This window comes from Bubalus bubalis, chromosome 19 (assembly GCF_019923935.1).
Source record: "Bubalus bubalis isolate 160015118507 breed Murrah chromosome 19, NDDB_SH_1, whole genome shotgun sequence".
NCBI classification, from domain to species: Eukaryota; Metazoa; Chordata; class Mammalia; order Artiodactyla; family Bovidae; genus Bubalus; species Bubalus bubalis.
In genome coordinates, this window is record NC_059175.1 from 37,808,977 (window position 1) to 37,861,675 (window position 52,699).

The 52,699-nt window shown below is 38.4% G+C and overlaps 1 protein-coding gene across 2 annotated transcripts; it reads left to right on the plus strand.

Annotated features, from left to right (window-relative positions):
• The first annotated feature begins 3,347 nt into the window (after positions 1 to 3,347).
• On the plus strand, positions 3,348 to 48,642 carry NADK2 (NAD kinase 2, mitochondrial). 2 transcript variants are annotated; one of them, XM_006074875.4, is made up of 13 exons: positions 3,348 to 3,816; positions 16,795 to 16,883; positions 17,767 to 17,855; positions 18,742 to 18,823; positions 23,921 to 24,004; positions 25,619 to 25,755; positions 31,375 to 31,453; positions 34,378 to 34,443; positions 35,782 to 35,877; positions 41,130 to 41,185; positions 41,322 to 41,375; positions 43,408 to 43,531; positions 46,534 to 48,642. In XM_006074875.4, the coding sequence occupies exons 1-13, from the start codon at positions 3,517 to 3,519 to the stop codon at positions 46,670 to 46,672; spliced, it is 1,395 nt and encodes a 464-aa protein (XP_006074937.1). In that variant the 5' UTR covers positions 3,348 to 3,516; the 3' UTR covers positions 46,673 to 48,642. The 2 variants fall into 2 exon arrangements, with proteins under 2 accessions (XP_006074937.1, XP_006074938.1); XM_006074876.4 differs by lacking the exon at positions 34,378 to 34,443 and having other exon boundaries at positions 3,354 to 3,816.
• The last annotated feature ends 4,057 nt before the right edge of the window (positions 48,643 to 52,699 follow it).

Here is a 52,699-nt window from a genome sequence, read left to right on the forward strand (position 1 = left end):
AGACTGTGTGTTCTTCAAGGGGAGAGACTATCTTTTATTTATCATTAGCACTTAGCAGGGTGCCTCACCTATAGCAGGTAATCAAATATAATTTGATCTCTATTAATACATGTTGTATATATAAGACTTAAGAAGTGTTATCCAACAGGAAGCTAGAAACAAGGATCTAAAGCTCTGGACAGAGGCTGGGCTAAAGATACTAATAGCAGCTGAAGTCATGGAAGGTGAAGAGAGCTAATATTTATCAAGTGTATACCTCATAATGGGCATGTGGCTAGGCATTTGTACATATTATTTATAACTTTACAAGGAAGCTGTTATATTTTGTAAATGAAGAAGTAGGCTCACAAATGTTAAGGGAATAGTTCAAGGTTGACAAAAGTAATAAATAGTAAAGCTGTGATTTGAACCAAGGTCTTTTAAAATCCCAAACCCAGGCTCTTTTCATTACACAAGAGTAAATAAGCTCAAGCAGAAGAGTGGAGAAGGAGAGAGAGACAGAGACAAAATGGAAGGAAAGTAAAGGGAAGGATAGATCCTAAAGATGAGCTTGGGAAGAACTCAGAAAGAGGACAGAGGGATGGGCAGAACACCATTAGGGATTGGTGCATTGTGAACCAGAGTAAAAATTTCTAGAGAAAATGATAACCATTTCAAATGGAAAAGGACCAAGTCATTTAAGGGCTGATAAATGTCTTACAAGTTTACAAACAGATATTTGGTCACCTTGGAAATAGCAGTAATTAGTAAAGTGGTTGGGAGAAACCAGATTACAACAGAATGATGGATGAGTAGGAGGCAGGGATGCCGACCAATAATGAACCAATGACTCGTTCAAGAATCGTAGCTATAAAGAGAAGACACGTGTGTGAAAGTCACTCTATCGTGTTTGACTCTTTGTGACTCCATGGACTGTAGCACACCAGGATCCTCTGTCCATGGAGATTGTCCAGGTAAGAGTACTGGAGTGGGTTGCCATTCCCTTCTCCAAGGGATGTTCCCAACCTGGGGATTGAACCCAGGTTTTCCACACTGCAGACAGATTTTTTACCACCTGAGCCACAAGCAATATATAAAGAGCTAGGGCTTAGATGGCTATTTGTTTGTTTTTTTAATTTAAAGATGTCTGAGACATGAGTATGTTTAAATAGTGAATAGGAAAGTCCAATAGAGAAAGATAAAGGTATAATAAAGGTGATAACTTGATGGCGTATTATTTTTGAGCAGGTGGAAGAAGATGGGATCCAAAAATAACAATGGACAAAGAGGCAGATATATCAAATGAGAAGATGTCAGTGTAGATAAGTTTGTAGCTGGAAATGGGGGAGATGTAAAAATTTGAGTACTTAATGGTGAAATCGGAAGAGACTGGGTCTGAAATTTTGCATATGCATAACGAAACTCATAGATTTTGATCCAAAAGAGGTTTTCTAGATTCATTTTTTTCTATCAAATGGATCAACTGACATTCTGTTAGTCACCCAAGCTTCAAACTGCAGTGTCATCTGTGACCTCTCCCTTTTCTTTCTTCCTGATGGCTAAGGAATTATAAAATATTGAAATAGTAGGACTAGAAAGGACCTTGAGAATGTTCAGTTACAAATGAGTAACACATCCTACAGAAGTTAAGACATATGCTTAAGCGTGCCCTGCAAATCACTATTAGTAGCTGCTGTGAGGCAAAGCTTCTGTCAGAAGGGGTAAGTGACCTACTGAAAGCAAACATCTATCAGACTCCATTGTGTATTTCTCAGTCTAATATACTACATGGCACATAGTAGGGACTCAGTGAGTATTCGGTGAACCCATGAATGAATGCTGGCGGTAGTGGTTAGCTGAAAACTAAAAGTCACAGGTTTGGAATCAATTTGTGCTTGGCAGAACCTTGGAATCACTCTAGCTCAACTCCCTCGTTTTAAGATGAGGAATCTGAGGCCCAGAAAGATGAAGCAACCTGCTCAAAGTCCAGGAGCTAGTTACCGATAGTGCTAGGACTACAAAGCAGCAAAGAGGGTGCCAAAACAAATAGATCTAAAGAGCAGGAGGGACGAAAACTAGGGTCTGCACTGCCACTTGATTCCCCTCTTGTAATAGGGGCATTTTCTTCCATTTTCATTACTTTTACTCTATAGCTCGGATCTAAGTGTAACTATGCCAACAGTGCCCAAGTCGCCCTTCCTTCTCTTGCCTCCTGGTTTGTTCCACATTCCAAAGCCAGATGAGTAATCATCAAACATCGCTCTCAGGACTCACTTCTTTTCAGTTAAAAGCCTCCAAAAGGTCAACTACCGCCTACTAGGCTTTCCTGGTGCCTCAGCTGGTAAAGAATCCGCCGCAATGCGGGAAACCTGGGTTCCATCTCTGGGTTGGGAAGATCACCTGGAGAAGGGAAATACCCACTCCAGTATTCTGAGCTGGAGAATTCCACGGGCTATTCCATGGGGTCTCAAAGAGTCGGACATGACTGAGCGACTTTCCCTTCACTGCCTACAGAGTAAGATCCAAATTATTAACATTCTTAACCCTTCACTCTTTTCCTATCTACTTTTACAACCGTATCTCCCCATCTAGAAATGTTCCATTTGGCCAGACTCGTCTATCAATCAACCTCTGTCTCAAAGGCTAACCCCGCTCCCGCCCCCAGGGTGGCAGGGGGAGGGTAGGAAGAGGTTATAGTTTTTTTTTTTTTTTTTTGTAAGTTAGCAGTAGCTGCCACCTGCACAGCCCATGCTTAGCCGAGCCTGGTACTCGGCTTACTGCTCTCTTTCTCCCTTGCAATTCTTAACAATTTCTGAACAAGGGACTCTGCGTTTTCATTCTGCAGTAGGCCCCGCAAACAGGGGAGCGATTCCTGAGTCGGTCCTCTCAGACCCTAGCCCGGAGCCGGACACATTAGCCACGCAATACTGCAGGAAGGAACAAAGGGTCTATCTGCAATAACGAAACAGAATCCAGAGCAAGGAGCTGCGGCCACACATGCTTTCCCGCCAGGCGCTTAAAACCGCACTCGCAGGCCCAGGGCCACCTCAGACCAGTTCCACCTGGGCGCAGCTCCTACACCAAATAGAATTCCAATCCTTCCCCCGGCCGCAGCCAATCCCCGAAGCTCCTCGGCCTCCAAAACCGCTGCGGATTCTGATTGGCTCACAGAGTTGGCCTGGGGGGGCGGGTGCAGACGCGGGGGAAAAGGGTGGAGCTGGAGGTCTGTCCCCGGGCGGGGAAGTGGCCAGTGCGCAGGCGTGGATGGAAAAGGCTACCCAAACAAACACAGCCTCACCACTGGGAGGCCTCCCGCTTTTCCCCGCCCACCTTTTTCTTGGGCTCTCCGGACTCCCAATCGCCGGGCTTTCCCCGCCCCCGTCGACGTCTGGGCACGTCCCCCTCGCGGCGCGGGCCACGCACTACTGTGCACTTAACCTCTGCCAGTCTGGCGGGAACCCGGAGGCAGGGGCGGCGCGGACGGCCCGCAGTGTTGCCGGCGGGGAGCCGAGGCCTGCAGCCGCTGCAGGGCCGACGATGACTTGTTACCGAGGCTTCTTGCTGGGCAGCTGTCGTCGCGTGGCTGGGGGCCGGGCAGCGGCGCTCAGGGGGCCGGGCGCGGGAGGCCCCGCCGCGCGGCCGTGGCTCGGTGGTGAAGGCGGCAGCCGGCGGCACCTGGGGCAGGGGCAGCCGCGCGAGCTGGCGGGCTGTGGTAGCCGCCCCGACGGCGGCTTCCGCCCGTCCCGGGTGGTGGTGGTGGCCAAAACCACCCGGTACGAGTTCGAGCAGCAGCGATACCGTTACGCGGAGCTCTCGGAGGAGGACCTGAAGCAGCTGGTGGGTCCCGGCGGCCCCCGCTCTTGTGTCTCGGCCGGGCCCAGGGCCGCGACTTTGGGGGGCCGGCCGCGCCCCCTCGGGCGAGACCTCTTGGGACAACCCTTCTTCCCGGGGCGTCCTAGATGCCAGGCCTGCCCTGCACGCTACCCTCCACTCCCTCCGGCTTCGCTTGTAGGCTCCCCTCTCCTTCGAGCGTGTGTGTGTGTGTGTGTGTGTGTGTGTGTGTGTGTGTGTGTTTAGAGAGAGAGAGGGGCAGGTTCACTGTTAGTGCGAAGACCCCCGCCCCCAAGCCGGGGCGTCTGGAGAAACCTTGGGTGGGAGAAGGACTCCCACTGTGGGAGAGGTTTGGGGATTCATTTGCGCCCTCACCACCGACACCCCCTTTAAACAACCCGGAGCGAGGTAGGTCTGAAGCATGGATGCTCTGGGAATCTCTCCCCAGGCCGCCCCGGGGGTAAAGGGGGCCCCTGTGTACCGCTGCGGGCAGCGGAAAAGAGGGCTCTGGTACCGTGGACACACCCCCTTTTACTGGGCACGACTGCCAGGCCTGGGGCACTCCGGAGAGCCAGTCGGCTTGAGCCTTTTCCGTGCTGGAACGTGGTCCTCAGACAAGGTTCTAGGAGTTTGCTTTAAAAGCTCACGTGTCTCCGGTGCTAGGAAGAGCAAGGGAGAAATTTGACTTTGAATGTATGTTATTAAATAGGTCCAAACGAAGGCAGGTAAATACAGAGCCTATGTCTATAGTGTAGTAATGCCTCCACAACAGACTATGTTTGGTATAGATGTTTATTAATATCTTTGAAAAGTATATAAATACACCTATTATGGCTTCTCTGGTGACTCAGAGGTTAAAGCGTCTGCCTGCAATGCGGGAGACCTGGGTTCGATCCCTGGGTCGGAAAGATCCCCTGGAGAAGGAAATGGCAGCCCACTCCAATATTCTTGCCTGGATAATCCCATGGAAGGAGGAGCCTGGTGGGCTACAGTCCACGGGATCGCAAAGAGTCGGACACGACTGAGCGACTTCACTGAGGTGGTGAATATTACCTACTTTCACTCTTATTTTTGAAGCATCTAATCCCGTGCCCACACCCACTTTAGGAAAAGGAGAATGATGTTTCTACGATGAACCATATATCTGGAAAAATCTCCATTGGAAATCTCTTAATTGTTGACACCACCCCAAAAGACTTGGGAATTAATTTCCTATAACCATAATCCTGTAGCATTCTGTACCAGAGTAGACACTCTGGTCCTGAACTTGTAGTTGGCAATTATCAGCAATTTTTTTGTAATATTTTGTAAATTTATCAAAATGAAGGGCTTCCCTGGTGGCTCAGCTGGTATAGAATCCTGCAATGCCAGAGACCCAAGTTCATTCCCTGGGTGGAGAAGATCCCCTGGAGAAGGAAATGGCAACCCACTCCAGAAAGTGAAAGTGTTAGTTGCTCAGGCCTGTCGGACTCCTTGCCACCCCATGGACTGTAGCCCCAGCCATAAGTACTATTTTCAACATTTAGCTTCATTGTTTAATGAGTTAATTGAGGAGGGCCTCTGTATTCATCTGATGGCAATGCTAGGTGCTCATTTCTCTCCTTTTCCTAAAGTGAAGGTAGCAGTGTATGGAAAACATTTGCATCATTTAAAGAGTAAATCAAACAGTTTGAGCAGGAGGTTGGAGTAGTTGAGTTTGTGTTAAAGGAGTGAAGCTGAGAGTGAGGCAGGAAATAAAAAGGTGAGAAGCAATTGTTTCTGATTTGGGAAAGAGGTGGTGCCCTTTGGGTCCTGCTTCTAATTCTGCAGATCTGTTATACTTTTTAGAAGCTGTCAAGTGCTGTATATGCATTAATATGTTCTTCATAACAATTTTATGGAAGCCTCCCACAACAGTTAAAAACAATATACTTGGTTGGCATGATCAGAGTGTGGGATTGGGGATCAGGAGCTTGGAGCCAGGCCCAAGTCCTGTGTGGTCAAATTCCTCTGCTGCTTTTTAACTTCTCTGGGGCTCCTTGGTGACAGTGGTACTTTTGGTGTGGTGCTGCCAGTTTTCAGGGTGCGTCCCCCTAGTTCACTGTGTGAAGTACTAGGATTGGACTAGAGAGCCTCCAAGGCCCTTTCCGATACTTCAGAACTCTGAATAGCTTGTATAAGGCCTCACGATATGAGTGGCATCTGAATTAGATTAATTCTTGGATCTCTGAACTAGATTACCACTTATCAAAACTTTTTAAATGTAAGATAAATCAAGTCTTTCAAAAATCGAACTACCTGGTATACCCACTCTGAGTATCTGAAGAGAAATCTGTAATGGGTAAATATTTGCCTATTGCTTGAGTATGCTGTTTGGAATAAGAAAACTTTTGAAGTAACACTTCGGGACTGTGGAACAGAGTTTTGAAATAGCTGCTGTTGCTGTCATTTCAACTAAGTGTTATTGGATTTGTCTGTAACTGATTTGAGGTATTTATATTAAGGCCAGTATTCAGAATGAAGGGCTTCCCAGGTGACTGAGTGGTAAAGAATCCTCCTGCCAAGCAAGAGACATGGATTTGAACCCTGGGTTGAAAAGATGCCCTGGAGAAGGAAATGGCAACTCACTCAAGTATCCTTGCCTGGGAAATCTCATGGACAGAGGAGCCTGGCAGGCTACAGTCCCTGGGGTCACAAAGAATTGGGACAGGACTTAGCGACTAAACGACGACAAATTTGGAATGGAATAGTATTAGGTGGAGCCCGTACCAGAGTTCAGGGACAGGCCAAACAATACTGGACTGTGTGAAATTGTTCTAAAATGGGATTCTGTGATAGGAATGATATGGTTAATATTGTTTACTATTTTGTTGGGGTAAAAGATACTGAGGGATATGAATCATGTGAATTGGGTATAAAAGACAGTCACCAAGTGCTTCCTTGAGTGTCCTGGCACCGTGGCTGGCTGTGTCTATGGTGTCTTGGGAACCTGAAGTTTTAGGGCAGTTGGTTCTCTTTTGTGGGGGTGGTGGTGATTGTTCTGTGGCAAAATAGATCTCTATTAGGGTACTTGTTAAAATGAAAATGGAAGGCGAGGGATAGAGTGCAAGAATAATTTCATACTCTGAAGCTTCATGGTTCTGTAACCTTGTAGAAACATAAACAATTAAAGGAAATATTTCTTAGTTGATAAAGCATAAACAGACTGGGTCAAAGTTTGACTTTTAATTGCTCATTCATATTGGTTTTACTTTGGTTTATTTTCAATTCTTGCATTTCCTTTCCGCCTAGCTGATCAGTGACTTTTCTTGTGAATAAATTTTTAGTCAGTGAGTTTACCTTTCCTGGCTCAAAACTTTGCAAGGACTAAACTATTTTATTACACTTGCCTCATAAGTGATGTAGCTGTCAGTGGATGTGGAGCTTATATTATTAGGGTTGATGCCACTCACAAACTAAACCTTTGGATGAATCAAAACTGATTGGAAAGGATTTTGCCATCATAAACACACCTATTGGCCAAAGAGAATGTTTTATTTCAGAATATTTTAATGTATGCCAAATAACAAATGAACCATTACCACCCGTATCTGGCTCCACTCCAAGTCATACAACCCCAGAAGCAACTCCTTTTAATGGTTTCCATTTTTAATTTCTTGTAAAATTAGTGTCCTAGTGGGATAGCATTATTTCATTTAGTAGTCCCTCTGTCACTGGCTTAAGTTCTTCCTAGTTACTATCTTCTTAGCAGATTTGGGAGATGCAGCACCTTGGATTTTGTTCTCCTGACTCTGAAAACAGTAGTGTAACTTGTAGTTCTTGGGCAGATAACATTTCTGCCACATGTGCAGCGAGTGTAGTGTATGCACCATGAGTGTTTATCAAGTGAACGAACATGATCTGGAGTCCTGCCAGAGCCTTCCAACGGAACCTCACTCCTTTCACATCTTCTAGACACAGGAACCTGAGTAGTCTATCCAAAGTGAACATCTGGCCACTTTACTCCTCTGCTTAGAACGCCTCAGAAGCTCCCTGTAACCTATAGAGTCACCCAGGGAATTTGTTAGAATGCAGGTACCTGAACCTTATCTTTCTTCCCCTCAGATGTAAAGATGCAGTTTGTGGAGAACTCCCAGACTCTGGGCTCTGAACCATACCCTTAAGACTGCTGATACTTAAGGGATTCACATTTTTAACGAACTCTCCAGGTTTGCAGTTGGTCCCCAGATCACACTTTGAGGTGAACCTTTATTATCCTTTGTGTGCTAAAAACAAGGTCTTTTAGGAACTGACTCGGGTCCACCTCTTAAGCTTCATTTCTAATCAGTTCTTGTCTAGAACTTCATTTTCCATTGCTTTCAAACTGCTTTAATTTCCATTAGACGTTGTGCTTATCTAATTAATTTCTTTATGTATCAGTAGCACATTAAAATAATTCAAAATGTAAAAGATACAGAAGAGTATGCAGTGAAAACTCTTATTCTTGTCAATGGACACTCAGTTTTTGTCCCTGAAAGTAACCAATGTTAATTTCTTGTGTTTCCTTCCAGAAATAATCTATACATACAAACCCACAGAGTGAAATGTTCTTTTTCTTTTATCCCATCCCCTTTTACTCAGTGCTAACATATTATTTAAGTTATTCTGCCCCTTATTCCTTTCAGTATGTACATAGTATTTTGTGTGCAAATGCCTTAGTTTTTAAAAATATACTATGTAATGAATAGTAATAATTTGTGGTATGAATAACACAATAATTTGTGTTAATGAATCAAACTCTAAATACTTAAAAGTGAAATTGCTAAGTGAGAAAAATTTGAAATTTTAATAAGTATTGCCAAATTGCTTCCCTTAGAAGCTGTACCAGTGTGTACCTTCACCAGCAATATACGAAGGTACTTATTTTTTCATAAACAGCTTAGCACATTTTGGGGTCTTTGTTAACCTGTAGGTGAAAAATGGTATTTCAGGGTCGTTTGATTTGCGTCCACCAGTGTCTTTACCTTTGTAGCCCCTTTTGCTTCGAATCCTCCTTCATCCTTTAGCCCAGGGGTCCCTAACCCCACCACCCCACCCAACTCCCAGGCCACGGATCTCTGCTGGCTTGTGGTCTGTTAGGAACCCGGCCCCACAGTGGGAGGTGAGCAGCAGGTGAGGGAGAGAAGCTTGATCTGTTATTTACAGCCCTCCCTATGGCTCTCATTACTCAGTAAATGTAACTCAGTAAATGTAACGTGCTTGAATCATTCTGAAACCATCACGCCTTGCCCTCATCTGTGGAAAAATTGTCTTCCGTGAAATAACCCTGATGCCAAAAAGGTTGGGGGGACCACTGCTTTAGCTAGTTCCTGTTCTTGCCGAAGGGTGAAGCTTACACATTCCTCTCACAGGAAGCCATCCTTGATAACCTTGCTGGGCCCATCTCTAGCCATCAAGGTTGTGTTAGGTATTCTTCATTGTATTTTCATAATACATATCTTTGTGAGTTTTCCACGTTAGCATATAATCTGTGGTTATTTTTTCCTCTGGAGTTGAGGTTAAGAGCTGTAGTTTACTCCTCATCCTCTCTGCCTTTCCATCTCCACTAAATAAAGGAAATGTTTCTGAATTAAAAAAATTTTTTTTTTCTTTTTTAGTTCTTTTTACCCTGAGGCTGCCAGTCCAGAGTCTCATTTCCAGTGTCACTCTTAGGTTTTCAGCAACTAACATCTTTCCTAAGGTAGAGATTGGATTTCCCTGGTGGCTCAGACGGTAAAGCATCTGACTACAATGCGGGAGACCTGGGTTTGAGCCCTGGGTTGGGAAGATCCCCTGGAGAAGGAAATGGCAATCCACTCCAGTACTATTGCCTGGAACATCCCATGGACAAGAGGAGCCTGGCAGGCTGCAGTCTATGGGGTCGCAAAGAGTCAGACATGACTGAGCGATTTCACTTCACTTCAGTAAGGTAGAGATTACTGATGTGAGTTCCCTGAAAGAGGCTCCATGGTTAAATATGTTTGAGGACCGTAAGCCTAAACAGACGATGCTTCTATTTGACCATGAAATTTTGGATGGAGGCAGAAAATGTTTTTATTTCTGTGGAACACAGCTTGGAAAATAGAGGCATACGGTATATAAGTATATAAGTATTTACAGTTAAATAAGAGACTCATAAAGGTGTAAAAGGATTGAATATCACAGTAGCTAAAATTCCATTAACAGAATTATTGATCAATATGCTTTAGAGCCCTGGTTTTCAACTGGCCTTATATATTAGGCTTACTTGGAGAAGCCTGTAGCCAGTCATGATATTGTAAATAACTTAATTTTTTTTTACTATGATCACTTTTTCTATATTTTTATTTATATGATGTAAACTTTGAATATAACTTCTCAACTAATAAAGTGTAAGTTGACTGTGTTTTAGCCTTTTTTTGTCTTTAAAAATTTACATCAGTAATATATTCTTTAGAATGTCTTTTTTTATAAATTTGCTTTTCTTATTCACTATTGGTTATAAATTCTATGTTGATATATGTTAATTCATTTTAACTACTATATAGTATTCCATCATTTGAATAATTAGGTTATTTTCAGTTTTTCCACTATTTAAAAAAATGCTTCAAATAAAAATACAAGTAATTTTTCCATAAGCATTGAATGACTCCCTGATTCCAGTGTTCTCATCAGCACTTGGTAGACTTTAACATTTTTGCCAGTGTGATGAGGGTGAAAATTGTATCTTTTAATTTTAAGCTACTTAAGTATTAAAGAATAAGGAAGAGTTTATATGTGAAGGGAAGGGAACAGTTCTAGCAAGGCAGTGGGAAAGGTCATCTTTTTGCCAGTAATAAAACCTCAAACTTGGTGACTAATTCACAATCAGAAAAATCTCGTATCATGATGTACTCATATTTGGTACAGAAGATAACATGAAGCAGTTTACTCATGTTACATGCAGTATAGTTTATTTTTTCTTGACCATTTATTCTGATTGTGACCACCAGATTAATGTGGCAGCCATTCTAAGGGCAATTTGAAAATCATTGCTCAAGAGGGAATATTATTGAAGCTAAACACTTTAAGTGAAAGTGAAAGTCGCTCAGTCTGTGTCTGACTCTTTGTGACCATATCCATGGAATTCTACAGGCCAGAATACTGGAGTGGGTAGCTGTTCCCTTCTCCAGGGGATCTTCCCAACCCAGGGATGGAACCCAGGTCTCCCATATTGCAGGCGGATTCTTCACCAGTTGAGCCACAGGGAAAGCCCAAGAGGGCCTTATAAAGTTGTTAGATGCCATGGTTTTAGCTCGTAGTGGTTTTAACTCTCTTAACAGCAGAACACAACCCTCGCTCAGCCTTGCTCTCTTCCCCGCAGGAGTGGAGGGATGGCTCAGTTTTTCTGAGATGTCACTATTCTGGGACTAGTATGAAAGCAGGCTTCTGGTGGGAGTGGTTAGATGATGAGGGGAATGGGAAGTATTTTTAAGGAAGAAACTGCTTTAGAAACTCAAGAGGCAAGCTATTACAAGAGACCAGATAAGAGTTGATATTGTCCAGAACTCAAGCACTGGCAGCATGAATGTAAAGGACAGATTGGAGAAATAGTTCACAGGTATAATTACTGGACTTTACCACTGGCTGGCTGTGGAGATTCATTGTGGAGGGAGAATTAAAGCTGACACCCGGGATTTACTCTGTTGACTAGGTAAATGGAAGTATTATTAACTACTATATGGGATTCAGAAAAGCAAATTAGGAGGAATATATAATCAGATTTAGATGGTTTTGGGGAGAAGTACTTGACCTACTGGGTGGTTATAAAGGTAGACGTTTAAAAATTGGAGCCTGTAACTCAAGAAACAGGCTTGAGCTAGCAGTTAACTTCTTAGGTGCTGGTGTATACTGGGTAGATCAAGTCCCTGGAGTGGGGAGATAATGAAAGTGAAATGGAAACAGATAAGCATGCCAAAGATGGAAGCTGGTGCCATCCCATTGTATAAGGGAGTAGGTAACAGAATTAAGGAGAATGCAGAAGCAGGGATAGAACAGTGAGGAAAGTAAAGGTGAGAGCCTGAGATAGAGAGTAAATGGAATAGAAATAATTGAAGATAAATACTAAATACAGCTGAAGAAATGGTTAGAGTTTCCTGTGGCTGGCTTGATCTGGCTCGGATAAATAGTTTACTTTCTCTAGCTGTTAGTTAGGTGCCACTAATCCTTTTAAGAGCTTCCCTGGTGGCTCGGATGGTAACCCACTCCAGTACTCCTGCCTGGAGAATCCCACGGATGGAGGAGCCTGGTGGGCCACAGTCCCTGGGGTCGCAAAGAGTCGGACATGACTGAGCGACTTCACTTTCAATGACTTTCACTTTCAATCCTTTTAAGGCAGTTTTGAGTGGTGCTTGGTGTACGGTTTAGTTAAGTGTATTCTTCTAAGAGTGCTTAAATTATGCCTAGTGAGTTTACATACCAGCTGTCATTGTCTCACAAATTTGTGCATTTCTTACATGTTAAATTTGAAAAGATGTTTCCTTCCCTTACTGTAGTACAAAATAGTAAACACTCATCTGACGAGTAAAACAAGTTAAAATTTTAATTTGGTTTTGGTCAAGTAAAGATGTCTATGATACTTTAATAGAAGTGTTTGGGCCATTTAGAAAACAGCATGACTATCGCATCTGGCCTTAGGGCGTGGTTAATTTCTGTCCTTTCAAAATCCTCCCTCTGCCCGCCTTTCATGTTGTGCTGTGTTTTGTCTTAACCTCGAAGCATGTGGGGAGAAGCGTTGTTGGCTTTGGCAGATTTTATAGGGGCAGTTCTGTTACGTTAAGTGTGTCTGCTGTAGAACTTTTAGGTTCACACCGGTTTTTCCATTTTAGTGGATAATCTTTAAAAAAAACTTTTTGTTAATGCTGATGAGAATTAACAAGCTTTTGGAGGAAAAAAAGAAAAAAATATTAAGAACTTTGTCACTAATACTGATACCTTAAATGTAGCATTGCAGAGTTGAGAATGTATTCTAAATTTCAGTAATTTCTTTAGTTTCTTAATTTTAAAATGTTTTACAGAGAATTCCTGAGTTCCTGTTTTTGTCTAATTGAAATATGTTTTTAAATCTTTGAAGTGTTATTTTCTAAGCTGGTAGCTAGAAATTCTTACTATCTTTTGAGTATTAAATAAAATTGTTTTTTAATATAAGAGCAAGTTGAATAGTGATATAAGACTTTCTAATTGATGCTTTTTATTAGTGATTTTTAAAAATGTCTTATCTCTTAGTTGCCTAGTTAGCTGCTGCTGCTAAGTTGCTTTAGTCGTGTCCGACTCTGTGCGACCCCATAGACGGCAACCCACCAGGCTCCCCCGTCCCTGGGATTCTCCAGGCAAGAACACTGGAGTGGGTTGCCATTTCCTTCTCCAATGCAGGAAAGTGAAAAGTGAAAGTGAAGCTGCTCAGTCGTGTCCGACTCTTAGCGACCCCATGGACTGCAGCCTACCAGGCTCCTCCGTCCATGGGATTTTCCAGGCAAGAGTACTGGAGTGGGGTGCCATTGCCTTCTCCAGCCTAGTTAGCTATTCTATGTTAATACAACTTAGTAGGCCAACCAGCTACATTGTTTATGAAAATAATTAATGAAAGAACTTGTATTCTCTAAATAAATGTATTAAGCATGAGTTATTAAAGAATTACAGTAATTCACAAGAAGAAATTCTACTCTTGAGATGTAATTTTTACACAGCACCATGTAAGTTTAAGGTGTACAGCATAATGATTTGACATTTATACGTCATGAAATGATTATCACAGTAAGTTTAGTAAGCATCTGTCATCTCATATAGATATAAAATTAAAGAAATAGAAATTTTTTTTTTCTTGTGATGAGACCTCTAAGGATTTACTCTCAACAGCTTTTATATATAACATACTGCAGTGTTAATTAAAATTATCATGTTGTACATCTCTAATATTTATCTTAAAACTGGGAGTTTGTACCTTTTGACTACTTTCATCCAACTCTCCGTTCCTTCTAGTAACCACAAATCTTATCTGTTTTTCTTAGTGAGTTTGTTTTTGAAGTATAATTGACCTACAGCACTATGTTCTTGTTATGGAGCATAGTGATTGATGTTTCTAACATTTCAGAATGATCACCACATAATCATTTCATACTGTGACTCATTTATTTTGCACCTGTTGTCCCAGAGGTCTCTTAAACTGTCCTTATTTCTTTTTATTCTTTTTTTCCTTTTTCTGTTCATCTTCAGTGATTTCCACTACTATATCTTTCATCTCGCTGATCCATCCCTTTATATCATCTAATGTAATGTTGAGTCCTTCTAGTGTATTTTTCATTTCAGTTATTGTTCTTCATCTGTTTCGTCATCTTCATATTTTTGAAGTGACAGTTTTAGTCGCTCCGTTGTGTCCAACTCTCTGCGACCCCATGACCATCAAGCTTCTCTGTCCATTGGAATTCTCCAGGCAAGAATACTGGAGTGAGTAGCCTTTCTGTTCTCCAGGGGATCTTCCAGACCCAAGGATTGAACCTGGGTCTCCTGCATTGCAGGCAAATTCTTTAGTGTCTGAGCCACCAGGGAAGCCCCTTGTATTTTCTAACTCTTTTTTTAAAACCTTTTAACTTCTCACTCTTCTCATTTAATCTCCCGAGTTCTTTGATCATTACCTTGAACTCTATCAGGTTTAGATTTCCTGTCTCCATTTCATTTAATTCTTCTGTGATTTTATCTTGTTCACTTATTTGGAACGTATTCCTCCCTGCTCCATTATTCCTGATTTGCTGTTTTTGTTTCTGTATATTTGGTAGGCTGGTTATGTTTTCCAGCTTTGGAGAAACAGCCTTTTTTAGATGTCCTTTGCATGTCAGCAACACACTTTTTTCTGGTCACCAGACTTACATACTTTAGGGATGCCTCCTATGTGGGCTGCATGGGCCCTCCTGTGCCAGCTGACTACTGTGGGGCTTCTGGTTGGTTGTCAGGCCCCGCCTGGTGTGCTGGCTGCCGTGGGGTGGGGTTGGGTCATGAGGCTGCTGGCTGTGTGGCCCTGGGGTCCCTTGACCTGGTGCTGGCCCACTTGTGGGTGGAGCTGAGTTCTGGACTAGGTGGTTGCACGTAGGGGTTCCACATCTGGTATTGGCCTGCTGATGGGCAGGGTTGGCTCTTGACATGACTGGCTGTGGGGTCGGGGATGTTGCAAAGCTGGCGTCAGCCTAATGGTGGATGGGGCCAGATCCTGGCAGCTGGTCGAGAGCACAAGCTGCCCCAGAGCTGCTGTTGGCCCACTGGTGGGTGGGGCTGGGGTCAACAGGATCCCCAGGCTGGTACCTGCCCTCTGGTGGGAGAACTGGGTCCTGGGGTTAGCACCATCCCACTGGTGGGTGGAGGCAGTCCTGGAGTCTCTGGTTGCAGGGCCCTAGAGGTTCTGGAGTTGGGGTCAACCCACTGGTGGCCAGGGCCCAGGGGGCCTTGGACTGGTGCTGCCCCACTCCCCAGTGAGTGAAGCCGGCCCCCAGGCTGTTACAGGTCCACTGATAGGCGGAGCCGGGTCCTGGGGATCCCGGGCCTGCTATGAGCGTGCTGGTGTGTGGGCTGGGTCTCGGGTTCTCAGGTGGACAGGGCTAGGTCTGGAGTTACCTATGGGCTCACGGGGTCTTTAGGTGGCAGGCCTGTGGGTTCGCATCCCAGCAGTAATAAAATAGAGAGGGAGTTCCACAATGGCGTTTGCCAGCGCCAGTGTCCTCATGGTGGAACGAGCATCCCACAGTGGCCATCACCAGTGGCCCACGTCATCAGGGTGAGCTCTAGTTGCCTCCTGCCTCCTCAGGAACCTCTCCAAGATCAACAGATGGGTCTGACCCAGGATTTTTTCAAATGGCTGCTTCTGCGCTGGGTCCTGGAGTGTGTGGAGTTTTGTGTGTGCTCTTTATTTCCCACAGCCCTGGTTCTCCTAAAAGTCAGTCCTGCTGGCCTTCACAGACAGATGTCTGGGGACTCGTCTTCCCAGTGCAGGCCTCTGGGCTGGGGAGTCAGTGTGGGGCTCTGGCCCCTTGCTCCTTGGGAAGCAGCTCTGCAATTGAAAATTATTCCTTCCCCCCATTTGGGGGTTGTCCACCCAGGGGTGTGGGCCTTGACTACGCTGCATCTCATACCTCTTACCTGTCTTGCTGTGGTTCCCTTGTATCTTTAGTTGTAGAAGATCTTTTCTGCTGGTCTTCTGTTTTGTTTCTTTTTCTCGGATAGTTTTTCTGTAAGTAGTTTTCATTTTGTTGTCCCCCAGATTACATGCTTTTTGATTCTAGCATTCACGCTAGTGAACATATTTCCTCCTTGATGATTAAATGAATGTTTCTAAACTTCCCTCTCAACGTTTTACTTTGTGGATGATTTTAGAAGACACATAGTTTAAAAGAATATTAATGATAAGATAGTGACATTATAAAATATTCTAAACATCTAGCAAAAACAATTATTGAAGACTATATGTCCTTACATCTAGAAGTTATCCACTCTCAAGCAGCCAGCAAGCCCTTTGGATTGTGTAAATTTCAGATAGAGTTCAGAAATTGGAATACAAGAGAGCTGCAAGTCCAAGTAGAACAGAGGTCATCAGATGACCTTTAGATGACTGCTTTCTAAAATAATAGCTCATCTTTGGTCTTTAGTAGCCAAATTCAGCATGTTAAAAAATCCATTTAGGAAAAAAAAAAAGACACTCAGGCTGTAAAACATGGACTTTTGAAATCCTGTTGACTACATTCAGGATTCAGGATATACTGATTCAGGAAACTTAATGCTGTATTTGGTATTAAAACCACATTATGATTTTCTGGAACCAGACTTTCTAATTAAGTTTATACTTGTGGGTTTCACAGATAGCCATTAAAATGTATGTTCAAAAAAACCCCAAAACAACCCAGTCTGTCTTATATAGGGCTTTTTAAAGAAATACAATATGTAAAGCATATTATGTAATAAGGCAAAATTTGTTTTATTTTGATATAGCTCGCACTGAAAGGCTCTAGCTACAGTGGACTGCTTGAGCGACATCATATTCACACCAAAAATGTAGAGCACATTCTTGATAGTTTACGGTAAGTCTGTGGGATAAGGTGTTAAGTGGGCTTCTGTATTGAGGACTTTAAATTTTTAAATTTTTACTAGCAGCTAATACTTAGATTTTTAGGAGAGATGGCCATTATAGAATCATTTTAAGAAAATTGTATTGTGGCTAATGGATCTGGTATTAGAGTATTTTTAAGGAAGTTTTTATTGTACTCTGAAAATTTCAGATTGTCAGTTATTATTTGGTCTGCCCAAGAAGTGCCTTTTCTACACAGTTAATTTTGTACACTTCAACTGTAGGATAATGTTTTATTTCTTAAACAGAATAGTAGATTATATAGGTGTTCATTATAATAGTTTTTGAATGTCTAAAAATTATGATTATAGAAACTTCCATTAATTAAAGGCTAAATGAGTCAGTGAATAAGTGTGTGTATGCAAGAGAATCAATGTGAGGACATGCAAATTAGGAAGTATTTTAGTCACTGTTTTTATCAGGCAGTCAATATTTGTTGAATTTAAAATAATAGCTATTTGCTCTTATTTTAAAAAATTGTCTCTCAAAGTGTTAGTCTTTTGGACCATTTTGTATTAATGAATTTTAGCGTCAGGAAGAGTAGAGAAAATAAAAGGAAATTCTAATTAATATTGCTATTGATCAAGGGCTTTAAAAGATGTTTTTAAAGCACACTGGAGACTTGAGATAGTTTATTCATATGCTTCCTATAGTTAATAGTTGATTGGTTGTTGTGGTTACATGAAAATGAAGCTGACCTTCCAAAGTTAAATATAAATTTGTTTGTAAAATAGATTTGTTTATTTTACATCTCTGTTGTAATAATCTGCCTCTCAAAAAACATACTCCTTTATGTTAGTGGAAATTTTATATACCGTTTACTTTTTTTATCTTAGGAATGAGGGAATTGAGGTTCGTCTCGTAAAGAGGAGAGAATATGATGAGGAAACTGTTCGATGGGCAGATGCTGTCATAGCTGCAGGAGGTAATAGTTTTGCAGAGGTAAAGGTGTTGGAATATGGAAATGCTCTTTAATAGTCATATTTCCAAATATCCTGTGAGCTAGTTGTAATGACGCTTTCAGAGTCCTTCTGTAAGACAAATTTTTAGATTTTTACAATCAGATTTTAAAAGATGTGCTTTATACATTTTAATTTTTTAGTGGATGATGTTACTGTGAGGTTCTGTGCATGTGTATTTCTGTATGTATATTTAAGGGGTGCCTTTAACTTTAAATATGATTCAAAGGATTGTTTATAATTGTATTTTGGTTTAGTTATGCCAGTCTTCAAAAAATAGTTGAGTTTAAGAGTTTAATGAGATTAGATAAATTCTATCCCTCTTTGGTCCCAGTATACTTATGCTTGTTTTTTTCCTGAGCCGTATTATTACATTAGTGACCATTCTTTATAAACCTTTATGGGTTTTTTTTTGGTGGGGAGAAAAATGCAAAGTTGGACACTTTGGATGTATTCTCATTAAAATAATTTGTGAATTTGGACTGATGGTATGAGAGAGGGAAAGAGGAATGGTTAAAAGAAGTGATAGGGTTAGAATAGTGGCTCCCACCTGGGGGCTACTATTGGCATCTAATGGGTAGAGGCCAGGGATACTGCCCATCACCCTACAGGCTCAGGACAACCCCCAAAACACAACAATTACCTGGCCTAAAGTGTCACTCATGGCACTGTTGAGAAATTCTGGATTAGAGTTGGAGAGAGAACACAAAGAATAGCGGGTAGAAAGGAAGTGGAGGAGGCTGTGGCAGCCAACAGGATGGGGTAGGGTGTGATTGCTAAAAGAACTAATGTTCACAGTGTTGTTAATCAGACTTGTTACAAAACTAGTGTTTAATGCTTTATGTCCTTCAGGGGATGGCACGATGCTCTTGGCGGCAAGTAAAGTCTTGGACAGACTTAAACCAGTTATTGGTGTAAACACCGACCCAGAACGGTAAGGAAAAAGAATTTTTTTTACCTGTTATACATACATACATTTATTCTTTGCTTTGCATAGTATATATTTATGATAAATCTTAAAGTTTGGAAGCTCTTTATCCTCTTGCTACAGGGTGTCTGCCATGGTGCATGCTGTGTGAGTGGAAACATCACCCTTCCTGGCTATCATGAATGTTAGAACTATGTACCAGAACCATTTTGGTGATGAAATCTAGGCATGTAGAATTGATCTCTACCTTTAGAAGATTTCTCTTCTTTGCAGTTATTCTCAAAGTCTTAGCTGTCTTTTGTTAGCTTAGGCATGAGAAATGCATATGCATTGCACTGGCACTGCTGGTAGAAAATGATGATACGGGATGGACAGGTCCTCACATCTGATTTCCCAGGTAGTTTGGGAGTAGTGTCTGTAGCTGAATATACCTGAGCCCTTGATTGAGGTGAGTACTGGTGACATTTGGTGTTGCTGGTGATGGATGAGTTAATGATATTGCATCTTCTCCCCTTACTTAGGCTCTTATCTATATTCCTAAGTATGCCTCCACTGATTTCCTGGGTGACTTCATTGACTTAATAAATAAATCAAACCCTGTTATCACTTTTTCCCCCTTTCCTCAGCTTCTCTGACATATAACCTTATTCTGTTCCAGCCACTCACAACCATGATCATATCTGGACTTTGCAGTCATCTAGAATTTCCCCATCTCTCAAATCTCTCTGACCATGGCCTCCTTCCTTAATAGCAGACCTATTTCCTCAATTCTAATAAATCTGCCCTTTGGTTTTCAGTGTGTTGATCCCCTCTGTTTTTTTCTTAATTCTCTCTTCATTCACTTTCCTGACAAATTAAAATATTTTCTACCATTATCTTTCTACTTAGTCATAGATAAGTCTTTTCTATTCCTTTTCTGTACTATCTCCAGAATAACTGATTAACATCTGTCGTTTTAACTAAGATTCTGATGACTCTAGAATCTTTATATCCAACAGTGATCTTGCTTCTACTCTTACCTTATTTTAGTCTCTGTCCACTGCAGCCACAGTGACTGTTTTATAAAAGTTTGGTAATATTAGGTAGACTTCTCTGCTAAGAGTCTTACTGTGGCTCTCCATCTAACTCAGGATAAAATTAATTTTACAATGACTAGGATGACCAGTTCCTTCTCATCCTGGTTTGCTTGGGATTTTCTCAGTTTTAGCACTGAAAGCCCTTCGTCCTGGGAAAATTGTCCATCTCGGGCAAATGGGGATGGTTGATCATCTTCGCTGTGACATTCAAGACTCTACATTATCTGGCTTCTGACTCTTCTGTATCCTTATGTCCTATTATTTTCTTTCTTCATGCTGTTGTAGCCATACTGGCTTCCACTTGAATGTATCTGGTGGCAGTTAAAAGTAATGTATCTACAAATGGACTTGTCTCCTTCCCCGCCGCCATACTTGATGAATGGAACTGTACTGGGTGCTAAAGCTGTGGCGACCCGTCCTCACCCCCTCCCTGCACTCCCTGCATCATATTGGTCGGTATTTAGTGTGAAGTTTTAGGGGTCCTACCTTTGAGTCCATCTCTTGCCCTCCTCACTGTTACTAATCATAGCTCAGGCCTTTGTAGTGTGTGAGTTAAATTACTGCAATAATCTCCATTCTTGCTCTTTCCGACACATCCTTCAGACTTTGCCTTAGTATTTTTCCTAAAGTGCAAATTTGATTGTATCCACTCCTTAGTTAAAGTCTGTCAGGGTTTCCTTTTGATCTTCAGGATGCCTTGCAAATTCCTTAGCATAATGTATATGATGTTTCACCACCTGTTGCTTATCTGCTTTTCTAGTTTCACCTATCTTTATTTACCCACAGGCACGTTCTTCAGCTTAAAAAAAGGACTGATGCCTCTCTAGAAACATTCTAGGATCCTTCCTGAAGTCTATTCTTTGGGTTTTTTTCATTGTATTTTTGCCCAGTTTTAATGAGATATAATGGACATACAGCACCGTATAAGTGTAGGATGTACAACATAATGACTTGATGTAACACGTGTTGTGTGAAATCATTACCACAATAAGTTGTTAGCATCTGTTATCTGATATAGCTAAAAAAAATAAAAGATGGAAAAGTTTGTTTCCTAATGATGAGAACTCTTAAGATCTGCTCTCTTGAATAACTTTCAAATATACCGTACACCGGTGTTAACTTTAGCTAGCATGTGGCACATTGCTTCTCCAGTACTTTCTTGTCTCATAAATGGAAGTTTATACCTTCATTCAGTAATCCTCCCTCGCCCCCCACCCTGCCGCCCCAACCTGAAGCTGTTCTTAAGCACAGTGTAATGGATGAGCAGCCTAACATCTTGATTGGGGGCTCACTTGTGGGAGCTTTTGCTCTGGTGATGGGCTTTCTTGATAGCAAGATAGCAGGGCTGGAAGGAGTAAGTGAGAGAGTTCTCTAGAGGTCCTTTTCATGCCTTTATTTGTGCTTTCGCCTGGAGTGCCCTTAGACCACTGACTCAATTGTATAGTTCTTTTTAATTCAAGACTGCTTCCTGTCTTGGGCTCTGACTATGATTCCTTCTACAGAGTGCACTTATCTCTTCTTATTATTTTCTCCTTGGTTATTTGTCTCTTCTGTCAGACTACAAATTCCTTGAGTATAGGACTAAATTTCTCTAGCATACTATTATTATACATAGTCAGTAGGCAATAAACACTTGAAAAATGAATGATTAGTTAAATGATTTTAGGGAGCAGGGCTAGGACCCTGACCTAGCTGAGCAAATATCTCCTGAGCACAAGTAACTGAGATTATTGCTTCAGTAATTATTTTTTAATTGTCTTTAGTGATTGTACACATGTATTTTAGAAAAACTTTGAAATGATATATTTTTGTATCATTAAAGTAAGAGATTGTTTAGTGATCATATTTTATAGTTTGTTGAAATATATTCTCCTTTAAAAACTGGCTTAATATTCATTAGCTTGTGAAGATTTTGAAACTGAGAAGCAGAAGGTGTTGTTTCTCTAATTTCTACCTGGAATAATATATTCTAGAAGTCTTTTGGTTTTTTCTTTTTACCCCCAGGCATAAATGTATAAGGCCTCTAGCTTGTTCCATAATTCGGGTTGCCTGACTTATATTTCTTATAAGTGTGAGGTGTCCCACAATCCTTAAATAAGCCCAGAAGTTAATGTTCAATTAAGTTTCTTCTTCTCTGCAGTAGTTATCAAACGCAGCATAACAAATCATCTGCAAACTGGAGGCTTAAAACAACAGTAATAATAATTTATTATCTCCCATGGTTTCTGTGTGTCAGGAATCCAGGAAGGGTTTGGCTGGATGGTTTTAACTTGGGATCTCTAATGAGGTTATAGGCAGATGTCAGCTGGAACTGCAGGCATCCAAAGGTTTGACTTGGGCTGGAGGATCTGCTTCTTTAAGATGGCTCATTGATAGACTCAACTAAATTAAATAGACAATTTCAGTTTTCTCTTTGGTATTCTGTACTCTCTCTGCTGACCCCTGTCTATAATTATGACATTTAAATGCTTAATAATCAAAATGGGGTAGAGAGCATGTGATAGCCAACCTTTAAGGTAGCCTCTTGTTATTTACACCTTTATGTGGTTCCCTTCCCATTGTAAGCAGGCCTAGCCTGTGGGATCAACAGAATATGATAGAACAGTGTGTGCATTCCAAGGCCAGTCATAAATGGTACTGTAGCTTCTGTGTTGGTCTCTTGGGTTGCTCATTCTTGAGCAAGTCAGCCACCATGATGTGAGGATACCAAGGCCGCCCTGTGGGGAGACTCACATGGAGAGAGACTCGAGGACCTTGCCAGCAGTTAGCACTAGTGAGTGAGCCACACTGAAATTGAATCCTCCAGGCCAGGCCTGGATTTTTCTGTCTTGAGTGTTGTAGACCTGCAGGTGACCTCAGTAGGTATTCTATCAAATAAATGACTGTTGATAACTTTTATATAAGGGGTTTCCCTTGTGACTCAGCTAGTAAAGAATCCGCCTGCAATGCGGAAGACCTGGGTTCAATCCCTGGGTTGGGAATATCCCCTGGAGAAGGGAAAGGCTACCCATTCCAGTGTTCTGGCCTGGAGAAGTGCATGGGGTCCCAAAGAGTCGGACAGGACTGAGCGACTTATACTTTCACTTTCAACTTTTATAATCTTAGCACTGTATAAGAGTATTGTAGTAAACATAAAAATTTTAAAAATCTAGTCCCTGCCTAAGTCTCTTAGATAAATTTATCTCAGATAAATTGACTAGTTACAGCTTTGTAGAAGCCTTTTACGTGGCTCTTCACATTTATGTTAATTTACAATTACTATTAAGGGTTTGTTTTGGTTTGGTTTGATTTGGTTTGCCAGGCAAACTGTCAACCTTTCCTTCAAGATTGAAGCATCACATAAATGAGGATGATTGAACTTTCTGGACACCTTTCCTCATGTTAGGTGCCATAGCCTCTCATCTTCCTGTATCAGCCTATAGGCAGTTAACAGTTTGTAATTAGCAATTTTTAAAAAAAAAATTCTGTCTTTCATGAATTTGTTAACTCCTTGAAGTTAGATTAGATTAAGCTGAGTTCTCTTTTAGTAAGAGATTATCTTAAAAGATATTTATAAGGGGTTTATGGTTCAAAAAACTTTCACATAAACAGTTTGATTCCTCAGAATAACCTTTTGAGATTGGTGGTTTTATGGCCCTTTTAGAGATAAAGAAGCTGATGCTAAAGTGACTTGCCCAAAGTTAGTAGTTAAGTAATATAGATGTTAAGATGCAAACATCACTACACCATTAGATAATTTTGCAGGGATATCAATCAGTGGCAAATTTGCTGTTAGTTTTACTGTAATGTGGAAACTTAAGTTGTATTATGGCATTAAACCTGGATGTAAACTACTATTTCTATTTGGTCTTCTTTTTTTTTTTTTTTGGTTCTTATTGAAGATATAAATAATATGTGGCAAAAATGAATTATAGAGTAGAAATTCAAAGATATTCATGTCTGATTTTTGTAGTTTAATGATACCTTTTGAATTGAGTACTTTTATTCCTTCTTCCCTTTATGCCACCCAAATCCCTTTAAAATAAAGGTCTGAGGGTCATTTATGTCTTCCTGTTCGATATACGCATTCCTTCCCAGAAGCCTTGCAGAAGTTCTATCGTGGTGAATTCAGGTAGGAATTTCTTACTATTGCTCTATAATTATCTTGTTAAGATAATCTTATTATTATATAATTATTTTATTAATGTGTGTCATTAAAAATGCTGTTAAACAGAACAAATTAGGTAATATTTGGATTAGTCCATAATTGTAGCCATAAAAAGGAATTTATATAATACATAAAAAATAATACATTAGCTGAGTCACAAACACATCTAACTTGGCTTCTCCCAACCCTATTGGAACTAAGTGGAGAAACCTTGCCGAATGCCACTTGGGCTGTAATATAATTGTTAAGTAGAGGTTTTTCTCCTTCAGTGAGATAGAGGCCATGTCTCTACTTTAACCTTACATGCTGTTAGCAGTTTGGTAAAAAGATGATTAAGACTGTTGGTGAAAATTAAATGTTCAAGTTCTCTGAGATTTTGTATTTTTCACCCTCATCTTCTCCCATCCAGAGTGTCTGAGGGTTGGATTTATTCTAACTATAGAGATTCCTGGTATCTCTGTCTTACATGTTAAGTATTCCTGGTATCTCTGTCTTACATGTTAAGTATTTCCTAACCAGTGGAGATGTTTTTTTTTTTTTTAATATTCCTTTCACTTAATTTGTTCCGTAGTCAGACTGCCGTGAAGAGAGAAGGGTAGAGGGAAGAGTTAAGATGAGGTAGACCAATTAATTAGAGCTAAGTTGGACTACTATTTTTCGCTGACTTAGCCCAGATTTTATAGTTTGAGAAAACCTTTTCTCTAGGTGTTTGTGAAATTGTATTAAATCTTCTTGACTTCTGAAATCTTTTTTTAGTAGCGAGTTTCTTAGTAGCGAGTTTTCAGTTTCTGCTCATCTCAGAAGTTTAGCACCCTTACAGATGACTAATATATTCCAAAAAGGAGTATATTTTTGTGTACTTATCTAGTAGAATCTGTCCCATTGGCTTTTTGATATGTCAGTTTTTGATTTTAAAATCAATTAAACTTGATTCCTTTTTTTTCCCCCCACTAAAAAGTCATTGAAGTTTTAGATGTAATCTTCAGTGTTATAGTATTTGTTATTGAGCTCTTATGTAAAAAAAAAAATAACAAAACAGAAAAACATTATTACAGAATTTTAGGAAAGGAATTTTTATATAATCTGATCACCTTAACATAATGGTGTTTTAATTTCATAATGTTTTCTTTTTTATATATATTATACTTTTTGATAAGTAAAACACAACTACATTAGCTCCATATATGGGATTTAATGGATACTTGATAAATAATTTGACTTTAATTCATGTTATTTGAGGGGTCTGGAGAAGGAAATGGCAACCCCCTCCAGTGTTCTTCGCTGGAGAATCCCAGGGACGGGGGAGCCTGGTGGGCTACCGTCTATGGGGTCGCACAGAGTCGGACATGACTGAGGCGACTTAGCAGCAGTAGCAGCAGCATAGATACAGTAGATAGTGCCATCTAAATCTGTTTTTGAGCAGGAATTTGTGGTGGGTTTTAGATATTTCTGGGGTAATTAGTTCATGGGATAACTAGTTTTTTAATATGAATTTTTTTAATTTGGAGAAACTATAATGTCTAATCCTTTGTTTAGCTTATTCTATCTCAATATAACTTGCTTTTTCTTCACTCTAAGGTGGTTGTGGAGGCAGCGAATTAGGTTATATCTTGAAGGGACTGGCATCAACCCCGTTCCTGTGGACCTCCATGAACAGCAGCTGAGTTTGAATCAGCATAGTAGAGCCTTCAACATTGAAAGGGTTCATGATGAAAGTAGGTGGATTGGGAATTAAGTGTGTTTGGGGCAATATGTACTTTACAGTTCCTTTGATCTTTAATTTCTGGAAGTAATCACTTATAATTATTTGGGGATTTCAGTGCCACTGACTACATTTAAGGAAGTACAATGAACTACTTGAGTTGTAAAATTTTTATGATTAGATTCTGAAATAAGAAATATAGCATATTTCCATAACAATTTTTTTCTAGGGTGGGTTTGAAAACTCATTGATGAGGGAAGGACTATAAAATGTCCCAGAGGGTACTTGATATTTAAGGAAAGAGTCTAGACTTGGTCTTAATCTTTGAAATGTCAAAAAGGAAAAAGAAAGTGGTTGAAAGAAAATGAACTAATCGGTGGAAGACTTCATAATAATTATACATTTATATATTTGCATTTACATATATTTACCATGGGTCTAGGTATTGATTAAAAAATCTTTTTGTTAGGAAATTTTGCATGTCAGCTTAAGATTTGTATTTCAAATATTTGTGTAAGATGCTAAGGGAATATTAGCATAAAATGATATGCAGCTTTTTTGTTGTGTTAAGATGAATTCTCAGATTTGAGCTAATTTGAGGATTATATTTAGCAGTATTTTCCCACTTTGTCCCATAACTGTAAGATTTTCATGATGCAAGAAGATCCTGAGAGATATCCTAAATATCTGTGGACTGTATAAAAGGATATTATTTCCTCTTGCATTTCATTTCTTGACTAAACTTTATCAGGAAAAGCTATCTGTACATAACTGTTTTCCAGCTTTGTTTCTGTCTGGTTGTGGTATTTGATGTTTACTTATATTTATTTTTTTCAGTTTTTCATGGTGATTTATAGCTTTATAGGTTAGATGTTCCTAAACTGTGAGTTAATGCCATGTTTTAAAGATGGTTTTTCTTTCCCTGAAAAAAAGTCATTTGATTTTAGAAAATTTTTAAATAACTAGTTTTTAAAAATCTGGAAATATTTCAAGTCATTCATAAGCAGATTTCCTATTATTGTTTTTGAAAGACTGCAGTAACTATTAAGATTTTAATTTTTTTAAAAGATTTTAAAATCTTAACTAGAAATTTTACTTTATATTTCACCCAAACAAGTTATTGCTGTCATCAAAAGATGTTCAGGATTTGGTTGTTTTCACCAACAGTATATAGGATGTAAATTCATTGCTCAGATTCACTGGTTTTAGCTTATAAACTAAATATATATAGAAACAAATTACATATAAACTTAGTAATATTCAGGATATTTACATCTGGTTACTGGTAGTTCTAGTAAAAGCACAAGAAATACTCAAAATAAAAAGAATTAAAAAAAAATTATTCAAAACTTAGGCATCAGTCTCTGAATGAAGGAACACACAAAATACTTAATATAATCAATGGTAAAAGGTCCCACACTGAGGTGTTAGTATACTAGGGATAAAGCAAACCTCTTGCAAGCTTCCAGAAAGGAAGTGGTGATAGTGGTGGTTATTGTGGTTGGAGCAGGTTATTTTATACATGAAGAATCTGGAATCAGAGTAGTTTCAGATTTCTCAATAACAACACTGTAAATTGTTATATTATTAATATTATTGTTATTAGCAATTATATAGCATTTACAATGTTGGCACTATTTTAGAGAACTTTTTTTGTTAGAGAGTTTTTTCCTTGATAAAGAGCTTTATTTTCTGAGGAAAAATTAGGAAGATTTCAAGATATATCTCATGTTTCCTATTTAAATTCTCTTCAGGTTGGCAGGGAACACTTCCTAAGAAACTGCCATTTGGGATTTTTGAATATAGGAGTAGGTTTGAGATTATAAATATACCACCATGTTTGATCCCTGATTTAGCTTTTTAATTTGGAACACAGGATTAAAGAGAAAAAAATCCTGTTTTTTTTGCAAGAAGGATGATTTAACTTTAATCAAATAAAATTTTCTATTTAGTGTTATCTGTCCTTAACTAGATTATGTATGTGGTGTGCTCAGTTGCTCAGTCATGTCTGACTCTGCAACCACATGAACTGTAGCCTACCAAGCTTCTTTGTCCATGGAATTTTCCAGGCAGGAATACTGGAGTGGGTTGCCATTTCCTTCCCCGGTGCATCTTCCTGATCCAGGGATTGAACCAGGCTCCCCTGCATTGCAGGCATATTCTTTACCACCTGAGCCACCTGGGTTGTATTCAAATTAATGAAGAGGAGTTCATTTTTATTACCATTATACCCTCAAGGGAAGGTGTGTACATGCTAAGTCGCTTCAGTTGTGTCCGACTGTTTGCGACCCCATGGACAGTAGCCCAACAGGCTCCTCTGTCTATGGAATTCTCTAGGCAAGAATACTGGAGTGGGTTGCCATACCCTCCTCCAGAGATCTTCCTGACCTAGGGATTGAACCCCGGTCTCCCACATTTAAGGCAGATTCTTTACTGTATGTGCCACCAGGAAAGCCCAAGAATGACATAATGATGTGCGTGCATGCTAAGTCAAGGGAAGGTAGAGTTTATTTATTTGTTAAAGAAAACTTTTAATCACATAAACTCGTAACTTTTTATTTGCAAGCCTAGTTGTATTAATTTGGATAAGTGAATTGATTTGATAAACAATCCTAGAATCTCAGTGGCTTGACATACTGAAGTTTTATTTATAGTTCAGCTCACTGTCCAAGGAGTTTTCAGGCAACCTCCAAACAGTGGCTCCTACCATCTTCTAAGGCTTTTGATCTTCTGTTTGGTCCTTTGTAACTATGGGGAGAAGACAGTGAGAGCATGGGGAGCTTAAGGAAGTTTTAGGAGCCAGGCCTTTTCACTACTTTTCCTCATATTCCATTGGCCATTACTAGTTCCATGACTATACCCAAGGTGGGTAGCTCCAGAAACATAGTCTAATAGTCTGACAGTGTGAGAGAATTGCACAGGATTGTGGTTTCTGTCACATAACAATTCTATACTTAAGAATATAAATTAATGATTAATTTTGTAATGGATTCTCTTGAATAGAAAATTGTCAATTGTTATTGAGTCCATCTTTTCATGTTTTGTTGAAGCAAGGTGTAAATGAACAGTTTAGTGATTAAATAATGTTTGGTAGTCAATTAGCATGAAAGAAATATAAGCAGAATTAAGATGATTAATGAGACTTGAAGCAATTTTATATATTCTCTTCCTCCTTTGATAAAAGATTTCAGGTGAAATTCAGCAAGCACATATAGTAAAAGTGCTATATACAGAAAGGAAAATTAGGATAAGGAGAAACAGGAATACAGATAAACAGTTAAGACCATACAAAAGAAAAACATATGGTTACAGTTTGGTGAGATTTAAGATTTATCAGTTACTAATATATAGTGACGGCTTCCTTGGTGGCTTAGCAGTAAAGAACGTGCCTCCCAGTGCTGGAGACAGAGGTTCCGTCCCTGGATTGGGAGGATCCCCTGAAGAAGGAAATGGCAACCCAGTCCAGTATTCTTGCCTCAGGCATGACTTAGCAACTGAGTACAAAGCAATGTTTAGTGAGTACTTACTGTTAGTGAACAGTTGTAGAAAATCTGTGAGGAGATATAAAACATTCCATTAGTGATTACACTATGTAAAGAGAAATAATTTAAACTGTAAATTTTAACTTTTTACATTGGTAAAACTTGTTAGTTGTAAAAATGTGAATATATTTAGTACCAAATTAAGACAATATCAAAAGTTAAGTATGCAGTCTTAAGTACAATCAAATTTGATCAAACACATCATTCTTATATACCTTTTTGTATCAGATTCCTTCTGTATTATGAGATCTAGCTGATAATGTTAGCCCATCATATAATTTAGTCAAATAAATTTTTAAAGATTCCATGGTATTACATGGTATTGTAATAGCAACTTGTGATAATTGAAAGAATAGTTGGGTCACTTTAGACAGTTAAAATCCAAAAGAAATTATACATGTAATTAACATTCAATAAGCATATAAACAGGCTACAAGTCAGAGGAGAATATTAAATTGGTGGTTGTGTTGGTGACAGTGGTGGAAAGTTTTATAGAGTATTAAGTGTCTAATGTCTATTTATACATATTAACCTAAAACAAAATCTTAAAACATAGCAAATTATCCCAGAGTTTACCATCTTAATACAAAATACTTGTGATTTCACAGAGATTATGATAAGTCAAGAATCCAAGAGAGGCTTAGCTTGTTAGTTCAGGTTTAGGGTCTCTGAAGAGGTGACAGTCAAGCTGTTGGCCGGGGCACATGACTGGAAGATCTGCACCACAGCTCGTCACGTGGCTGTTAGCAGGCGGCTTCAGGTCCTCACTGTGTTGGCTTCTCCATTGGACTGTTTATGGAATATCTTCCCCCCGAACAAGTGATCTGGGAGAGAGAGTGACCAAGGTAGAAGCCAGGGTGTCTTTTTAAACCAAATCTCAGAAGTGACATACCATCTTTTCTGCCTTATGTTTGTCACATAGACTAATTCTGGTGTGATGTGAAAGGAAATTATACAAGCATGTGAATACCAAGAGGCAGGAATCATGGGGGACCATCTTAGAGGCTAGCTGCTGCCTCAGTTGAAGTTAACGTTTAGCTTTGACTAAGAAAAAAAAGTGGAGGAGACAGAAAAGGTATCTTGTTCCATAGTGCGTGCCTAGCAGGAGACACCTGGGTGCGGCGAACCTGCTATTGGTGACGCTGGGAAGAAAGGGCTGGCATCTCAGGCTGGGGACTGGTTAAAGACAAAAAGTAAAAGGGACCATTTGAAGGTGAAAATCACACTTTGATCCAGAAAGCAGTGGTATTCTTTGGAGGATTTTGTGTGATAAAGTGTGGTTTAAGTAATCATGTGAAGAGTTGACTCATTGGAAAAGACTCTGATGCTGGGAGGGATTGGGGGCAGGAGGAGAAGGGGATGACAGAGGATGAGGTGGCTGGATGGCATCGCTGACTCGATGGACGTGAGTCTGAGTGAACTCCGGGAGTTGGTGATGGACAGGGAGGCCTGGCGTGCTGTGATTCATGGGGTCCCAAAGAGTCGGACACGACTGAGCGACTGATCTGATCCGATCTGAAGTAATCATCAAGGAAGGTTACATAAGTTGTGCACAGCACCTTGAGTAAAATAAAGATGACATTTTTTTAGGAGTCATATAAGGAGATGTGGCACTGTTCTCCAGAGCTGCCATTGCTGAAAAACATTCTCTGTTTTCTATTTGAGAAATAATCTGACTTTTAACATAACTGATTTGGCTTCGTACATGAACCATCCAAGTAATTTGTTGCTTGAATCCAGAAATGACTCTCCCTTGGAAGTACTCCATCATCTCTACTTCTGAAGCAGGTTGTAGTTGGAGCAAAACTTAGCGGTGTGACAACTTGAATCTTATGCTGTGAATAAATATCAGTATATTTCATCACTCTTGAAAAATTGTTTCAAGAAAAACTAAGGTTTATTTACTCATTGCAGCTATAATGTTTAGATGATTTTGTGGTTCTATATGAATACTTTAAGATTTAATTCATATGTTAATGTTAAGCTATAGATGCTATTAAGACAAATATTTTAATATTTTATAAAATTTATATGATAATATTTCTCAAGTTTTAAGGCGCTCTCTTGGATTTTTCTTTCATTCTCTGAAGGGTTTGAGGCTTCTGGACCCCAGCTCTTGCCAGTGAGAGCACTAAATGAAGTCTTCATTGGGGAGAGTTTATCATCCAGGTACTTTTAAACTTGTCATCTTGAGTTTGAAATGTAATATTTTAGTAATTTTAAACTGTTTATTAAATTTCTACCACCTAAGATTTGTGAATAATTAATACTATATAAGAAAAATGAATTATTAAATGAAATGTTTTCACACCTTTGTACACATTAATACATGTTAAGAAGAAAGAAAGTTTCATTACCAAAAATGTTTGTGAAGCCCTACATTAAACAAAGTTACTGCAGTATTTCCCTGAGCCTTTCATCTGTTATATAGGTGCTTTATAAATGTTTAAGAGAATGATATATAGGCATATATTTGCAGTTGATATAAAACTTTGATCTTATACACTGTTCATATTAAAATTTTATGTTTAATAAAGCTGATTTATTTATTTGCTTGTTTTGATCCAGGATCCAGTTAAGGAGAACACAAAAATATTACTTATTTTTTGAATAAATCTTATTTGGCTATCATAGCCCTTTAGATTGAATTAAGAATAGTTTTTAGTCCCATCCCTGTTTTGTCATTTATGATTTTTACGTTTTTGAATGGTTTAAGCCAATTGCAGAATATTGGCAGAATATTCCTTATTTTAGATTTGTATGATTTTTTTTTACTCTGCATGATAAAATTCAGACTAAGCATTTTTGACAATACTGCATAAGTAATGTTGAGCCTTTTCAGTGCAGCATCATAAGGCAAGAGTATTGACAGCTTAAGACTTGTAACCATTATTACCAAAAATTAAGCTTAGTGAAGTTCTTCAGTAGGAATATAAAAACTTAGTATATGTTTTATTACTGATAAAATCTATTTTGTGAGTGTTGAATATTACTTAGGCTTAAATTGTCAGCAGAATTTTTTGCAGAAAATTTGTGTGACACTAGTTACTAGTTGTAAAATGACTGCCATAATGTAAAGTTAATTTAACTCTTGGTGGTACATTTAGAACTTTCTTTCTCATTTTTGTTGTTGTAAGGGAGTTAGGGATGGAAGATTAGAGATAAATCTATATTCTACTCTCCTGCTACCAGAACCATGTGACCTTTTGAAGGTCATGTAATTGATTGCCTGAGAGTTTCAAATTTTCTGAAATTCTCTTCATTATAATAAGTCATATTCTTTTATAGTAAGTTTAATTATGATGAGAAAAATTTGTCTTAAAAAAAAAACACGTTTTAGCCATTAACTTACTACTGGAGGTAGTATTGAAGAGAACAAAACCTGATTCAACAGGATGATTTGAATTATCTTTTTGAGTTGTAATTATTTTAATATAATTTTAAATTTACGCAGTAAGATATATTGCACACCTGCTGTGTGAACTAGGAATATAAAAATGAATAAGATAAAAGTAGTTGTGTCTTAATGTTTTGGAAGCTAGTAAAATACATAATTAAAAATTATTAAAAGTAAAATGTATTCTTCAAGAAATCAAATAAAAATATATAAAGAACTTAAAAATATGGTAAAGTGTAAAGATGTACTTATTTTAATATAGTAAGACTTATGCAGCAACAGAAAAAACTATAGCATATCAAGTTTGAAGCAATATGGAAATGAGTAATGGATACATTTATGTCATAAGAGAGAAGGAAGAGAATATAACAGTGATATAATCTCATCACTATTGCTAAAGACAGGCAGAAGAGAACAACCCTAAAATGAGATTGGAAAAAGTCTCCATTAAAATAAGTAGATGACAAAGGTAAAAATGTTTTGTGAGTTTATGCTTATTCGAGGGAAGCCATTTAAGGGCTTACATTATTCTGTTTGTATATTTTGAAGGTCATAACTTCTGAGAGCTTCTACTAGCGTTGCTTTATGATTTGTACTTACTAAAAATAACTTACAAAAGGAGGAAAATTGGGATCAATGATTGACTTATGGAAATTCAGTGAGGGCCCGTTAGGAGGTGTTAGAGCCAACGCTTCTGTTTTCTGCGGTGGCAGCGCTTTGGTTGGTTTACCCCTGATGTCCGATGCTGGTTCTTTTTGTGGTCTTTGATGCCTCACCTGATATCTTTGCTAAGATTAAGGACAGCAGTGGGTGGGCTTCTGTGTCTATATTGAGAAAGCTTTAACTACTGGGAATATTAGAAATTACTCTGAAAGAGTCTATGACACAGACTTAGGCAGAAAGGAAATGAACACTTACTGAATGCCTGCTGCGTGTCAGGCACTGTGCATGTTGTGTATGTTGTCACGTGTATGCTCATAGCAACTCTGTGAGAAAAGTGGTTGTATTTCTCAGTGAAAAAACTGAGATTTGGAGAATTCAAATCACTTGACCAAGCTCATATATTTAATTTAGCATCAGAACCATCATGTAAACCCAGCGTTTCTAATTCCAGATCCAGTATTGAGTTGTCATGAGAACTTATTACTTATTTTTTGAACTGCCCTGTCTGTACACGCTTTCCTCCTGGCAGTGCTGTTTCAAGGCCATCTTGTATTATTTCTTATATAGTGTCTTGTTTATTGCTTAAAGCAGTAAACAGCACTCTAAATAGTTGGTAATTATTACTGTAAAATTTCTGACCCGCATACTAGAATATAAACTTCTGGAAGATTGTGTCTATTAAATCCCTAGTACCTTACACAGTGCTTATTAAAACATTAGGCACTTAATAAATATTTATAGATTGAATAAATATTGATGCTGTCATTATCTCCATTTTATAGGGCAATCTGTGGCTCAGAGAGGTGAAGTAAATTGCCCCAAGTCACACAATTAATAAATAACAGAGCCAGGCTAAGCCTGTGCTTTTCTTCAGTGTGTGCAATAGAAATGTAGTTTTCCTGAAAACTGAAGTGCTTTGCTTGGAAAATGTGAAGTGCGGCAATATTATTCCTGCCTCATTTATAATGTTCTTAAACTTAAGAACATTTTAAAAGCCCAATTTTTTTCTTTTCTCCTATTTGTTCTAACCTAGAATGTCTTATTCTTGGGCTGTAGCAGTGGACAATTTAAGAAGAAGTATACCCACTCTAAAGGGACTGTGAGTTTTATTGCTGCCTTAAAAAAATAATTTCCCTGAAACCAAAATTTTATGAGTTGACTAATCTTGATAAACTTGCATGTGAGAATGACACTAAATTCGCTGTTTGTTTTGGACTCAGTGTCTCTCTCCTGACTTTTCTTTCTCTTCACCTCTGCTGCTTTTCTGTCCCCACTTACCTCTAATCTCTGGTTTCTACATGATTCTGGCATAATAGCAGCCATTCCAATGGATTTGGCTGACTTGTCTGTATTGTATATAATAGACTAATATACCTAAAATTCTTAATTTTCTAGGAAGACATAACAAAGCTATGAAATAGATTAAATGTGAATACTAGACTTGCTGTCTTTTATTTTTAAAGAGAATGCTGACTTCAGAGAAAAAAACGACTTGGAGTTGTATCATATGAAGCAGTCACAAACCACGAGCTTGTCAGGAGAAAATGAAAGGGTTAGAATAAAAGATAAATTATCCGATGAATGTTAATATTTGCAGGGATGTCTAATAATTGTCATTGTTTTGAAAAGCTATATTTTGTTAAGGGTTTATTTTAGCTTTTTTATTTGCTGTATAAAAGTAACTCAGTGTTGACTGTTGACACCATTATTTTAAGACATAGTTGACAAAATAGGCTTCTGTATGTTTCAAAAGCTCTTTGAATAGTTACAAATCACTTAAACATTCATGCAGTTAAAAAGTGGTGTCATTTTTTTTGGGGGGGGCTGGTGTCAGAAAACCCAGTTGATTCCATGTTTATTAAATAATCTTAGAAATATAAATCTTTAAAAAAAATTACAGTTCTTATTTTATCCCTAGTTTTGTTCACTGGTCCAGGACTGGTTGAGATTTTTTTTAGAACCTCATTATCTCCTATCTTACTATCAATTCAAAAGGCACATTAGCACATAACTTGAGAAACAAGAGTTAAGTAGAAACGGTTGGTAACTTGAAGGATTAGATGCAGACTTAGATGTGTCAAGGACTAGCTCCTGCGAATGAAACTCCCCTAGGAATGGCATTTTCTTTTTCCATTCTGAAATCATCTTCTGTATGTTTCCATAGCAGTGCTAGGTACAAATTTATAAGAAGCTCTTGTTTGAAATCTTAAAGGAAGGAGGCACATATAGGTCAGAGAAGGATGTAGACACACAGATAATTTTGAATTTTTTTCACTTAATCAATATTGGAATTAGCATCATATGTGTCCCTACTAAGTCAGGTATGTCTAAGTCAGGATGACCTACTTAGATTTCATCCGCTCTGAAAAAGATACTTTATCTCATTTACCATGAGACATAAGTTCTGCAAATCCAGTTTTATATTCTCAATTCATAGGGCTTCCTACTATGAGATTTCAGTTGATGATGGTCCATGGGAAAAACAGAAGAGCTCTGGCCTCAATTTGTGTACTGGAACAGGATCAAAGGCCTGGTAAGTAACTTGGAATGTTGCTTATCAAATTTTGTGAAATGCTTAAGTAATATAATTTGTGTGTTGTCTCACATTGGTGTATCTGAGGCCTCTGATACGCAGGAAGGGGCCTGGCGTTGATTTACTGGTTGGCTCAGCTGCTGTTGCACTCATTGACTGGGTCCAAGAGTCGAGCTTTGACTTACAGCTCGGCCTGGATCTGGTCATTCTTTATCTTCCTGCACTAGGTTTGTGAAGAGAAAAAAGAAGATGAGTGTTTTTAGGGAGTGTATATTTTAAAAAACGAATATTTTAAGTTATAAAGAAATGAAAACAAAGTACAGTACCAAAAAATATGCCAGAAGTTTGTGCATTCAAGGCCTAATTGGAGATAACCTGGGACATCCTGAAACCTGCCTGCGCTATGACTCCTCTCTGGGAAGTCTCTTGCACTTCTTAGCACACACGTGCCTATGCCTCCCTGACTTTTATCTGTAGCCGTCATCTCTCTAGAGTACAGGCTCATATTGTAAAATTACCTACTAACTACATAAGGATGTTAATAGCACTTCAGATTCAACACATTCAAAACTGAATTTCTTATCTTCCTTAGTTCTCCTGTGTTTCCCGTCTTGCTGAATAGCATCACTGTTACTTACCCTTGACTTCATAGTCTCAGGAAGACATGTTATTCCCTAAAGGCTGGCTCTTAACTCTGGGTCTTCCTGTCCTCCCTCTGTGCTTAGCAGTCTCTGAATCATGTCAGATGTACTTCAGAAATTCTAGCCCCTGCTTTTCAGTTTCTGTGGCTGTTTCTTGGTGTCACCCCCTATCTCTTTAGTGAATATTCTTTGTGCCTCATCTTGCTTCTTCAGGCTGTTATTCATAACTCCTACCACAGAGTAATATTTCCATAATGTAGATAGATCTCACTATTTCTCTTCTGTGCTTTAAAACTTTCTTGACTCCTGACTGTGTTCACGTTACTCAGTCTGTCATATGAAGCCCTTTAAAGGTGAGCTAAGGTTCCTTGCCAGCCTACTCCTGCCTGACCCTAACCCATTACACTGGAGGCTCTGCAGGCTACTTGCAATTCTTAGCACAAGCCATGTTCTCTCTGGGCTTTTTGTTTTTGCTCAGTGTACCTTCTTCCTGCATTGACTGCCTGAACATTTTCCACTTTCCATCTACTGGCTCAAAATTCCAGTCTTCAAATGTCATTTAAATGTCAAAATCTTTGCTTAAGACCTTGTTCTTTTCGTAAGCCTAATTAATCAATCCCTTTCTTTGCCCTTACCCAGCACTTTTTCCTCATAGCACTGTTATAGCACTTAGCACATAATTGGTTTCTAGTAAGTTCATACCCAGTTAGTTTGAGCAACTTGAGGCTCATGGGGCGGTGACTAGTGACTTTTTTTTCTGCTTAATTTTTTCTTTGCTTAGCACAGTACTTCATACTTATTCACTTAAAATGCTTTTTTGAATAAATGACTACATGCTCACAAATACAGCTAAAGCAGTACTTATCAAACTGACTTAAGTTTGAATTCTTTCAAACTGAGTTTTATTTCCCCTACCACTCACCATATGGTTGAGTCCTGTGTTGATGTTGCATTTAAATAAGTATGACTTAGATTAGAAGTTCTGTCTTTTCTGTGTTGCTTATTAACATCTGCTTTGTGCTCAGTGCTCTAGTATAGAGCCAGTTCTCTTGTCTCTCTAACCATACCCTGTCCCTGCCACCTTGGTTACTTAGTCCCTTTTCTACTCAGCCTTATGCAGCTTGCTTGCTTCTGACATGATCTACTCTCCTGTTATCACCGATAATTCTTTGATTATGATTGGATTTCCCATGTATCATTTGATCCTTTTTCTCTTCAGAGAGTAAGGGGAGAAAAGAGAAGCATTGGGGGAGAAGAGAGAAGGCTAGGGATCAGAGATACTGAGGGAAAGTTTATACGTTCTATCCATTACATTAATAATTTCAACTTACTGCAGTACCATCTTTGAGCACTTTCTTTGTCCCAAGTAAGTATATTATCTTACTTAAATTCTCAAGAATATTCTGAGATTAGTTAGTTTTATTTTCACTGATAGACTATAAAAAGTCTCAAAAGTTAACTGACTTGCCCAAAGCCATGTGGCTGATAAATGGAGGAGGTAGGATTTAATTTCAGGGCTTAACTCTAAACTGTAGACTTCTGTGCTACAGAAGGAGGAAAATCTTGGAGGGTCCCCTGTGGGAGGTTATGGGAAGTGTTGCCCATGATAGTCACTCTTATTCCTTTAGCTGGAACATAGTTACACGCTGTGTGGCTAGAGGGGTGGGAAATACAGCTTAATCATGTGTCTGGGAGGGTGGGGGGAAGAGTTCAGGGATTAGCTGTCCCATCTTTGCATTTCCAGAAATTCTTGCACAAGACATAGGATGTGGTGGTTATGTTGCATAACAAGCGTCTGTGCATCGTCGCAGTGCCACTCACCTCGGTCCTTTTTCCGGGTGGAATGTGTTTGCCGCACACAGTAGAGAAGTACCACAGAGCAGGGTCGTTTGTCTCCATGAGTTCTTAAGCCTGTTCCCAGTCCTCCTCCTTTGTACATTCTGTCCCAGCAGACCTAATTAACGATGAGGCAGTGTTCTTAAGTAAAGAGAAAGTTTTACTAGCTGATGAAGATATGAGACTCTTTGCCTTTCAATTCGGTTGTCTTTAGTAGAAGTTATGTCCGATTTCACATCAGAACTCTTAGAGTGGTGAGGGCTGTAGATCCAAGGAAAAAGTTGTTTGCTAGCTCACACCTGCTTTGGCATATAGTTTGTCTTTGATGCAGAATATAAACCGCTCCTAAGGGTAGATTGAATTGGCTGAGATTTAGATTACACCAGCAGGAAATAAGTTTTAATTTAACCCCAACTCAGAGAACTTAGTTTGTATTGACTTGTGGTATTCCTAATAAGTCATAGTTCTAGGAATGTTAGAACATGTCTTGTAAGACTTCTGCTCTCTTAAACTAAGTCTTAACTATAGTCAAGATACATGAGTCACTATTATCTTTTGCCCTTTACATATTTTATTTCAGTGGAACCCTATTAACAGCTTATTTTTATGTGACTTTAAAATAGAATTCTAAAGCAGTAATGAGGAATTAAGAGTGTAACTCATACAGATTTCCTTGCACTTGACATTTTCGTTGAGTTCTTGCCAAGAGCCAGATACTGCCTTCAGTGCCCTATGGCTTGTAGTGTGTGACAGTAGTAATGCTAATGAGATGGGTTTTGTGAACCTCGTACTAAACAAGGAGAAAGCCACAGCACTTGAAGTATTTTGGTTTCTACCACATAGTAAGTGTGAGCAAGAGGCGAGAATGGAGCTTGGGGTGTTTGGAATGTGAAGTTGGAGGGTGAGTAATGGTGAAAAATAGGCTAGGCAAGGGCCATATTTTAGATTTATTTATTTATTTTTTAGCATAAGGATATGGTCTGTGAATGACTCCAATTTTTTAATGTAAAAATTTGTATATCTGCATTTTTCTTAAGAGAATGTCCAAAATGTTTTCACATTTCTCAAAATATGGAGAGTATAGGATTAGAGCGGGTATATGGAGCATCTCTTATTCTTCTTCCCTCAAAATGTTAAGAGCCCCTGAATTAGGTTTAGAGTCGTGTGACTATGCAGTGCTGTTCCTTTTCGAAGGAGCATCTACTGGGAGGAGGTAGAGGCAGGAGGGGAATTCTAAATTAGCTGGAAGAATTGTGTTTTTTAAAAAAAACACCTTTCCTTAACCACCTGTTTAGTCCTTAGGTGGTTAAGGGTCGAACCACCTTTTAAAAGTTGCTGCTTTTAAAAGTTACTCCTGTTTGTGGTAATGTTTGTTCTTAAGTGGTTACACATGGCATCTTGCTAAAGGTTTCTCACCTACAGAAATGATTTTATAATTTAAAGAAATACATGTTTAAAAACTGTGTTAGGACTTCCCTGGTGGTCCAGTGGTTAAGAATCTGCCTGTCGTTCAGGGGACACAGGTTTGATCCCTCATCTGGGAAGATTACACATGCTGTGGAGCAGCTAAGCCTGTGTGCACAGCTACTGAGCCTGTACTCGAGAGCCCCAGAGCTGCAACTGCTGAAGCCTACGTGCCCTAGAAACCCGTGCCCTGCAAGAAAAGGCACCTCAGTGAGAAGCCCACACCCCACACAGAGTAGCCCCCGCTCGGCATAAAGAGAGAAAAGCCCACAAGCAACAATGAAGACAGCGCAGCCAAGAAGTGAAAAATAAATAAAAATTAAAAAAAAACATGTTAAATAATACAAAGGGGATACAACGAAAAGCTGGTTTCTTTCATTTTATATTCTAGTACTAATCTACAGATATAACCACTCTATATATTTTTTAATATAAGTAACACAAGGAAATTCTATATAAATATATAGAACAGCTGACTCATTGGAAAAGTCCCTGATGCTGGGAAAGATTGAGGGCAGAAGGAGAAAAGGGTGTCAGAGGACGAGATGCCTGGACAGCATCACCAATGCAATGGACGTGGACTTGGGCAAACTTCAAGAGATGGTGAGGGACAGAGAGACTTTGTGTGCTGCAGTCCATGGGGGTGCAAAGAGGCGAACACAACTGAGCAACTGAACACACATATACACATACATACACTGTATAATGCTTTTGGTTTTTTAACTTAATTTGTTGATATCTTTCCACATTGGTATTATACATATGGTTGTAGTATAGTCTTTTTAATATCTATGTAGTATTCTACTGAGTGGCTGTATTTACCCAGCTTTCTGTGGTTTTGCTATTGTAAACAATGCTTCTGTAAATATCCTTATACTTGTCTTTGTGTATTATATGTGCAAGTATATTTTAGGATAAACTACTAGATTGAAGAATATGTTCATTTTAAATCTTAACAGAATTGTCTAATTGTAATTTTTATAATTCCATTAGTATATGGGCATACTTCTCTTCCTATACCCATGTCAATACATTATCAGTTTTTAATCTTTAAACTCTGAGAAGAATCTTGTTTTAATATTTCCTCAGGTATGAGTGAGATTTAACATATTTTCATATGACTCCTGGACCATTAACCCATGTACTTTGCCTACTTTTAAAAACTATATGAGGTGGCTATTGTTTTTTGGGTATGTTTTTGCCTGATAATTTCTAAGAGTTCTTTGTACATTAAGTAGATTATTCTTTTTTCATTTTTAGTATGTTTTTAGAACTAAAATAAGAAAAAATGTTTGTGGTATTTATTTCTAGGTCATTCAATATTAACAGAGTGGCACCTCAGGCTGTGGAAGATGTTCTAAATATTGGTGAGTACTAAATAGCTCTTATGTTACAATTATAATATGCTATATAATGTGCAGATTTTATTGTATGTTAGCTATATAGTATGTTACAAAATATTTTATTTAATCAAGATATTTTCCCCCTTTCTTTTTCCAATAGCAAATCGACAAGGAAATTTAAGTCTTCCGTTGAACAGAGAATTGGTAGAAAAAGGTCAGTGACAAATGATCATAATCACTGAAGTTTTCAGTTAAGTTCTGTGTATATTTTGAGGATGTTATCATGAAATGTACTTGTCTAATTAAGCAAAGCATAGTACTTTTTTGACTCCAACAATATAATACCCCTTAAAATATATTGAATCAGTAGAAAGTTGAAATTTTATGATTTTTGTCAGCCATGGAAATGTAACTTCTGTGTCAAAACATTGTGATTGCAAACTTTTCCTGGGGAATAGGAAAATGTAGAAAAATACCCAGCTTTCTGTGGTTTTCAGCCAGATCTGGCAAATAGGAAATGCACACCTAAATTTGGTGTGCCGTTAATATCTTCTGAATGGGAAGGAATTCATTGAGCTGTGAATGCTTACCTTCACATTCAACTAAAATGTTATCTTATCCTTTTCCTACATACTCCTGCCCAGTCAGTTCAGTGTTCCTTTAAGAAAACCAGCACTGGTCGAGAAAGGATACTTATCAGGGAATTTGAAGACCTGGGTTCCAATCCCAGACCAACCAGTCACTCACTGAAACAATGGGCAAGACTGTTTTCTTTGCTCCTGTGCTTCCTCAACAGTGGAATGAGGGAGTGGACATAGATTGCTGGGGAAGTCTTCAAATTTGTTAAAAAAAAAAAAAGATTTTAAAAAATATTTAAATTCATAAACTGAAAACCACATTCATTTGATTTACATATGAAATTTTAACACACTAAAGTCTATTCATCTATCAGGATCATTTTCGAAAGTATGGACCTCAAACTAAAGCTAAATAGTGTTGTCCCTGTTTAGTTGAAGAGTATCCTAAGATTTCAAGGTAAATTATTTTTAGAAAAAAGCCCCAAATCCAAACTTGTTTATGGTCGCCTTCCTCACCTGTGCTGCAGTTGTCTTCCGGAAACATTTGAATTTGAGAGTTACGGTAACAGATGTTCATACTGGTTGCCTTTAAAGTGATGTAGCAATGCATGATAAAGTCTATTAGCAGAGTCAGTTCATTTTATTTGTGTGTTTTGGATTCCCGAAAGACTTTCTTTGTTGAAATGGTTTGCCTTTAAAATAGTTTGTAAACAGGAGTAAATCTCTGTGGTTACTTTCAGTTCTCTAAAATGGATTGTTTTCTCCCTCTCTGATTTTGAGACCTAAAATATTATTTTAATCATAGCTTTGAGTTGGAATTTGTGTTAAATCTGTATCAAAGGAAGGAAAGTGAGGCATTTGTAGTAATTGATTCTTCATTAGATAATTTAACTTAAAACAGTATATATAAAACAACTGAAATTTACATCCGTTATGTAAAGTAATTTAAGGGTATATATAGAATACAGTGATTTTTATTTTAATAAACATACTGCTTTACTGAATGAATATTATTCCTTTGAAGATTTGACTTATCTTCAGAAGCATAGTGAATGCCAATGGTGCAGTCACTGTTACAGACCCTTCATTTAATTCAAATGAAATTTTGGTATATAAGGTAGATTATCTGATAGTCTTGTGATGTCTTTTAATGTGGTGTTCAACTAAATGCTTTTTTCAAGCCCAGTTTCTTTGTACAGTTGTCTTTAACCAGTTTGTGCTCTGCATGCCAACTTTGTGTGCCTCTTGGTTAGGGAGAAAGATCCCAAAGGCTTGTAGAAATACCTCATGAACCCTTTGGCATGATATTTTGGAAAGGAACTTATTAGCAAGGGATTATATCAACTCAAGTTCCATTTTTGAGTGCTTCAAACTAGTTTCTCCTTGTTTACTGACTTTACAGTCCTCCTTTCCCCCACCAAAGGTACTATTTCTGCTATCCTTTGGGTGATGTAGGCTTCTGTGGGCTAATTTGGGAACATACTCCTTGTTTATAAGCATTTTTTTTTTTAATGGAGTTTGTCATGAGTTCTAAGAAACTTGCTGCCAAACAGACTTTTGGAATAGAACTGCCTTTAAATTGGGGATAGCATCCATTCTCATTATGCACTTCTCAGAAGTGAGTGTTTTTCATTGAATGTGCTAATATTTGGCTTTTTTCCTTTATAGTAACAAACGAATATAATGAATCACTGCTCTACAGTCCAGAAGAACCAAAAATACTTTTCAGTATCCGAGAACCAATAGCAAACAGAATTTTCTCCAGCAGTCGTCAGCGTTGTTTCACCTCAAAGTAAGCTTCCACAGTCTTCTTGTAGCTGTTTTCCTCCCTTGTAATTAATTATAAAGCACATTTGGCTGTGAAAGTATTCAGTTTCATTAAATCACTCCTTCAAACTTAATCATGCAGGAAAAGTAGAAGCTGTGGAGCTAAAGCGGTATTATGCTAATAACCTGGCTAAAGTGATATTTTCTCTGAAACTTACTGTTTCATTTTAGAGAAACTAAAATTTAACTGAATGGAAAGAAAGGACATGGTTATTTAATTGGGTAATGTGTGCTTGTTTGTTTTTACTTTATTAAGTAAGACACAGTAAGATCAGATTGTCACTTCAAAAGAAACTGACTGGAAAGCAACTTTTTTTTCATATGCTGTGGAATAAAAGCAGGACATACATTCATATAAAGCCTAAATTGTGTAGCAACATAAAGGACTCATTTCTTTCAGCTTTTCCCTACAAGTGAATCTCCCACCCATGCCCACATCTATTAAATTTGCCACGGATTTTTTTTTTTTGAGGGGAAGAAGATATACAAAAATGTTTATAATTTTTGTAAAGGTTGCCCAGTCTTCCAGACTAACAAGAAAACTTAACTATAGTTAGGGCTTCCCTGATACTTCAGCTGGTAGAGAATCCTTCAGCAATGCAGGAGACCCCGGCTTGATTCTTGGCTTAGGAAGATTCCCTGGAGAAGGGGTAGCCTACCCACTCCAGTATTTTTGGGCTTCCCTGGTGGCTCAGACGAAAAAGAATCCACCTGTAATGTGGGAGACCTGGGTTCAATCCCTGGGTTTGGAAGATCCCCTTGGAGAAGGGAATGGCTACCTACTCCAGCATTCTTGCCTGGATAATTCCATGGACAAAGGAGCCTGGCAGGCTACAGTCCATGGGGTCACAAAGAGTCAGACACAACTAAGTGACTTTCACTTTCACTTTTCATTTCATGGCAAGCAAAGAATAGTTCAGTTACAAATTGCTTCTTAACAGTGTGCATATACTTTTTTGAAAACGCATAATTGATTTTTTTCCAGGAAAGACACTAAAAAGGATAGTGATCATATTTAAAAATTACTTAATCATTTGAGAATTAATTTTGATTAATCAACAAATCTGTATTTAGATCGGGTAAGACTGAAAGATTCATTTAAATGTTTGCTCATATAAGTAGGAGAACAGCTTTATGACTTTGGCTGGAAAATATTTCTTAGCAACAGATTGACAAGTTGAACTAAATTAGAGTTATTAACTTTTGTTAATCAAGATACCATCAAGAAAATAAAGAGGCAAGCCACAGAGTGAAATAGTATCTATGTCCAGCAATGGACTCATATCCAGAATATATTATAAAAATTCTTACCAATCAGTAAGAAAGAAGGCAGGCAACCCCTTAGAAAAATGGCCAAAAGTCTTCAATAGGCATTTCGCAAAAGAGAATATCCAAATGGCTGATAAGTGTATGGAGAAACATCCTTGACCTTATTCATCTGAGAAATGTAAATTAAAACTATATCATGTAATACCATAGTCACGTAAGGATGTGAGAATTGGACCTTAAAAAAGGCTAAGTGCCAAAGAATTGATGCTTTTGAATTGTGGTGCTGGAGAAGACTCTTGAGAGTCCCTTGGACTGCAAGGAGATCAAACCAGTCAATCCTAAAGGAGATCAGTCCTGAATATTCATTGGAAGGACTGATGCTGAAGCTGAAGCTCCAGTACTTTGGCCACCTGATGTGAAGAGCTGACTCATTGGAAGACACCTTGATGTTGGGAAAGATTGAGGGCAGGAGGAAAAGGGGGTGACAGAGAATGAGATGGTTGAATGGCATCATCGACTCAATGGCATAAGTTTGAGCAAACTCTAGGAAATAGTGAAGGACAGAGGAACCTGGCGTGCTGCAGTTCATGGGGTCACTTAGAGTCAGATATGATGGAGCAACTGGACAAATACAATACCACACACACTCACCAGCCTAGCTAAAATACCAGTTGTTGATAAGGTGGAGCAACTAAAACTTTTATATAAAAGTGGAGCAACTAGAAATTTTATATAAAACTTTATACTGTTAAGAATAATATGGAAAATTGTTTGGCAGTTACCTACCAAAGCTGAATATAGGACATGCAGTGACTCAGTGATTCTACTCCAAGATATATATCCAGCAGAAGTATATACACTGACAGATATGTATGTACCAAAAGACATACTCAAGAATATTCATAGTAGCAATGTTCCCAATAGATCAAAACCCTAATGTCCGTGAATAGTAGAAGAGATACTTAAATTTTGGTATTTTCGTACAATGCAGGTGTTTTCAGACAGCAATGAAAATGAACCCAGTGCTGCTACGTATGATAATATGGATGATTTCACAAGCATACTGTTGAGCAAAAGAAGCCAGATATAGGCGTATCTATTGTATTCTTCCATTTATATAGAATTTCAAGAATAGACAAAGCTATTATTACTATGTGATTGAAATTAGGATAGTGGATATGCTTGGGAAGGAGGCGCTGGGAGTAAAGACTGGGAGATGGGTTAAGAGCAATGAGGGAACTTCCCGGGAACTGAGTGTAACATTCAGTTCCTAATTTGGGTGATGATTACACAAGTGTGCTCATTGAGCTGTACCCTGATAATTTGTGCCTTTTCTGTATGTTGTATATAAGTAAAAATTTTACATGACAGTAGTTACATTCTTGCTCAATACTTAAAATACTTGTAATGGTAATAATGTTCAAAAAGCTCCTATGAGTTCCATCAAGTCTGAACTTGTTCACTTTTAAGTGTTTGGGTAAATGGAGCTATCCTGAACATTTCAATTTTGAGATTTTTTGGGTGATGTACTCATATTGACATAGTCACTAATTCTCTCATAACAAAGGACAGGGCAACTTGATTTTTAAAATCAAGGCCAAATGATCTACCTGCCAGTTTAGATAAAAACTCAGTGTTTTAAAGAAACTGCAGTTTAAGCAAAGTGTTGATATTTAACACATGTCTCTCTCTGCCTAGGGTGTGTGTGCGTTCGCGGTGTTGGGATGCATGCATGGTCGTGGATGGAGGAACTTCCTTTGAGTTTAATGATGGAGCCATTGCTTCAATGTTGATCGAGAAAGAAGACGAGCTTCGAACTGTGCTTCTAGAGCAGTGAAGGATTGCCTCAGATGACAATTTTGATTGCCAGAGAAATAGTTTTACTGCAGAAGCAGCCTACCAGTCATAAAGCTACAGTTTTTGGTTGTTATTGAGACTGATTGGCCTTGGGCTGAAGGGTGACCAAGAAAGTGAGATTTGCATTAGTTTTCTGACGGATTCTGATGGAAAAGATGTTCACTATGTAAGAAAATGGAGGACTAAACTGATTAGAATTCTTAACAGTGAAATTTTGATACTGCTTACAATTGGTTTCCAAGAGTGCTGGTATCTTTATAAATTTAGAGAGGTAGGCTCAAATAAAAGATTTAATGTTTAGGATTTGAAATTTAACTGTACAAGTTTTTTTTTTTTTTTTCCCTTCCTTTTCCTCCTCACTTTGTGGAATTGGTCAGACCAAACACATCTCATTTGATTAGTATTTTTTTATAGTACCTAAAGATTAAGATTTTTTAAAAAACTTTGATGGAGAATTTTGATAAATCCTGACATTGACCTAATTGAAATAGGTAAATGTGTTTTTGTATATCTGCCAAGAGTTTTCTAATTTCAGAACACAATGATATTATTATGACTATTGATTTAAAAAGTTCAATCATTTTTGAAATTATAGATGTTTTCATTTCATTGACTATCAGGTTAAATTTGACAATGCTGGGTGAAATATATATGGACAAAATCATGGCACTATTACAAATGTATTAATTAGCCAATAATTATTTTAGGTCTTTGGTGATTTTTTTTTAATGATTTGAGGCTGATAAAGTTCTTCCATATTTAAAACTCTCTAACATGGATTTAAAGACAAAGGATGAACTGATTAGGCACATTCTATTATGAGTTTGGTAAAACCTATAAAAATTTTCATCTAGTATTAGGAGTATTGTCAGAAAGAAAATGGATTGTTTAATAAATATGCAAAACATTTTAGTTTTGGAATTGCCTTACTTATTATCATGGTAGTTTTCACCTAGCTCAAATTCCAGGTTTTACACATTAGGTTTGGAGGATAAAATGTTGTGGCTTTTCTTTTTTTCCCATTATGACAGTTTCTTTACCTAATTCCCAATTTACTTGTAAATAATCCTAGAATTATCACAAAAAGTTCCTCTTGCTGCATCATGAGACAATTGGTATTCTTATTCCAATTATTCAAAGTTGTATTTTTTTTTCCACTTGCTGTTAAAAATTTGTCTTCAGTCACTGAAATATTTACTGAACACCAACTCTGCCATGCACTGTGTCAGGCGCTGGATGTACACGGTGATCTGAACAGCTGCTGTCCTGATAGAACTGAATCTGGTGAGCTCAGAAGTAGATTCTGCGAAAACTAGGATGTGTAATCAAACCGAGGTTTGGCTCTTGGGTTGGCAACATTTATCATGTTCTTGTCAGATTTTTAAATATTATTATACAAAGATAATCTTAGGTTTTGATGTATATCCAGAACAAGAATTTGTTTTTCTTAGTTGAGAGTAACTGCATAGATACTACTCGCAAGGAGTTTACATGATGCATACAGTAAAAATTGGTGTTTTCCCAGAGATGGATCTAGTTTCTGATTTGATTTAATAATGATATACTTAAGATACCACTTTATAAAGAAGTGAAATGCCACACTATAGAAACTCCCTAACAGGTTTAAAATACCTTTTTGACAAAAATGCCAACTCCATCTTTAATATCAAGGAAATCTGATTGTCCAAAATGGTACATAGATCTGTTTAATATATAACATATTAATAGGTAACCTGCTATGTAAAATTGTTTATAAGCCATATTTTAGAGGTTTAAAAACTACTTAATGTGTTCCATTTGTGATATAACCTCTAACATTTCTGACCTGTTGTGGGATTTATTTGTAAGAGGTGACGAGAGGGAAAGGTTGTTAGAATAGCAAAAATGTTTTTATGAATGAGTTCCTTTTAATGGCAACTACATGTGAATAAAAGTAAACCATTATCTTTTCTTTTTTAGTTCATTTATTTCTTCAGCTCTTATGGGTCATTATTTGAAAACCAGATTGCCCCAGAATATTATATTTCATGTCTTTTTCCCACACTATCTATTACTCTTTTCCCTGTTGACTTCATTCACTGCTAATATGTGACACAGTGCTTGCTGGTAAATGTAGATTCTTCAGATATTTTTGAGTTAATGTTTTTGATGTTCCATATGTATTTATATTCATGGACCGAGTAAATCAAAATCATATTACATGACCTGCTGAACTGGAAAGAAGAATTGTTTTAAATGAAGCTTATTCCTTAACATTAAAGTAACCATGAAGGATTAGGGTGTAAATCAATAAGGCTTATATAAAAGTTTTCTACATGAAGAAACGTATAAAAAATATTTTTTAAGTGTCACAGGCTTTATTTTATGATAGATTTTTTAGAAAATCACTGGCTAAACGAGGAGCTAAAAGGAAAAAATGGAAAAGGATGTTTTAAGTGTTAATTTGAATATTTTATAGGCTAGCAAAGGCATGGATTATAACGAATTTTGTTCTCCCATTTTTAATAATCATCAGTGGTTAAAAAAAATTCAAAACTTGGGATCCTGAAAAGACTTTGAAGAGCTTTATCTGAACAATACACACCTTTTTATACCAGAAGATTCTGAGTTCACTGGGAGTAGGGATTGTGTGTTCTGATTTGTACAATGAATACTTGAAAACCTGCATAGCTAGAGAAGAAATCTATTATAATAAATGATGGTTTTACATGCTGAAACAACACTGCTAGGGAGTCTGTGTATGTCAGGGGGTGATGTATTGATAGTTGCAGTAAGTAGGACAGTATTTGAGGAACTTTCTTTTTTTTTTTAACCATTCTTTTAAAATGTTTTCCCCAACTGCAACTTTTTTTTCTCCCTACACCTACTCTCTTTAAATGATTGAAGAGAGCTTGAATGATTTGTTACGTTGTCGTCATACTAGATTAGTTCTTTGCTTTCACAAGTGGCTTCCCTGGTGGCTTAGATGGTAAAGAATCCACCTGCAATGCGGGAGACCTGAGTTCGATCCCTGGGTTGGGAAGATCCCCTGGAGAAGGGAACTCCAGTATTCTGGCCTGGAGAGTTCCATGGACTGTATAGTCCACAGGGTCACAAGCAGTCAGATACGACTGAGCAACTTTCACAAGAAAATCTCTTTACATAGCTATTTCCTCCTGCTTCAGAGCTTTCCTTCAAAGCATCATGTCATGATAAATGATTTTTCACAAAATCATTCTATTCATCTTTGAAGTATTTCCATTAGTTTTTAAAATGGGTTGTTGTGGATTATCCACTTACCGTGTAGTTTTGGATTAAAATATCACCAAAGTCTTTTGGAAGGAATGATGCTAAAGCTGAAACTCTAGTACTTTGGCCACCTCATGCGAAGAGTTGACTCATTGGAAGACCCTGATGCTGGGAGGGATTGGGGGCAGGAGGAAAAGGGGACGACAGAGGACGAGATGGCTGGATGGCATCACCAACTCGATGGATGTGAGTTTGAACTCCGGGAGTTGGTGATGGACAGGGAGGCCTGGTGTGCTGCAATTCATGGGGTCACAAAGAGTCGGACACGACTGAGTGACTGAACTGAACTGAACTGAAAGTCTTTACTCCTCTATTTTCTGGTTTTTGCAGCAATACCACTACAAGTTAGCTTACAGTTACTATCCTGAGTAGTAAATTAATAGTTTTGAGTAAAAAGACATTTTAAAAGCCAATGTAAATGACCAGGTTTTGTTTAAAACACAACATGAAATCATGGTAATGGTTGGGATATGATCACTTCCAGTGTGCCTGTTAATTTTAAAATGTGTGTCTATGGAAAAAAGTCTGCCTTCCAGTCTCTCATCAGTCACAGCCCCTTCCATCTGAAGACCTTAAATATAGTGATTTTACTGCTCAAATGTACAAGGTAGATATTTTGGTATTTGGTTTAAGGAATACCAAAATATCAGTATCTTGATATTTAGATTCACTAAAAAGTAATTCAAACACTAGAGCAAAACAAATCCATAAAATGAGTTTTAGGCTTTAGGGTTTCAACCTGTATAAGGAGTTAGCATCTTGGTGGAGAGAGCTTTTTGACTTTCTGGGACCTTTGGCCAGGTGGGGGTGGGGAGAGGAGAGGTAAAGAGAGAGAAGGTCGCCTTCTGTTTGTTCCAAGGTTAGGTTTTCCAGTGGAAAGGTGTTTCCAGTTTTCCTGGACCATTTAGTGCCTTTCCACCTGTTCTAGACCTTGCCCTGTCCTCTACATTGTAGATCATTAGTCAATGTTGGTTTGTAATTAAGTTCACCATGATAGAAGGGACACAGTCACTTTATCCAGAAATAAATATTTTGCATTTGGCTAGAGTTTGCCTAATAATCTTAGGAACTTGCAACTAGGGTATAGAAGAGGAATCAAGAGCCACAGGCAGACTGTTAACACTGTTGTTCAGTCTCTCGGGTTGAGTCCGACTCCTTGCGACCCCATGGACTGCAACACACCAGACTTCCCTGTCCTTCACTGTCTCCCGGAGTTTGTTCAAACTCATGTCCATTGAGTCAGTGATGCTATCTAATCATCTCATCCTCTGCTGCCCTCTTCTTTTGCCTTCAGTCTTTCCCAGCATCAGGGTCTTTTACAATGAGTCAGCTCTTTACATTAGGTGCCCAAAGTACTGGAGCTTCAGCATCAGTCCTTCCAATGAATATTCAGGGCTGATTTCCTTTAGGATTGACTGGTTTGATCTCCTTGCTGTCCAAAGTGGCTCTCAAGAGTCTTCTCCAACATCACAGTTTGAAAGCATCAGTTCTTCAACGCTCAGCCTTCTTTATGGTCCAACTCTCAAGTCCATAATGACTCCTGGAAAATCCATAGCTTTGACTATATAGACCTTTGTTAGCAAAGTGATGTCTTCTTTTGAATATGCTGTCTAGGTTTGTCATAGCTTTCCTTCCAAAGAGCAATCATCTTTTAATTCATGGCTGCAGTCACCATCTGCAGTCATTCTGAAGCCCAGGAAAATAAAATCTGTCGCTGCTTTTCCCCCATTTGCCATGAAGTAAGTGATGGGAACAGATGCCATGATCTTGTTTTCTGAATGTTGAGTTTTAAGTCAGCCTTTTAACTCTCTTTCACACTCATCAAGAGGTTCTTTAGTTCTTCATTTTCTGCCATTAGTGATATCATCTGCATATCTGAGGTTATAGATATTTCTCCTGGCAATCTTGATTCACAAGAAGAATGAAAGGCATATGGTGTGTGCCTCTTGAAGGAAGACAGTAATACCGCCTATCCTGTCTCCTTGCTATGATGTTCAAAAAAACCTTGACAAACTAAGCCTATAGACCAGGGTCTCTCAACACTGGCACTGAGGTTTTGGATCGATTGTTCTTTATTGTGGGACGCTGTCCTAGCTATTGTGGGATGGTTAGCAGCATCCTTGGTATGTACCTGCTGGAGGCCAATAGCTCCTCTCCACTTGTGACAACCAAAGTAGTTTTCACATGTTACCAGTGTCTCTTGGGTGGCAAACTCACTCTTCGTTGGCTTTTTGTTGTTAGATCTACCTACCAGTTTATGGAAATAGGGGACACATGAACCTGTTAAATACTATTCCAGGGATGGATCACATCAGTAAAATCCAGAATGGGGAATACTGGACAAGCAACCTAGTTTCTTCCATATGTAAATTGTAAGGATAGTAAAGAAGAGGAACACTAAGATTAAGAGACTAGGAAAATGTCAATGTCAACTAAATGCAAAGTATGATCCGTGTTTGGAGCCTGAGCAAAACAAATCTATGTAAAACAGTTTTTACATAGCTAGGAACTTTCAACATCATCTTGATATTTAATGTTTTAGAATTAAATCAGAAGAATATCTTTCAGAGGTAGATACTTAACTATTCATGAAGTCATGGGGCTCGGTTTTGCCTCAAAAATGATCTTGTGAGCATGTGATATCCATGGGATGGGAGAGAAGGGTGAAATGAGATTGGTCATGAGTTAACGACCTTTGGAAGCAGAAAATGAAATTCAT

What these genes read in the sequence shown, in the direction of transcription:
- NADK2 (XM_006074875.4), top strand. Translation starts at nt 3,517, where the DNA reads ATGACTTGTTACCGAGGCTTCTTGCTGGGCAGCTGTCGTCGCGTGGCT. An exon ending in TGCTGTCATAGCTGCAGGAG is followed by an intron (nt 17,856 to 18,741) that starts GTAATAGTTTTG and finishes TATGTCCTTCAG; the next exon opens with GGGATGGCACGATGCTCTTG. An exon ending in GTAAACACCGACCCAGAACG is followed by an intron (nt 18,824 to 23,920) that starts GTAAGGAAAAAG and finishes TTTAAAATAAAG; the next exon opens with GTCTGAGGGTCATTTATGTC.